Here is a 72,089-nt window from a genome sequence, read left to right as displayed (position 1 = left end):
ATTTAAGGGATGATCATCAAGTTTTGTCTCATTATTGGTAAGTTTCATCACCCTTCTTATGATTATTACACTTCATTTTACACAAATCATTGATTGCTTACACAAATTCCATCATTAATTGTGCTAGATCCTTGAATCTTCAAAGTAATCCTTCAAGTGTTCTTGAGTTGAACACTTCTCCCCTTCAACATCAATCCCCTGAAATCATTCAAGGTGAGTCCATACCCCCATCCATTCATGTTTTCTTAAGTTTTAGGGGGGAGAATACAAGTTAAAACACCAAGAACATAACTAAATTCTTCTAATAGCTTTCATCAGAAAAGTTTCACCCCATTCACGGACTGTTTTGGACAACTTAAACATTTTAGTTTTCAAAATTGTTTTAGGTGCATGTAGTTCAAGTTTTTAGATTTAAAATTAATACTTGCACATCTCCATAGGATTTTTCTACAATTTATGGTGATTTTTACAAAATTGCCTATCATTTTAAACATCAATCCGGACCAGTCTGTAATTATGGACTTGTTCACACAAGTTAGAGGTCGCTAAAAATCCTGAGAAAAATTATGGAGAAACTAGACTCATTTTCCAAACTCTCAGAATTTACAGATTCTGATTTGGACCTTGGATGATTTTTCTACAAATTTTCTAAGAACAGTGATAGAAAACGTTATCAACAGAAAAATGCTATCAATTTCATCTCACCTTGTAACATGTTGAGCAAGGTGTATATATTCATGTGATTATATGTTATTGCAATATATGACATTTTTGTCTTAGTATATAGACATACATCAGTTAAACAAATGGATTTTTGCTAGATAAAGTATAGAAATGACAATTTGTTATAATCAAAGTACATCAATTTCATACAAACATGTGATTAAACCATGTTAAGTATAGTTTATGTGCGTTACTACTACTACCCTTGTTTTGATAAACTATAATAGGTATAGTTCATGATACATTACATAATACATACATTTCAAAAGGGTACAATTATACAAAAGGGAATTATCATTACATTACACGTAAATTTGTTAATGACTTTGTGAGACATTCACTTCACATTACCAATAAGTCCTGTATTGTAACCAGAGTCTCCTGGAGGGAGAGCATGATAGTTGTATATAGATCTATATTGGGTTTGACAAACCCACACCTGATTTGCATGCAACAGCTAGACCGGCAGGTCTGAGGTGACAAATGTCATATCATTTCCGACGCCTGAAGAACATCGTTTCAGGCCAACTAGGTCATAGTATGGTTATAATAACTCACGTTAAGTATTAACAAACATAGAATTTATAAGTATTTTATTGAAATTAAACGAGTCTACGTCAAGTTGAACTTGCATTATTTTACTTTAAGTATGACAAATTACTTCTACGTTTCGGTCTTGGGATATAAGACTACATTACACTTTTTAGGAAAATATCGGATTTTTCTAGAACAAACATCACACTTACAAGACAAGGTTTTCATGATTGCATACAAAAGCTTATGAACTCACCAACCTTTGTGTTGACACTTTTTCAAAGAACTTGTATTCTCAGGAAATCGCTAAACAGGTAATCAAGTAAATTTTGAGGATGGGACGTTAAGGCGTCAAACATTTCATATTTTGTCAACATATTGTAATTGATTTGGAAACATGTAATTCACACAATGATGTAACTCTTTCAATTATATATGTCGGTTGTGTTTGCTTGAATTACTATTGCCATTGTGGTTATGATACTATACATGAAGTCCTCCACCCCCGGACGTTTCCGCCATCCTTGGTTTGGGGGTGTGACACTTGCGTTAGGCTTGTCATGAAGCTTGAGGTTTGGGACTTGGGGAAGCCCATTTATTATTGGGCCTTGGCGGGCCTAATGGGTTTAGGGCATTGATGGGCTGGTAGGTAGTCCATCTTAGACCTAATAAGTGTGAGGATGGACATAGTTCCTAATTGAGATAATTGTGGGTTTTGCACAAAGTAGCGGCAGTGTCTATAGGAGCTATTCATCATCCGAGGTGAGTCTTCTCACTATACTTTACCTTGAGTGGTATTTATGTGTGACCAGAGGGTCTTATGTGCTTACTTGAGTTATGCATTTTGTCTGTGTGATATATATGCTATGTTATGTGTTATTCATAGTTAAGAACGGAGGGTCCACAGAGTTAGGACCGGAGGGTCCATCAGAGTTGTGGGACTGGAGGGTCCCACTGAGACACATTGACCGGAGGGTCTTACAAAGTTATAGCCTCGAGTGGATAATTTGTTGTATGTGGTATTTTGGGGAACTCACTAAGCTTCGTGCTTACTGCGTTATGTGTTATGTTTTTCAGGTTTCTCAGGATCACGGGACGGCACCGGCTTGATTGCACACACTAGAGAAAGAGTTACGTTTTGAGGATCCTGGATTATTAATTAATCAAACATGGAGTTGTTTTTTCTAAATTGAACAAATGAGATTTTTATACAATATATTATGAAAAGTATGTGATTAAAAATGAAAAAAAAAAATTGAAAATTTTACGCCGTTACAAGTTATTATCAGAGCCTTGGTTTGAGGGATTCGGATGCACCTTCGGGTATATCTAGACTCAAACTGAGGAATTGAGGAAAACTTTCAAAATAAATGATTTTTCCAAAACAAGCAAGAGTTTCTAAGAGAAAACGAGAAAGAGCAGTGTGTACAATCAGCCAGAGCCCAAATGGTGATTTTCCAAAATACCCTTACTTTTGTATTATGAGATATTTTATGAGATATTATGCATGCTAGAGATAGGCTAGGTATTTCATATTTTAGGACTAGAGTGACCTGATTTGTGATGCCTAAGCCTAGGAGTTGTTGCTATCTATGATTTGCTTTTGAGTATGTGTGGAGTAAGAGTATCCAGCAGGAATCCTTTTCAGAGAGGGATTTGAGTAGAGGAGTAATCTAGGAGAGATACCTAGATGAGCCTTTAAGGAGTCTACTGAGAGAGTAGTTAGATACCCGCTTGGGGTAGGGTTGCTTGAGTTCGGTGACACCTTTGATTGTGTGTAGAGCAAGTGGAGTTGTAACCTAGAGTGGTTTTTACATGTTGGTGGAAGTTATTCGATGCCCGAATGCTTCTTGCTTCATGCTTTGTGGAACTCTTGATGATGAGAGTCAGCTACTAAGTGAATATGACGATATTCAGGAGGTAGATGGCTGGCATCATAAGGAGTTCTTCAGCAGCTGATGGCAGAGAAGTGTAAGAACCTAGGAAGAGCCTAGAGAGTAACCTTTGTCAGATGAGTACACTGATAGAGGAGAGTATTTGTAGGAGAGCAACCATGTATGACGTGATTGGTGACTGAGGAAGTTGAACAGCTACTTAGGAAATCTAGGATGATCCGTGTGGAAAGTATGGGTAGATGTGACAGGTAGTATGGGCCCGTACTACTGAAAGCAGAGGACCCATACTCGATACAGGGAAAATTCTAGAGGTTCTAAGTAGCAGAATGAGAGGTGATGTCATGGTTCGAGCACCATGATTAGTAGAAGACTGAGAGGTGATGTCATGGTTAGAGTACCATGATTGGTAGCAGACTGAGAGGTGATGTCATGGTTCGAGTACCATGATTGGTAGCGGATCGAGAGGTGATGTCATGGTTCGAGTACCATGATTGGTAGCAGATCGAGAGGTGATGTCATGGTTCGAGTACCATGATTGGTAGCAGATCTAAAGGTGATGTCATGGTTTGGGTACCATGGTTCATAGCAGATATTGCTTGCACCTTTTTCCAGTTATTCCATTGTGATTGATTAGGCTGAGATCGGATGCGATATGGTATGAGGACAGAGGGCATGTTGAACGAGTTTCAATTAAGCATCCCTTGAGAGGGAAGTCGAGATGAAACCCAATGGATTTTTGGTGAAATGACATATGGAGTCGCAAGACTCAAGGATGAGTGGAGATGGAGTTTTTGAGGATTGCACCCTGAGTTGAGCAATTAGCCGATAGTGGATATGTCACCTTCTGTGACCTGAGTGGTGCAATTTTCGTTTCCTGTGGGAGACGTAAAAGGTCTTGAAATTTTGGTTTCTGAGTTCGGGGGTGAACCCTGTGGGATTGCACTGATGGTGATCTTCAACCAGAGTATCTGGCAGTAGGTCTGTCGTGAGGTAATGATATAGCATGAGCATGTTGCCAGTGAGGACTCAGATGTTGAAGGACCCGGATACACCCTATTTGAGTATAGTAGGGCATGTGTATGCTGTAGCGATGGACGATCAAGAGGAGTATATTGGGGCGATGGCTCTTATTGTCGTTGATGGGTATCGAGAGTGGAAATGTGGTTTCTGCTCTTATGATAAGTGACGTGATGGAACGTTGGTTGAGGAGTCACGAATGAGGAGTATGATAGCTCATTATTCCAGACTAAGAGTCAGGGTTAATACTGGATAATCGGGAGGTCCAATGATGGAATGGCGTGAGATTCTGAACGACTAGAGGCAGTCATGATGGGAAGTTCTGTGGATTTCAGCTGAGATTCGGGGTATTTGGAGTTGTTTGATCTCTGTCGGGGAGATCATCGAGCGTTGCATAGCACCTTCCAAGAGTAGGTGCGATGTCGCTAGTGGAAACAGTCGGTGGGATAGATTGTTGGTGCGCCAATTGGTGATGGTTCGAACCCTAGTGGGGTAGAACTGGGTATTTGAGTGAAGGGATCAGAGATTTGTTCGAGAACGGTTAGAGATCTGGATATAGAGACCTGCGGTGTGGATTCATGTGATCAGGGTTATTGGTGATTGAAGCGAGGTACAGAGCGAGATAATGAATGTGGTATATGTTTGGTAAAGGATGAGTGTCTCCACGACAAGTGGCCATCGGTCGGAGACCTTGTGGTTCAATGTTTGGGCTGTTATGCAGTTGGGGAATTATGGTTCAATGTTTGGGCTGTTATGCAGTTGGGGAAGGGCAGAAGTTGTTTTGGCAACTAATTCCAGGGTCATTATGAGTATTCTGGCATGAGTTTGAGCAATATAGGAAGGAGTTTCGGATTGTCGTCAACATGTTCTGAGTCATTGACGATCCCTCCTTGTTGCAAGTGAGAATTGGAAATATTCTGAAATTCTGGGGTATGTAACAGGAAGATCAGTGGCTGAGGCAAGACATCGTGAGGTTTTATGGTGGTGTATCGAGGTATCCGAGTTTAATGCCTTGGATTTCGGATAATTTTGGGTCGTGAGTGGTGACGGAAAGTGGTGTGTCAAGCATCTATGATTCCAGTGGGAGCCCTTTCGGTTAATGACAACAAGTGGGATTATCTAAGGCAATGGATTATAGCAAGGAAAGGTGTTTTGTTATGACGGTGGTCGTCAGATATAATGATGCATAATTCGGGTAAGTGCATACACCTATCTATGGTTGGTCCACAGGGCATGATTTAATGACCATAGTGTGGCGTCGACCTGGGGATGAGATTGTGAAGTGGTAAGAGCAAGTGCGGTGAGACTGCGGGGAGCGGCAGTTTCAATGAGTTAGTTCAAAGGGATATGGTGATACTACGGGGAGCCGTAGTATCCACCAGATAGCGAGTTGATATGGCAATGCTGTGGGGAGCCATAGTATTCTCCAATCAGAAGGGGAATGTTGTGATGCTACGGGCAACCGTAGTACTCACTAGTTTTGTTGGATAAGGTGTCTAAGTCCATAACTATTTCTGGTATGTACTTGACCCGACCCGGCATGGTCCATTTGGGTTGCATGGCACCATGCAATTGGATAAACTGAATGAGAGAAATAACACATATGGCTTATTAATATATTATAAGTTCTAATATATTAATAATATTATTTAAATAGTTTTGATCAAGAATTAATTTGGAATTAATTAAGTGATAAAAAAGATAACTAATTAAATACATGGGTAGATTATGTAAATCTTCCATATCTTATATAGTGGGCTAAAAAAGCTCCATGGATTATCAAGTTGGGTTCCACCCATAGGATGCTCCATGGATGCTCCATGGAGTTAACCCATGGATTGAGAAATGAAGAGTCATGTTACATTAGGGTTTTACCTAATGCAACACACTATATAAAGACCATGTCTCTCCCCAAAATCGGCGACACTAAGAGAAACAAGAGGGCTTGGCTGATTTTGAGTGTGTTAGAGTATTCTCTCAAGTTTATACTTTGCATTTGGTGTTGTGTGAAGCATTTGAGGCATCACAATTGAGGTGCTAGGCTCACAAGGTTTCAAGGAACACTTTCATCAACAAGGTATGTAGTTCTATCTTTTATACAAAGAAAAATGTTCCCCATGTATGCTAGATAGGTTCATAACCTTGGAAAAACAACTTTGCATGATTATTAGACAAACATAGATCCAAGGTTATTAGGGTTGCATGTACACTTAAGAAGTGTTAGAATGCTCAAAACCCATCAGTGGTATCATATAATAGGCTTGCTTGTTTGATTTTTGTGCAAACTGCTTGAAAAATCGAGTTTTCTGCTTTCTGCCCATATGAACTCACCGAGTCCATGGGGGGACTCGACGAGTCCATGACCAAATGCAAGCTACTCGTCGAGTCAGTTCATGCACTCAGCGAGTAGAGGCTGCAGTTTTCAGAATTTCGATCTTTGTTGCTGGAAATGGACTAGGAACATTACCCTAAACTGTTTTGGTGTTTTAAAACTTGTTTTAGTTGGTGTAATGTTCATGTTAATCCATTTACAATGACAAATTATCAAAATTACAAGTTTTAAGTGTAATTTTTTGATTCATGAAAGTGTTCATATTCATGTTCTTGATCTTATGATGTTTAGATGATCATAGGAATTGTTTGTAACCTTCTTGGTAGTTTAATTCTTGATCATAATGTGTTTAATGGATTCCATAACTGGTCCTCAAGTTATGGAAAACCAAGAGTCACTCTTGAATTAAAACCATTAAAAGAACACAAGAGTTAGAAAAATGAAGAGTCTTCATTTTTATTACTCTATTTAACTCATAAGTTACAAGAAATGAAAAGTTTTGAAAGTTTACAAAACTTGCCCTCAAGTTTTGGAACAAGTAAAGTCATATTAAAAACTTTAGTTCCAACCCTTAGAATTTTAAAGTTAAAATTCAACCCTTATACTTATAATATTATAAGTTAATAATATATATATATATATATATATATATATATATATATATATATATATATATATATATATATATATATATATATATATATATATATAAGATCAAAGTCGTCTTACCGCTAGTACGCCTCATTTACGAAGCCGGTCTATAAGGTGGGTATAAGGTTGTTGCCTATAAAATGGCAACTTAATGGGTGTCCACTCTCACCCACCGCTTGCTTGACTGGTGGAAGGTCGTTAGCCGAACGGGTAGGACAAGGACATATAAATTCTCATTAAAAGTATGATGAATATTATAATATTAAATTCCCAATCTTAGTTACTTTAGGAAAAATGTGAATAAGTTGCTAATCCATGAAATTACACTTTACACTTTGTCTAAGTCGTTAGTGGAGCTTGTGTGGTTAACCAGCACACTAACTTGGATTTAACAAGGTAGGTAAAGGGTGACTTAATGTTTATCATAGTATCGATGGAGCGTGTGTGGTTAACCAACACATCGATTGAGGGGTAATACATTAAGGGTACCAAGTAATTTGCAAGGTTACTTCACACCTCGTTTTGTGATGCTCGGCATCCCAGTCACAAAACTTGGAGGGCACACTCGATATTGAAACATGACTTTGAAAAGTTCATTGAATCTCAAAAGAATCTAGGAATTTCTAAGTACCAAACTAAAACTTAATATTTAATATTTCGTTTTTTGGTGGAAATTGGTGAATCATCATTCACCTACCTTTCAAATATGTTATTACTTAGATTACGGCATACCTCTTCTAAGTATAATATATTGTGATTGGGTCCTAGACTTAATACTACATTTGGGTGTTTTATTAAGGACTATCTCTATATCTAAACTAAAACCTTCTTTGTTCTTTTTCAGATGTCTGCAAACACCGCTGCTTCTGGCTCTAATCCTAGTAGCTCCTTTACTCTTATGAACTTTTGTGGGAAAGTCACTTTTGATGGATCCAACTTTAATGAATGGATCAAAAACATCAGAATGATTACTCGCTGCGAGGACAAGGAATATGTCCTCGATAAGGAGCTTAAGGAGATTGATGAGACAGTTGCTACTCCTCAAGAGATCGCTGATTTTAGGGCACATGAAAGAGATGCCACCAAAGTGGCATGCATCATGATGGCCACCATGACCGCGGATCTCCAAAAATCCTATGAAGATTTCTACCCCTATGAGATGCACCAAGACTTGATGGAAAGATACCATCAAAGTGCTCGTCAAGAGAGGTATGAAATCATCTCCTCCATGATAACAACTCGCATGAAGGATGGTGAACCCATCACGGGCCACATGCAGAAAATGCAAAGATTTGTGGACCGTTTGCTGAAGCTTAATGTGAACTTCCCCGAGGAGTTTGCAATAGATATCATTTTGCACTCCTTACCTTCATGTTATGATCAATTCTGCATGACATACCACATGAATAAGGAAGAGGTTACTCTCAGCAAACTTCAAGGACTCTTAAATACCGCAGAAAGTGGTCTTAAGGGTAAGGCGGTTGTTACTACTCCTACTCCTACCAACTCCGCCCTTGTCTTGGCAATCGGGAAAGGACGATGGAAGAAGAGAAAGAGTTCTTCGAAGGGTACCAAGGCTAGGACCCTTGATGGCTCTTCTTCAAGTGGAACCAAGAAAGGTTTCATCACTCCTTCTTCTGACCCAAAAGAGGTTGAATGCTTCTATTGTCATGAAAAGGCACATTGGAAGCGGAACTGCCCAAAGTACCAGCAAGATGTGAAGGATGGGAAAGTTAAACCCAACCATGCAGGTATTTCCACTATCTTATCTAATAACTCACCCCATTCTAACTCATGGGTCCTTGATACCAGTTGTGGTATTCATATATGTTCTGATTTGCAGGGACTAAGAAGAAGTGAGAATGTGGAGCAAGGAAGAATAAACTTGATCATGGGAAACAGGAAAGATTCACCTGTCACCAAGATTGTAGTTTATACTTTATCGCTAAGTAGTGGGTTTAGTTTAGATTTGAATAAATGTTGTTATTCGCCAGAAATGGCAAGAAATATTATTTCCTTTCATTCATTGTATAAACAAGGTTTTACCTTTTCATTTAATAATGAAGTTGGTTCTATTAATGCTTTCTTTAATAATGTTCTTTATTTTAAAGCATTACCTTGTGATGGCGTGTATGAGACAGTATCTGTGATTGATAACTTAGGAAATAATGTGATGTGTATTGATTCTATTAATAATAATAACTTGGATAAAGCATCATTATGGCATTGTCGTCTTGGACATATAAGCAAGAAACGCATAGGCCAACTCCGAAAGGATGGAGTCTTGGAATCATTTGACCTAAAGTCAGATGATAGTTGCGAATCATGCTTACTTGGAAAAATGACAAAGTCACCCTTCACAGGCTCTTGTGAGAGGGGTGAAGGTTTGTTGGACCTTGTACACACGGGATCGAGTATCTTTGGAAGTGATTGTTGTATGGTTTGTGGACCTTCAGTGATGCATCTCGGTTTGTTGGGATCGGTCTATGTTTTGGTAAGGAGCGATTTCGAGGGCGAAATCTAATTCAAGTGGGGGAGAATTGTAACATCCTGTTTCGGATTGTCTGTGATAAGGGTTCGTGAGCCACGAACCGGACATGAGGAGATCTTGGGTTGCAGCGAGTTGCTAAAGCGTAGGGCATCTCATCACCTTTCTGTAGATATGAGGATCTTTGGAATCAGAGTTATATCAAAGAAGCTATGAGAGTTTGGAAGTTATGGCAAGTTTGGTCCTTATTGAGAAATGGGTGGCAATCGGGTATACTGGGCATAAGTTGGGGTATGCTTAGCATATCTATGAGCGTGGATTGGATGCGAGGACCACCTAGTACGCTGGGCGTACTAGGCACATAAATAAAACCCTAATTCGAGTAGTGTCCCTATTTAAAGAATGAGATGGTCTCATTTATGGCAACCTTCCTCATTTAATAAACCCTCTCAAACCCTAATATCCGTTCATGAGCTTGTGGGTGGCCATGTTGAGCTTATATGTGTTCTTGTGGGCTCTTTGGAGTTAAGGAGCGCACATAAGAGAAAGGAGTTGAAGTCCAGGCTTTGGATCTAAGCTTTCCTAGGGCTAGAGCATCATTTGAAGGTATAAAGCTCAAAGCTTTCCCATTCTTTTTGTTTTGTGCATGTTATGGTCCATTTTAGGGTTTTTGGTCCCAAAGCTTGAGACTTTATGAGTTGTTAAACTCCAAAGCCCATTGCATGTCCTTTTGAGTGTTTTTGATGGTATGGTTTTGTAAAAATGAGTTCGTGGATGTTACAGCCAAGTTATGAATGAGATAAGAGCTTAATGAGAAAAGAGAATGAGTGTTTTGTGTGTTTGAGACCATATCAGCCATGCAAAGGCTTAAAGTCCCTGACTTTAAGGAGTAAGAGCCCTTAGGAAGTCTACATCTGAGAGATGAGTTAAGGTCTTAACGGGTAAAGACCAGGAGAGTGGATTAAGTATTTCAGGGAGTAGGCGCCGCGTAATTCCAGTACGCCCCACGTACTGAGTGAAGGTCCCCGATCAATTTCATGAGCGCTTTGGTACGCTGAGCGTACCAAAGGGGTACGCCCCACGTAACCCCTCTGTGGACTTTTGGGCTAGACTATATTGTGGGCCTTAGAGGTTAGGCCTAGATCTTTGGGCTTTTGTAATTGAGACTATGAGTAGAGAATAGTATAGTTATGTCTTGGGCCCTTGCGTTGGGCTTGTCATGAAGATTGAGGTTTGGGCCTCGGGGAAGCCCATTTATTATTAGGCCTTGGCGGGCATAATGGGTTTAGGGCATTGATGGGCTGGTAGGTGGTCCATCTTAGACCTAATAAGTGTAAGGATGGACATAGTTCCTAATTGAGATAATTGTGGGTTTGGCATAGAGATAGAGGCCGGTGCGTAGCAGTAGTGTCTATAGGAGCTATTCATCATCCAAGGTGAGTCTTCTCACTATACTTTACCTTGAGTGGTATTGATGTGTGACCAGAGGGTCTTATGTTCTTACTTGAGTTATGCATTTTTCCTGTGTGATATATATGCTATGTAATGTGTTAATCAGATTTAGGACCGGAGGGTCCATCAGAGTTGTGGGACTGGAGGGTCCCACTGAGACACATTGACCGGAGGGTCTTAAAGAGTTATAGCCTCGAGTGGATAATTTGTTGTATGTGGTATTTTAGGGAACTCACTAAGCTTCATGTTTACCGTGTTATGTGTTATGTTTTTCAAGTTTCTCAGGATCGCGGGATGGCACCGGCTTGATTGTACATACCAGAGAAAGAGTTACGTTTTGAGGATCCTGGATTATTAATTAATTAAACATGGAGTTGTGTTTTGTAAATTGAACAAGTGATATTTTTGTACAATATATTATGAAAAGTATGTGATTAAAAATGAAAATTTTGTTTAAAAAGTTTACGTCGTTACAAAGAGTGAGTTCTAAGAAAGTGTTCTGAAAGCGTACCCGATAGCCTATACTTCAATACTATATGTAGTACCCTCAATAGACACAAAAAGTATCGAAAGACTTCGACATTCAAAGTATTACAAACAAACATGATCTCTAAAATACATAGATATATCAAAGGTGTGTAACCTTTGATATACGCTACAAGAGACTATTCAACATTATGTACAAAAGACTTGGATAGTGAATATCTTCACAACTTCTTATTCTCTACACCCCCCCCTCTTTGTGAAGAATATTCAAGTCTTCGAACAATTGGTAATGCCATCACTACATCCATCAGTGTCTTCCTGATTTCTAAATACCAGCAGACTACATTTCTTATTTCCTTCCTATCACCATCACTATTCTTCTTTCACTTTGCAATTCTAAGAAAACGATGCGTCAATTTTTTTTTGTAGAATACATGTCTTTCAAATTCATATAAAGGAAGTGCTTCTTTTGTTTTCCATTCACCTTCTTCCCTTGAAAGACAACACCCAAAGGATTCAAAATAATTTCACCATCATCATACTGCTCAAGATCCACAACGTCCAAAATAGCATTTGGATTCTTCCTAGGTTTTTTGTAGTCTTTAGCGATCTCGACGTCAATTAGCCCAAGGTGTGCAAGGTGAAAATCAATGAGGTTCTTGATATATGCATATCCCACAACATAAGATCTCTTATCGGCCACTTGCTTATCATCGAGAGATTTGATAAGATCATTCAAATATATCAAAGAGAAATCAAAGATGGTGAACACACATAGACTATTATATGCTCTAATCACTTTGTATCGGTAGTTTTGAAGGAGATTCTCAAACATATCATCCTTAGATATTGACACCAGCTTCACAATCTTTTTCAAGGATCAAATCTCCCCCCCCCCATTTTTCTTTCCAAGCACTACATGAAACCTTATCTTGAAGTATTTGAATGCTTCATATTCATGGAAATTATAAGAAAAATTGATTTGTACAATTATGAATATCATACGGTTGAAAGGAAAATCAAGTTGTTGCATTGGTCAATTTTCAATTGTGTACCTTTCCTTCTGCATTTTCTCGAATGCATCTGCTTCACCAAAAGACACAGTTTTAGTGGTTTCATAATTATGTGTATTATTTACTTCCCCTTGTTCATCCTAAGAGGATCATTTTCCCTTTTCCTCAAGAAGCTATTCAGTTATTTCAGCTTCTCTATCTCTAGTTCTTTCAACTTATTCTTTTCTTCATCAGACAACACAACCCGTTGCATTTGTCTTTCCTTGCTTCTGTTCTTGTTGTTCGCTTGACTATTGAAGACTCACCTTAATGAATTCTTAAGCTCTTCTTTGAATGAAGCTTAGACACATCTACTTCAACATTTGGAGTGACAACTGAACTTGAAGTTACAGCTGTTTCTATTGTTTAAACTTGTTTTCTTGGAATAGGAATAGGTATTTGATGAGAGAAGACCTTCCCAAAAAAATTTCCTTTATCTTCTCCTCCTAATTTTGATGAACCACCCTTATCTCCCTCTTGTGACACTTGTGAAGCACATGGAGCATTCGTTGGCAGTCACAACACCAGATCAAGAATAGGTGCAAGTTGGGATTCGGAAGAAGCTTTTATCGAAGACACGACCTTTGACATTTGCACCATCGAAGATGATGAATGGTTTGCATACTTTGAGATTTCTTCTTGAAAAGTATTAAGAGAAGTTTCAATACTTTTACACTTCTTCAACTTTTCCATTCTTCTCTTCTAGTTCAACTTTATAATCGACATTAAAATCTTGAATATCTTCGACTAACGTTCTGGTAGCTAAAAGCAGGAAATCGACATTCTTTTGTGCAACCATAAATAATCCATCAATATTTTTCACTTTTGACGTAATAAGATCATGAACTTGTTGAACTTTTAGTTCAATGGACTCCTTGAATGTCGATAATCTCTTCTTTATCAATTCATACCCCTCCCTTGCCATATTTTGGACCTTTGTAACATGGAACTTGAAAGACTTCAAGGTAGTATCAATCCTCTCCTAAGTATCAGTCACAACACCCTTGAACATTCCCTTGATCTTTGACTCTTGAGAACCTAATAGAAGCCATTTCTTCTTTGTTAACAGTGGAAGAAATATTGGCTAAAGAATCAATAAGAAACAACAAGATCATGTTCATATTGTAGTTCAAAATTTTATACTGCTTTCCGGACATGATAGCTTCATCTGCAAAATCAAACATTTCTTCATCATCATTCATGACATGGTCAATGAAAGGATCAATTGATTGGGAAGAAAACAAGGATGTAATTGGTTGATTGACAATTCTAACAAAAAGTTGGTGAATGTGTACGAATAGATGTGGATTGAACTAAGGATGTCTTAAGTGGTGAATTAGATGGTGGTAGGAGAAATGTTAAAGTTTTAGGAACAATAGTCACACCAATATTGACATTTGAGTCCACACTAGATGCTTTCTCAAGGATCTAGATTCCTAGTCTCCTCCTTAATGGAATCAACATTCGAAACCTCTAGTGGAATAACAATAGTCGACTCAGGAATGGATGTTGAAGGTTTTTCAATGTTCATTATCACATTAGATATGTTCATAGGGACATCCAAATTATGTGTCTCCTCTGCACGAGATTCGACATTGGGACACACTCGCCTCTATGTTCATGGCTGGTTGGTGGTACCAGCCCACGGCTGCCCATGATTGGTCCCATGTCTTTGCTTCTAGGAATAGGTTGGTCTTCTTAAGAATAGACATCACTCATGTACGACTTATACATCCCATTGTTGGACCCTGTCAATTCTTGCACTATTTTCTCCAAACGATTTATTGATTGTTTCTAAGCTACTCCAAATCTACTTTCAAATTGTTCATATTATTAAGTATGCTTGAATACACCTTGGGTTCCATGGACATGACAAAAAAATGAATAGTAGCACCTGAACGGTAATTTCGATGAATAACATTGTTGTCAGAATCATTATTCCGATGAATAGTGTTGCTGCCAGTACTGTTGCTCTGATACCAATTTGGTATAAAAAATGATAATCAAAATACACTTAGCTTAATGCTTGCTAATAAACAATATGGCTTGTAATTCGAGATACAAGAGATCTCTACAAGAACAAAACATCACAACTTGTCTACCTCCAAGGGCCGACTCCCACCCCTATTTACAATTAACCCTATATAATAAACTAGGAAACTACCAAACAAATACCGTAATCCATAAACACCAAATAACAACTATAAGTAAATAAGATAAATTAAATTATTGTGCGCCCCCTTGAGTTTTCTTCCCGCGCTGAAGTATACACTATCCTACCTTCCTATCTGGTTCATATCAAAGATATACAAATAAATGAAAATGTCTTTGCATTTCCCCCTTTTTGAAGATAGACCACTCTTCTGTCAAAGTATTATATACATATGGTTAAATATGTTCAATGTGTTTAATGACTTTTACATTGTTTTTGAATTAGTTGAGTGATTATAATTATAACAAGTGTGTGTATAATAGTATTGTTGTAGAAATTGTTGTCGTTTTAAGGGCTAAATGCAAGAAATATTAATCTACTTTGTATTTTTCTTTGTGATAGAAATGCACTTTGATTATATCCCTATTAAATCATAAATAATGGAACATGCAATCAACACAAAGTATTAGTCAACTTAATGATCAATACCACGTCTTGGAAAAAAGAGGAATTTTTTGTGTGTTTAGATCCTTACAGAAAGGGTACCATAGTAACAGAGGAGGAGGAAAACAATGTTGAGAGAGAGAGAGAGATAGAGAGAAGGGGGAGGGGAGAGGGAGAGTGAGAGGGGGAGGGAGGGAGAGAGAGACAGAAAGAGAGATGAGTTATTCATGATTTATAATAATACTAGGCGAATGTCCGCACGTTGCGCAGAAACACTTATATAGTTGAAATCTTTATATATATATATATATATATATATATATATATATATATATATATATATATATATATAACAATAACGTTGTTATTAAATTTAATATAATAATTCATATATTGAATTGATATAATATATTGATAATTTTTAATTATATGATAATATATACACCTATTATAACTATATAATATCAACCGTTTAAATGACTTCTACCTACGAGTAACTCATTAATAAAATTTAATATAATATATGAATTAATGTTATTTATAGTTGTTGTTATTCTTAATTAATTTTTTAAAATTTATTTGGTTAACGTTTTAATTTCTGTCATTATAATTATTTAAAACATCAAACATTGTTTTTTGATTTTAAAGGTAACGGTATAATCATTTATATAGAGTTATTTTTAACTATTGTTATTGTAAGTTATTTTAAGCTACTTAATTGAAAACTTTTAACGATTATAAAATTATCTTTAGGAAATATTTTAGTTAAATTGAGATTATAATTTAGTTTTTGCATTTTACACTACAATTTATCACTTTTAACTATTCATAAAATATTAATTGGGTTTTTTAAGTGGAACTGAAATTCATATTTAAGTTGATACTGTAATGTTATATTTAAATTAACAATTTAAGTATTTTGTCCAAACTGTTCAAAAGTTGTAGCTTTAAACTCATAATGGTTTACATAAAACAACATATTAAATCTAATAAATTAAGTATAATATGTTAAAAGTTAAAAACATAACTTTATAAGTAAAAGTAAAGATATTATTTTAATATTGAAATTTAGTTTATTTATGCTTACACTTTAGATTTGATATTTATTTAACCTTATTAACCAACTTATAATCATTATTAGCAAGAGACTACAATTCACCACTTTTAACTATTTACAAAATATTTTTTATTTGTTTAAATTAAACTAAAATTTATATTTAAGTTGATCCTGTAATGTTATATTTAAATTTATAATTTAAATATTTTATACAAATTGTTAAAAAATGTAGCTTTAAAATGATAATGGTTAAACCCAAGAATATATTAAAACTATAAAATTAAGTATAATATGTTAAAAGTTTAAAAAAATAACTTTATAAGTAGAAGTAAAGATATTCTTTTAATATTGAAATGTAGTTTAAATATAATGATACTTTAGGTTTGATATTTATTTAATCTTATTAACCAACTTATAATCATTATTAGAAAGAAATTGAAAAGTCTTGGGAGTTTCAAATGAATGTGGCGAAAGGAAAAATGCATGGCAGTTTCAAATGAATGTGGTTAAAGAAAAAATGTTTCCTTTATAAGCATACTAGTAACACCCATAAAATTCAAGCCAATTTAAAGCTTTTTAAAATATTTAAAACCGTTAAGTCATTATAATTTTTTTTTCAAAATAGTTTAAGCATCAGTGTATCCCCATAATCAAATCATGAAAATATGAGGAGGTGCACGATCACGCCTTCGCCTTCCCGCGATCATCAGAAGTACCTAAAACAAAATCAACAACTGTAAGCTCGAAGCTTAGTGAGTTTCCCCAAAATACCAACGCCATACATATATAACCACAACATATAAAAAATACAGAACAACATCATAATAAGCCTTTAGCCTGACTAGATCGCCTCGTAGGCCTTCAGCCTATCTGGACCGCTCTCCGAGCCTTCGGCATGTTTGGACCGCCTCGCAGGGCCTTCAGCCTATCCACATCGCTCGTCGAGCCATCGGTCTGACTAGCATCCCTCCTGGCCTGCAGTCTATCCAGACCGCATCGGGTATGTTGGCCTTCAGCACAAAGTAGGACCGCCTCAACCCGACCCAAAAAAGCAATCATGTGCACATAAATAACATACGCTAGCATATATAATAGTCAAACCGATCTAATAGATCACAAGAATAACATTAAATCCTAAAACCAGGATACCGACCTAACCAGATCACTAAGCATAGCATATCACCATCCTAACTAGCAGGATGTAAATCAATAAACATATCATGTAATAATTCGGATAAGATCCATAAAGGGTCGGCCTTGGTGCCTTAGACTATGTTGATATAGTGAGGATAACTCACCTGGCGCTGCTGATGTCCCGCGGATGAAACTCTAGCTGTTGGTTGAAAAATTCCCAAACTGCCAACATCAAAAAATATCCAATTAATAATTGGGTTCCAAACCCAAGGTCCAACTCACACTCCAAAGGCCAATAGTCAAGTAATGGGACAAAACCCAACATATGACCCAATTTTCCAAATTGGGCCCAACCCTTCACATGGGCCATACATTAAGGCCCAACCACCTATCCTGGTCCAAATACTTGGCATTCCAATGGTTCAATATCTCATAATCATAAAGGTCTAATTGTGGCCCATCTATGACCAAATTTTCCAAATTGGGCCCAAGACTCTCACATGGGCCTTATCCTAAAACCCATACAATTATTTAGTCCATTTACTTATTCTTGGAAAGCCCAATAATAGTAAAATCACCAAAGCCCAATAGAAAAGGCCTAACTCAAGGCCCAAGTGAAATTAGGGTTTTCACATGAAATGACGATTAGGGTTAAGTATTCCTACTTAATCCATTAAGTCCAATACTACATTAGGTTAATTTGCAAATGATTATTAATTTAATATTTTAAGTTTATTAATTAATTCCAATGCGGGTCCCGATCTATGCCCAAAATTAGGGTTTCAAGACATTAGGGTTTTCCAAACCCTAATTAGGGTTTCAAACCCAATACTAGCCCATTAGTCATATGGTTGAGCCTTTAGGTCAATTTAGGCTTCATTGGGCCCATTAGGGTTTCATTGGTTGGGCACCACCCACTACCACCTCAGGTAGTGGTGGTCAATGGCGGCTCGTGGCGGCGGCAACCACCTAACGGTGGTGGTGACAGATTTTTCTTACTATTTCGGTCGATTACAATGTTACAACACGATATCCAAATAAAATCAGACACACACAAGAACATATACACACACCACCCTTATGGCAGCAGACGGTAGTTGGAGGTGGCAGCCACCACCTCACGGTGGTGGCGATGGCCTTTCCGTGAATTCTGGTTACACAACATACACACACACACTTAACACAATAAAGCAACAATACACATACACACACCAAAATACATAGCAAAACTCTCACACAGCCACCTTCCACGGTGGCTGGTGGCGGCGAAAGGACCAACGAACAGCTACAGCGGTGAGGTGGAGAAGGAGGGTGGTGGCGGCTGAAGTTTGTGTCTAGGGTTAGGGTTAAACGAGGAAATGGAATAGTTTAATACCGCCTACTTCAAACTTTCCCCATAATGATACATTTAGTCCTTCCTTATCCTTCTTCTTTCAATTTTGATCCAGAAATTACCATTGCTACCCTGCCTTCTACAATCCTTACAAAATAAGCCCGATATTTACTATTTAACCCCTGCTTCCATAATTTCTTTTGTATTAAGCCCAAATGATACCAAATAGCCCCTCATCTACAAAACCTTTTCAAAATAAGTGCCGAAATTACGCTTTAACCCCCGAAACTAACATCCCGCTAATTATTATCTGAATTTGGGCTATAATAATATGAGATAATAATAAAAATTACTTCTCGGGGTTCCGGGTTTATTATTTAATTATTCTATTTTTAAACGGGATGTTACAAATCTCCCCCACTTAAATTTGATTTCGTCCTCGAAATTGTTTCTTATCATTCCCTACACACCAGACAACTTGAACTACATGGCCATAACTACAAGGATACTCTAGCCTTTCGAAGGAAACCATATCCAACCTTTGTAGGGTCCGGAAACCTGATGATAAATGAATTCCTTGAAATATGATCACTTTTTCTCCATCCGAAATCTGAAGTCTCGAGATGGTCTGACTCTCTGACAGACCGCCCACACTGAATCATTGCCGAATTTGTTGCACTTATCTCTCAACTGGCGACTCAACTTCTGATAATCTAAGGTTCCTACAAGAAGATAGAGTCACAGACTAAAATTCCCTATAGTACACTTATATTTGATAGGAAAACTCATCTGGAATACCGGATTCCTACCCGGTTGTTGAACCAACGAGCAATCTTACAGTCGCTCTGCGTGACCTTCGAAGGAAACCTCGACTTGTAATAACTGTCCTAGCTATATTGCCACTCAAGGCTCCATCAATCCTTCAAATCCGTCCGATCATAACAACCTGGAAATCTGTCACTATCAAATCAAACTCTAAAAGTGAACTCTACCAGAATAATTGTAGTCTTACATTATGCCTGGTCTCTAACGACCTATCGTTTCCTGATTCCAATCATGTTGTGGTCTACTCACAATCTTGAGAATTGACCCACCCTGGCCTAATCATCTGAAAGAATTTGTGAATGCTACAAATCATCAGGCAGTCTTACAACACTTTTGCTCTAAGACAACCACAACCCATTACCTTAACCTCAATCTATCAATTCAAAAACCCTCAGAGTCGAGAACACACTCAACCGAGTACCTGAACAGAGCTCAATTCATGACTAGAATCCCAACCCGGTTCCCTAAATTCTGCTAGCAAGCACTGAGAAGACACTATTCACATGTTGGGGAGTTTTACCGAACTCCCACTCACAAAACCGTCAAACCAAATAGCAACTTGGGTCTCTTTTCTCCCTGACGGAAATGCAAAACTTATACCATTTTCAATACCGATCCTGCTTCTGCATTCTGGGTCGATTCTCCCCCACTTAGATTCGCCTAAGTCTTTAGAATACATGGAAATTTGAGAATTCTCAATCCTTCTTACTTCCTAACGATCGATCTGGTGACAACCAGACCTTTCCAACTAGTACTCCTTTACTAGTCAACCCCAAATGATTACATTCTTCTAATAACTAGATGGACACTTCCTAAATCCCAGGGAAAGCAACTGTCACTAATGCTCAAATGATCCCACGTCCAACTTGAAGTCCAAAGATAGATGCTCCAACTAATGTCTTAACAACGAGCTACTTCCCTTGGCGCTTTCCTCCGCCAATCAATAACAGTTACTAAAACCAATGAATCCTGACAATGTTGAATAACCATCCTGTGGGAGCCTGTCCGCAGACCTCCCGTATAACACCCTTCATCCCAAAATGCTCCAGCAAATCTCCCGCTCTCAGCTCTAGAAATCATATCATTCAGGGTCTTGCACCCTGACTCACTCGCCAGCTTGATCATCCACAGTTGAACTGATGTACCTGAAACCACCTCCGCCCTAAACCAACCACAAACTACTCCTAAAACATAGTCTCCAATCCCCAGAAGTGCAATAGATCGTACAATGAATCCTTACCATCAGATGCAAGAGATCTAAGGTGAATCGGATCTTAGCTTTTATGGGTCAGAACGGTAATCGTGTACGCCTCACAAGATACTCATGCCACATCAACCCACTTGCGCTCACCAGCGCTGAAATACTGTCGCCAATCCCTGTGACTAACTGAACCGAGCTGGAACACAACTTGATCCTGGGGTCCCAAGTCTGATCACTCCTTCGAGCTCAAAAACTAAAAGGGCACAATCATTGCCCTATAAAACGACATTCCAATCCATCAATTAACCATTGTACTTCCATCTACAAAACTCCACCTGAACATAATCATCACTCCCATCCGGAGTCCCCACGACTCACATTTTGGCCTCAAGCAAAACCCCTGAAGCCTCAATTCCCAAAACTTCTGTGATAACCACTCCCGCTCAGCCCGTGGAACGTAACAAGTACATAATATATCCCTTGTCCCAAGTAACTGCAACCCTCTGCTCATCATTAGAATATGTTCCAGTAACAAGTCCCGGTACTGGAAAGCTCGACCAAATCCTCCCATTATCGTCAGTACAACTGATATAGCTGCTGCGACATCTGTCTTGGCAGTAGATGCATAGCGCTCGTCGAAATACTCAACCATGGCGGTCTTAATAGACCCAAACATCTCCGAAAACTATTCCCAGACAACCCCGATCACCTCCTCCCGGATGATCTCACTGGCACGATCCTCTGACAATGCGGGCCTATCCTGGCTGCCAGCTCCCGATCCTAACCCGGACCCTATCTCAAGACGTCTTGTAACCACCATTCTAGTAATACACCAGAAAGATCTCTGATAATCCATATAATGATAGGGGACCAACTCCCAACCCAACCCTAGGGGTTGTGACTTCCTTAGTACACGTATGGGTCATGTGCTTTTAATAGTACGACTCCATACTACCTTCCGCACCTACCGATATTTGTCTCAAGTATCATCACAACGCCTAACTGTATACATAACATGGCGAGCGCTTAATCCTCACTCCTAGAGGAATGCTAAATATCTCATACTGACCTCCCGGCCTCACACAACCCGCCTATCCATGAAACTTTCACCAACTCTGCAGCACTTGTGTATGCTAGCCATACACTACGCTGGAACCTATAGACTTTCGAATATCCGATCCTACCCTAAGCCCCCAATCAAACAAGAACAGAACATAAGGCCAAACCAAACATTCTCATGCTATAAGATCTTAATTATGTACAACTATAATGCATACACAAGTAACTACAGTAATGATGTCAATCTCATATAAGGAAAACCCTAGTCTAGCAGGCATCATGTAATCAGGCAATTCTATCATGCAATTCCTGAAGATCCCTAGCCTAGTACTAGCGTGTTGTTCTAACATATCACATAATCAAATAATTGTATGGTATTTTGGGGTCAACTTATTGGCTCCGACTGATCGTACACCCTGCATCCTCCTTTACTTATTTTGAAAACCATTTAGAACCCATTTTGAAAAGACTAAACTACAAATTTGGTCCTATTGGTTTATCAAAAAAATGTGGATAGAGTCCAAAATCTTTTCAACTCTCACCATCGGTCCAAAATCAGATCTTTTTTGTGGATATGGTCCCTGTCCAAAATCAGATCCATTTTGACGATTATACCATTTTAATTTATTTTTTTTACATTTTTTTTATGTTTCAGGCTTTATTTTAATATTTTGATAATTAAAAAAAAACAAGAAAAACCCACCTTACCCCCATTTTACAGAACCCCCTTCCCCCCTCTCTCTCTATCACTCTCTCATACATACACACAACTCCTATTCATCGTCTTCTCCAAACCCAAACCCCCTGTTTCCCTCCTGTTAGAAACATCCCCCATAATGCACACTAAACCTAGGTACATCTTTCCTTCCCTTAACTTTGAATCTCTCCAGCATCGTGACCCACCTCCAAGCCCCTTTTTTCTCCCCTCCTTTTTGTTGATGCATCAAAGATTGAAAGAAAAGAATGACAAGCGATTGAATGAGTCAAGAGATAAAGATCAAGTCAGGGAAAATGATGGAAGGCAGCAGCTATGTTGCTGCTGTCGAAGATATAGAGGAACGAAGGCAACGAGGATGCCATTGACGGAGGCAATGGTGGCCGGAGAAAAAGGTGATGATGGAGTTCAAGCCTGGACATAACACATGTCTCTCGTCCAGCAACATAAATCGACCTTCTTGCTCTTGTTCTTTTATTCTGAAAACTGGTTCACACTTAATTGGTATCCCTCCAAGAAACGCAACCCCCTTTTTCTTCCTTAAAATCAATCACTATTCTGCACTAGGTTTGTTCCTTCTTGTCTAAAAATCGATTACATAAAAAAATACAACCTCCCCTGACGTTCCTTTTCCCTACTCAAAAATTGATTAGTAGCTTTCCTTCTTCTCTAAATCGATTAATCATCAGATTTTTTCTTTTTCCCTCCTTGGTTCGATCAAACTGATTTATGGTGGTTAACAGAGGTATAAGGTGGATGATAGTGATGGTATTGGTTATGTTTTGGTGTGTTATAGTGGTGATAAAAATGAGGCATAAGGGTGGGTTGTTGTGGTTAAGGTTAGGTTGTAATGGTGGGATTACAGTTAAGGCTGAAGATAAGTCAAAGAGGCGAAGGTCAATGATCGTGTTCTTGGGTGTCTCCGGTGGTGACTGGTGGCTTATTTGGGATATGGTAGTGATGGGTGGTTTTTGACTTTGGATTTGGAGAAAGGGATGAGGCTGTGAAGGGAGTGATGGAAGCTTCATCCATGGATAGAGAGAGAGAGAGAGAGACGGTGGGGTGGGATGGCGTAGGTAGGTATTTTTTTTAATTATTCTAATATTAGGGAATAATAAAAATAATGTAAAAAACAAATTAAAAGGGTATAATCATCATTTTAAGTTTCATAGGGACCATATCCACAAAAAAGATCTGATTTTGGATCGATGGTGCAAGTTGAAAAGATTTTGGACTCTATCCACATTTTTTTGATAACCACAGGGACCAAATTTGCAGTTTAGTCTTTTGAAAATCTTTCCTTGATTTGAGACTGGATTCACACGAATGTTCCTCCAAATCACTCAAACCACTGCTTTGATACCGACTTGTAACACCCATAAAATGCAAGCCAATTTAAAACTTTTTAAAACATTTAAAACCATTAAGTCATTACAATTTGTTTTCAAAATAGTTTAAGCATCATAGTGTCCCCATAATCAAACCATGAAAATATGGGGAGGTACACGATCATGCCTTCGCCTTCCCCCGATCATCAGAAGTACCTGAAACAAAATCAACAACTGTAAGCCCGAAGCTTAGTGAGTTTCCCCAAAATACCAACACCATACATATATAACCACAACATATAACAAATATAGAACAACATGCATAATGAGCCTTCAGCCTGACTGGACCGCCTCGCAGGCCTTCAGCCTATCTGGACTGCCTCGCAGGGCCTTCAGCCTATCCGGACCGCTCGTCGGGTCTTCAGTCTGACTAGCATCCCTCCTGGGCCTACAGTCTATATGGACCGCCCCGGGTATGTTGGCCTTCAGCACAAAGCAGGACCGCCTCAACCCAACCCCAAACAAACAATCATGTGACATAAATAACATACACTAGCATATATAACAGTCAAAGCGATATAATAGATCACAAGCATAGCAACAATCCTAAAACCAGGATACCGACCTAACCAGGTCACTACGCATAACATATCACAATCCTAACTATAAGGATGTAAATCAATGAACATATCATGTAATAATCTGGATAGGATCCATAAAGGGCCGCCTTGGTGCCTTAGACCCTGTGATATAGTGAAGATAACTCACCTGGCACTGCTGAAATCCCGCGGATGAAACTGTAGTTGCTGGTTGACATATTCTAGAACTGCCAACATCAAATAATACCCAATTATAAATTGGGTTCCAAACCCAAGGTCCAACTCACACTCCAAAGGCCAATAGTTAAGTAATGGGCCAAAACCTAACATATGGCCCGATTTTCCAAATTGGCCCCAACCCTTCACATAGGCCTTACCTTAAGGCCTAACCACCTATCCATGTCCAAATACTTGGAATTCCAATGGTCCAATATCTCATAATCATAAAGGCCTAATTATGGCCCATCTATGGCCCAATTATCCAAATTGGGCCCAAGACTCTCACATGGGCCTTATCCTAAAACCCATACAATTATTTAGTCCATTTACTTATTCTTGGAAAGCCCATTAATAGTCCAATTGTAACGCCTTAATTCTCAGGTATTGATATTATGACTTTAAATTTCAAGTTTCAAGGTCTACTCGATGAGGGGATGTCCTGACTCGTCGAGTAGGAGCAGGATTGGGCCACGTATTTAAGTAACCGGCTCGCTGAGTCGGAAGAGTGACTCGACGAGTTGGAGCTAGACGGTGAAACCCTAATCCCCGGGGTTTTGCACCCTATTTTAAGGGCCCTTTTCCCCTTAGCCTCCCCTTACAGCCCCTGTGAGTCCAGAAACCCTAAATCTCCATTCTCTCTTCATACTTGTGTGTTTAAGTTTGAAAGGTGGATCTTGGTGAAGAAATGCTTGAAGATCAAGAAGCTTTGAGCAAGGAACAGTTGGGGATCTGAAGTCTACCTCGGTTTATCATCATTTGAAGGTATCAAGTCATCACCTTGAGCTTCTTCTAGCTAGATCCCTTTTATATTTGAGTTTTGGGACCATTTTAGGCATTTGGTGTTGCATTTCGAGAGAGGAACCAAGATCTAAAGTTGCAACTTCAGATCTAGGCTCATCTTGGCTCTCATCATCATAAAGTCTCAGTCTTTAGCATGTTGGTGAAGCTCTTTTGCATAGAACCTCTTCTTTAGCTTGATTTAAGTCATTAGCACCTTTCATGCACGTAAAGTTTTCAACTTTACGTGATAAACATGCCCTAGGAGCTTGGATCTGCAGTATGGAGCCTTAGCATGGCGTAAATGGCATATGTTTGGATGAAGGACTGAAGGGACTCGGCGAGTGGCATGGCCAACTCGGCGAGTCCGCTGAAGATTGTCATAGACTTGGCGAGTCGTATGAACATCTCAGCGAGTCCGATGAAGATTGCCTAGGGCTCCGCATGTCAAGCGAGTGACTCGACGAGTGGGCAAGTTATGCAAGGAACTCGACGAGTAGCTGAGGGTACTCGACGAGTTGAGGTCAACATGGACTGTTGACCTTGACAGTTGAGTTTGACTTTGACCCAAGGTTGACCAGTTGACTTCGGACGGTTTTTGGTAAATGGGATTTTGATAGCAAAGGACATTGGTGAATATAGGTATTGGAGTTGGAGCTACATTTGGAGGAGTTTGACACTACCTTTCGAGATACTTACTAGGCGAGTTATCCTCACTATACTAAGGGGTCTAAGGCACCAAGGCTGGCCCATTGAATATGTTATCCTAGTTGTATTAGATGTTGAGTATGAGTTAGTGTTGCATGCTAGTGGTTTTGTTAGTTAGGTAGATCTGTAGGACTACCTGTGTAGTTATATGATTATCTGCATGCTCCGTAGTTATGTTATATGTGATATGTTATGTGGATGGGTTGAGGTGATACTGCTCCGTGCGGTAACCAACAAACCCGGGAGCACTCCAGATACGAGCTGAGGGAGACTCGTACTGTGGGCTCGGTGGCAAGCCATATGTGAGCTGTGGACCCGGAAGGCAATCCAGACTCACATTGTGGGCCCAGGGGTAATCCAGTCGTTGGAGCATTCCAGATACGAGGTAAGGGAGTCTCATACTGTGGGCTCAGTGGCAAGCCATATGTGAGCTGTGGGCCTAGAAGGCAATACAGACTCACACTGTGGGCCCAGGGGTAATCTAGTCGGTGGAGCATTCTAGATACGAGCTGAGGGAGACTCATACTGTGGGCTCGGTGGCAAGCAGATGTGAGCTGTGGGCCCGGAATGCAATCCAGACTCACACTGTGGGCCCAGGGGTAATCCAGTCTATAAATTTGTAGGCCCAGTACATGTTGTTATTTATGTGTATGTGTTATGTGAAGTGTATCAGTATTTTGGGGGAACTCACTAAGCTTTCGGGCTTACAATTCCAATTTATTCTTTCAGGTACATCAGGGGATCGCGGCAAGGCGAAGGCATGATCGTACAACTCCTCCTGTTTGGCTATGGTTCTGGGAAAACTATGATATGATACATTTTGAAAACACGTTTATAATAATTTGATGATTTTGAAATGGCCTTTAAAAGTTTAAATTTGTCATGAATTTTATGGGTGTTACAAGTTGGTATCAGAACCTTGGTTTGAGTGAATTGGAGGAACACTCGTGTAAATCCAGTCTCAAATCAAGGAAAGATTTTCAAAATGATTTCTAAATGGTTTTCAAAATAAGTGAAGGAGGATGCAGGGTTTACGATCAGCTAGAGCCAGTAAGTAGACCCCGAAATACCATACAGTTATTTGATTACGTGATATGTTAGAACAACATGCTAGAGCTAGGCTAGGGGTCTTCAGGAATTGCATGATAGAATTGCATGATTAAATGATGTCTACTAGCTTAGGGTTCCTTTATGTGAAATTGGCATCATTATTGTAGTTGCTTAGAGTATGTGTCACGGTTATACATAATTAAGATCTTATAGCCTGAGAATGTTTCATTTGGCCTTATGTTATGTTCTTGTTTGATTGGGAGCTTAGGGTAGGATTGGGTATTCGAGAGTCTATAGGGTCCAACGTTATGTGTGGCTAGCATACACTAGTGTTTCAGGGTTGGTGGAAGTTTCATGGATGGGTGGGTCGTGAGAGGCCGTGAGGCCAGTTATGAGATTGTTTATCATTCCTCTAGGAGTGAAGATTGAGCACATGTCAGTTTATGTATATAGTTAGGGCGTTACAATGATACTTGAGAAAAATATGGGTAGGTGTGGAAGGTAGTATGGGCTCGTACTACTAAAAGCACAAGACCCATACGCGTAGAAAGGAAGTCACAACCCCTAGAGTTAGTTAGATGTTGGTCTCCTGTTGTTATGCAGATTATCTGACATCTTCGTGGTATGTTTTCAGAATGGTGGTTACTCGACGCTTTGTGAGTAGATCCGGGTCAGGATCAGGATCAAGAGACAGAGGCCAGTAGGGGCCAGCAGCACCCGAGATTGTGGTGCAGATGGGTACAGACGAGTTGGATGCCAGGATTCAAGAGATCCTACATGATCAGGTTGCTGCTATGTTCCATGCACAACTGCTGGAGATGTTTGGGTCGATTAAGACCGCCATGGTTGAGTACTTTGATGAGCGCTACGCAGCCCTTGCAAAGACGGCTACCGCAACAACTGCATCAGTTGTATTCGCGTCAGGGGGAGGAGCCAGTAGGGGCTTCCAGTATCGGGACTTCGATAACACGATGCCACTGACATTTGATGGTACCCAGGATCCTATTCGAGCCATGAGGTGGTTATCTGACGTGGAGGGCTGTTTCTTCACGTGTTCATGTCCTACCGACCAGAAGGTTAGATGCGCCCTGAACATCTTGAGGCTCGGGGCCAAGGACTGGTGGAGGCTGACGACAAAGTCATACACTGATGAGCAGAGAGCGGATGTTACTTGGGAGCAGTTCTGGGACTTGTTCCATGCCCGTTACATTCTGCGGGTCGAGTGGGAACATTTAGCACATGATTTTTTGAGTTTGAGACAGTATGGGGAGTCGGTGACGGAGATCACCTATATGTTCATCGAGAGGACGATGTTCTTCCCGGAGTTTGCTTCTGAGCAGGCCCAGATGCCACGTTATCTGAGCATGCTCAAGACTGACATTCGACAGTTTGTTGCCACACAACGATGTGATCCTCTATTAGAGTTATAGGAGGCCGCTAGGCGGCGTGATTTGGAGATTGAGCTGCAGTTGAGGGAGCAGCGGTCAGCCCCGACACAGTCGCAGCCGGCGCCGAAGCGGTCTAAGACCGTTGATTCTAGGACCGGGAGTCATGTCACACCCCCAAACCAAGGATGGCGGAAACGTCCGGGGGTGGAGGACTTCATGTAGGGTATCACAACAACGAGTATAATAGTGCTCAAAGTATATACAACCATCACAAATATAATTGAAAAAGTTACACCAAAGTATATGTTTACATGATTCGAATCAATTACATTATGAATCAAAATGAATTGTTTGACGATTTATCGTCCCATCCTCAAAACGTTGTTGATTTCCTGTTTTCACTGAATTCCTGAGAATACAAGTAGTTTTGAAAAGTGTAAACACAAAGGTTGGTGAGTTCATAAGTCTTTGTATATAATTATGAAAAAGCTCGTCATGTAATTGTATAGTTGTTCCAGAAAAATCCGATATTTTCCTTAAAATGAATAATGTAATCTTGTATCCAAAGACTGAAATGTATGAGTAATCTTCCTTATTTGCAGAAAATAATGTATGTTTATTTCAATACAAACGCGTACGATATTAGTGAAACTCTCGTAAATTCTGAAGTTTGTTAATACTTTGTGTGAGCTATTATAACCATACTATGACCTAGGTAGCCTGAATACGACGTTCTTCGGGCGTCGTAGAACTGAAATGACACTTGTCACCACAGACTTGCCGGTCTAGCTGTTGCGAGCAATTCTGGTGTGGGTTGTCAAGCCCAATATAGATCTACATACAACTATCACGCTCTCCTTCCAGGAGACTCTGGTTACAATACAGGACTTATGATTTATGTGAAGAGGATGTCTATTATAACTATACTATGACCTAGGTGGCCTGAATACGACGTTCTTCGGGCGTCGTAGAACTGAAATGACACTTGTCACCACAGACCTGCCGGTCTAGCTGTTGCGAGCAGCTCTGGTGTGGGTTGTCAAGCCCAATATAGATCTATATACAACTATCACGCTCTCCTTCCAGGAGACTCTGGTTACAATACAGGACTTATGATTTATGTGAAGAGGATGTCTATTATAACCATACTATGACCTAGGTGGCCTGAATACGACGTTCTTCGGGCGTCGTAGAACTGAAATGACACTTGTCACCACAGACCTGCCGGTCTAGCTGTTGCGAGCAGCTCTGGTGTGGGTTGTCAAGCCCAATATAGATCTATATACAACTATCACGCTCTCCTTCCAGGAGACTCTGGTTACAATACAGGACTTATGATTTATGTGAAGAGGATGTCTCACAAAGTTATTAACGAATTTACACTTAATCATAATGAAAGTTTCCTTTTTGTAATGTATGCATTTTGAAATCCATCGTAAACTATACCTATTATAGCTTATCAAAACGAAGGTAGTAACAGTAAAGTACGTAATTTTTACTTAACATAGTTTATTTAACATTTGTGTGTAATGGGTATACTTCAATAATAACGCTTTGTGTAATCTATGCTTTATCTAGTAAAAATCCATTTGTTAACAGGTTTATGTCTAGATACTAACACAAGAATGTCGTATATTGCAAATATACATGAACACGTAATAATATACACCTTGCTCAACATGTTACAAGGTGTTATGAAAATTATATGATGTTAACTAAATTAGACCTTCCTGCACTGTTTTAGAAAAGCCATAGAAAAATCATACGAAGTCGAAAACTAAATCCGTAAATTCTGAGAGTTCCCAAAATGTGTCTAGTTTACTCATAATTTTTATCATGATTTTTAATGACCTCCAACTTGGGTGAAAAAGTCCATAATCACAGACTGGTCCGGATTGGTGCTTGGAATGATAGGCAGTTTTGTAAAAATCACCATAAATTGTAGAAAAATCGTATGGAGATGTGCAAGTAGTCATTTTAAAGCTAAGAAGTGGAACTATATGCACCTAAAACAGTTTTGAAAACAAAAATGTTTAAGATGTCCAAAACAGTCCGTGAATGGAGTTGAACTTTTCTGATGAAAGCTGTTAGAAAAATGTAGTTATGTTCTTAATGTTTTAACTTGTATTCCCCCCCCATAAAAACTTGAGAAAACATGAAAATGTAGGGGTATGAACTCACCTTAAGTGATTTCAGTAGGTAAGTGTTGAAGAAGAGAAGTGTTCCACCCAAGAACACTTGAAGATTCGAAGCTCTAACACAAATATAATGGAGTTTGTGTAAGATATCCATGATTTGAGTGGAAATAATTGAGATAATCATAAAGGAAATGGATTATGCTTACCAAATGTGGAGGAAAAACTCAAGATTAGCCCTTGAATCTCGAATTTCTAGAGAGAGAAAGTGAGAGAGAAAAGAGTTTGATCTTGTTGTGAAATGAGAGCAAATGAGAGAAAATGAGGAGAGAGGATGAATATCCAACTCTCAAAAACGTGGGAAGGAGTGATGATTGAGTGGAAAGGACATTGATGTGACCTAGGTAAGGTGGGGAGGTATGGCTGCTCATAGAGTGGGTGTGGGAGTGGTTGCTTGTGTCATAAAGTAAAGCAAAGTCAACACTCCACCTCTTTGTACTTTACCCACTTGCTTTTATTATTTAAATAGAGATTTTTATGAAAATATGATTAAATTGTGAATATTTAGGGTTTATTATGTTAAAATATGATTTTGGGTGAAAACCTCGTGCTAAAATAATTAAAAACGGGCTTAAAACGCAAATTTGGTTGAAAACAGGGAGAAAAGTGCTTCCCAGCGAGGCCTCTCGGTCCTAGGCCGAGGTTCGGTCAGGAGAATGCTGATTCGGAGGCGAGAGGCGCGAGCCAGAGGCGAGGAGCGAAGGGACGAGGGTTCGGTCCGAAGGCTAGGTCCGAAGGCTCGGTCCGAAGGCAGAAGGGAAGCTTCGGTCCTCGGTCTGGAGATAAGAGGCTAGAATGTCAAAACCGAACGAACTGTAGTGAACAGTAATGAACAGTACCTTCGGTTCGGATCAACAGCCTTCTTCATCAGGAGGGTTCGGTTCCTAAGAGGGGTTTCGATTCCTAAGAGGAGTTTCGGTTCCTAAGAGGGGTTTCGGTTCATAAGGTCCGTTTTTCGCGTAGACTTCCGTTTTTGGGCTGATTTCGCCAAATTCGAGGGTCGGGATGCCCCGAGTGATTATAGAAAGTTGGGAGAGATTTCGAGAGAGATTTGAGAGAGATTCCACATACTCAGAGAGATTTGGGAGAGATTTGACATACTTGGGGAGATTTCACATACAAAGAGATATTTGGAAGAGATTTCACATTCTTAGAGAGATTTGGGAGAGATTTGACATTCTTGGAGAGATTTCACATACAGAGAGATATGTGGGAGAGATTTCTCATACTTAGAGAGATTTGGGAGAGATTTGACATTCTTGGAGAGATTTCTCATACAAAGAGATATGTGGGAGAGATTTCACATACTTAGAGAGATTTAGGAGAGATTTGACATTCTTGGAGAGATTTCACATACAGAGAGATATGTGGGAGAGATTTCTCATACTTAGAGAGATTTGGGAGAGATTTGACATTCTTGGAGAGATTTCACATACAGAGAGATATGTGGGAGAGATTTCTCATACTTAGAGAGATTTGGGAGAGATTTGACATTCTTGGAGAGATTTCACATACAGAGAGATATGTGGGAGAGATTTCTCATACTTAGAGATGGAGTGAAAACGTTTGAGAGAGGTTTCATTGGTGACCTTTTTGAGTGTCCGGCTACGCACTGCAAGGTCCGTAAACCCCGTTAAGCCTTGTTTAAGGATCTTGCATACTCCCGATGAGTATGTAACATTGTTTTATCGGTTTGGCTCTCCACGTACCACCGTTTTAGGTTAAGGAGATCTAGGTGAACGCACTTTTCGACTTATGATCTCTCATTAGAATAGAGAGTTGTTTAGAAAGTACATAACGTAAACTCTAGTACTCACGGCAAATTGAGTTGACCGGTTTGACTTGTTGACTTCGACTTGACCGAAAATTGACGGTTGTCACATCATCCCCCCGTTAGAGGGAATTTCGTCCCGAAATTTGAATTTAGGCAAGGAGTTTGTAAATGACTAGGGCCGGCTCTACATTATTTTGATTCTGACTAAGAGATGAGTTATTATACACGAAAACTTAGCTTATACACATTATGATATAACCAATACTGGGCGGATAGTGAAATGTGTGATTCTACTTCGGTTTCACATCCCAACGAGGAAAAGAAACTAAGTCAGAATTCTCACATTCTATTATGTACCAGGTATTCATTATATATAACTGGGGAATGTATAAGTGAGGAAATCATAACAAATAACTTAGTAATCCTTCTTACTACGAGGGTAGATAAGCAAGTCACTTACAACGACAACGATGAACTGATCCTAGTAAGAATGGCACATCCTATGAATACTGCGAACGGGTTAGTCCTATCCGAGGGGTATCACTACGGACTTGCAGCGTCCGCATCGAATTTGGAGGGTTGTCCTCGGACATCCTTTTTCCAATACTCGCGACTGGTGATATTCAGATCTCAGGTCCGATTCCTAAAGGGTACCTCGTTCCTTGTGGTTGGTCGGCCTATTCGTTTATGTGAGGCAGATAGTAAAGGTTTCTACTGGAGATATTGTCAGGGCCTCTGAAGTTAATGGAACTATGAGCAATTTGCCTTTCTATTTGAAGAATAACTACAGAGCTTTCCAGGGTGAAAAGCTTGGTTCTTCAATTTTATTGTTGAGTAGTTCGACAGGTTTGACCTAAGAGTTCTTGTAGCTCGGTAGAAAGCATGTGGGTTTGGTTTACACGATTAGGCCTTCTTAGATGGTAGGACATTTACTCGCCCTCCTGGGCAACCTTGGCCCGAAGTTCATGGCAAAACTTGTACCATATCTTTCCCAAGCTTCTGTGCTTGGACCTTGTCTGCTACATGCGTGACATTCCCAAGGGTCTCCTGTAAGCACTTGTGATAAGGTTTCAGAAGCATAACACTCCTCTGATGCGTGTTTTGGGGTTCCATAGTAAAAGATAATCCGTAGGTTCGAGCTGGGTGTTTATGAGAGACGAAGGTTTCGATGTTTGGAGGGGTTAGGTGAAAGGTCCTTGTGTAGATGTTAAATTGGGAAGATGAGGACTATATCAATGAAAATTGGATGACGACAGCAATATCTTTTTAGATAAAACTAGCTAAGCTGTATTCGCAAGAAGAGATCACTAGAGTGATAGAGTATCTTGTGTTTCTTTTCAGGGTGATTCATTTTGTTTGATGTTATCATTATTGTAGATGATTTATACCACAGTGTCTAGCACTGGCAGTGGATGTGTTTCGATAATCAGTAATGATACTTGACACCGTGATCCCTGACAGGTCTCCCTATGATCAAATGGTATATGGACGTCGTATGTAAGTTGACGTTGGGGAATCGTCGAGTGGGTGGCCCCACTCAATTCTTACTACTAGACACAGATTAGGAGTCGGGATGAAATTATTTGTTTCAAGACTTCAGTATTTTGATTATAATTAACCCCGATGTATGTACAAAGTCATCACATCTTACAGGTAATGATCCTAAGATCATATATGAATGTATTTGGTTCGATTTAAACGAGAGAGTATTTTAACTACTTTTAGAAAGTCATGGATTTTAGCAAGCATATAACAATTCATTACAAACATATGATACTTAAATGTTTTTGTCGTTGGAAACATTACAAAAGTCCTAATATGGTTCCCTATTACCCTTGCTGGTTCGTTTGCTATGCTCCTCCGCTTTCCCCGTCATTCCTCTCAGTTGGACAGTTTCTCTTGAAGTGTCCCGCTTCGCCACATAGGAAGCACACTGGAATTACCTTGGTACTGGGTGTTGAAGTGATGTACTGAGTCGGGGTCCTACAGAAACGGGCGGTGTGCCCTTTCCTGTTGCAGTTTTTACAGTGTATCTCTCGACAAGCTCCTGTGTGATGGAAGCCACATTGGTTACACTTTGGGAGTGAACCCTTATATGGTCTGGCCGGTGTCTGGGTGGTAGACCTCGCGGCTAGTGTCGCGGCGTTCATCATGACTGTTATTGTAGTAGCAGGTGCAGCTACGGATTGTTTTCTTCCAGCAAGTTTTTGAGTTAGATTACACTTCTTTTTGTCCCAGAACTTTCGCTTCTTGTTCGTAGGTTTGTGGCCTGAGGTATTTTTCGCTGGTGGACACCCGTTGGTGCTCCTGATTGTTACCACAATCTGTATTGTCAGTACCGCTTCCATTTCTGCTGGCGTTGTTAGCATTGAACTGTGCCATGACGGCTGCCACGGCTGCCGTGACTGCAACCTGAAAAGTAGCAGCGTCTATCTATAGAGTTGGCGCCTTGCTAGTTGGTTGGTTGCCTCTTGGTGAAGACATAGCTCTGTTTCACGATGAAAAGCATCTTTGTTGGTGGAAATGATTATCTTTAGTGCATCCTAACGATTTATATTTACGCATATAAATTTTTGCACATTACTGTACTATTCCTAGTGTTTTCGCTAACATTCTTGAAATGGAGTCACAGCAGTGGGTAGGGGTAGGTTTCATACGGGCATTAAGCTTTACTCTTCTTATAATCATGTGTGTCCAAACACGCTTGGCTGAGGAGTTTTGATGGGACCCAGTGCATTAGGATTGGTATGGTCGCACCCCTAAGTCTATGATGAAGGAACTTCTCAACAAAATGATTAAGGGTGAGGTGATAATAAGTTTTTAGAATGGCTATACATCGCGAGTTTCTAACTAAGTTTTATCTTATATCGATTTGTAACGTAATTTGGTCGTTAAGGGCGTTCTGAAAACAATTCATAACGGGAGTCTTTATATGGTAAACCCATGAATTTCTTTTGTAGTTCTGCATCCAAGTGGAGCCTTATAGTTGGCCCAGGCTAGGTCCTTATTACGACCAATTGGAGCATGTTCTCGAAGATTTGACCTACATCCCTATGATGCAGTCCTAATACAGAGTAGAAGTAAGTTCAGGTAGTGATCTTTTGATGTTGGTTGTTTGAAACCGGGTTCCATTGGTTGGTGAATAACATGATCCAACCTTGGAGAGAAGATCAGGGACGATTCCGGAGCTAGATTATTCTAGTCTTACAACTTGAATAGAGTGGGTTTTAGGCAGGCTCCTATGGCAGCATGATGGGAGTGTTTGAACAAAAGGTGACACAGAATTCGGCTGATTGATACGTCATTGATGTTTAAGATGTAACGAATTAGGGAAAATTGACCTTGTAGGGGGGTCTTACATCATATCGAAGCAGGAGTGTCTTGGCCGCCTAAAGGCCTCACTAAAGGTACCTAAAGTACAAGATAGTTTCATAGGGAATGCCACATAGGGCATAGATAGGAAAAACGATTCCTTTTTAACATGAATTGAAGTAAGGCATCTACTACTGGCGGCGGTCATTTTTCTTGTGATCTCTCAGTTCAGCTAGCTGCCACTCCATATCAAGCATGTGCCTTTCGTACACCTTCTGGCGTACTCGAAGTTTTATGACATCGGTTCGTGTTTCAGCCTGTGCTTGTAGCAAGGTTTCATAGTCTTCCTCAGACTTTTCACGAGTGTGCTCAAGGCGATTGATACGGATTGTATGTATTCTTGCATTTGCATCAACCTCTGCGATACTATGGAGAGTTGTTCTGCCCTGAATCTCGTCTCGGGCAACTCTACGGACCAGGATTGGAAAAATTCTATCTGCTGGGGTTCCTTCGTTTATGTTGTAGAAGCTTCGATCTCCATCGAACGACATAGGTTGATTTTGCTCTTCGCTCCAGATTTCCAAGCACTCTACCCAAGGAGGCATCGGGCCTTGAAAAGCCGGTCGAGGATTGGGATTGGGAACACGGGTCATCGAGGATAGGTTCACCATTTCAGGTTCGGAGTCGGAACCGTCAGCAAGGCCTTCAGCTTGGTGACCATCCACAGGGATTGGGTGATCATTCACTGGCTCCTCTCCGAGCCATTCAGTATTGTTGGGGTTAGGGTAGTACGGGTCGTCGTGGGGATGAAATCCAGCCATGATATCTTCGCGAGAAATGGGGATATAAGAAATAACTAAGTAGATGTACTAATTAGATAATTATAAGATGATCTTTATCAGGTACTTCAATACATTGTTTAGTGCATACTAGTCATATGTATTTGGGACAGGATAGACCTTCGAATAAGCGATCCTAACTCTAAATCCCCAATCCAACGAGAACAGGAAGTAAAGCAAAGATCCACAGATTCTAAGTCTATGACGTCCTGGATACATATAATTTTAATGAATCCACTAAGCAATTATTGACCTATTGATAAAAATCTATTTAGTTCTCAGATAAGTAATTATAATAACACCAAATACCCCTATGGTATTTCATTGTGGTAGTGTTGGTAAGTTTTTAGACTTGTTGCCATATCACAACCATTCTTGGGCATGTGCTAATCACTCCTCGGATGGGCATAGTTGATCAGGCTATGCCAATCCCAAGACTGACCATACATCCCCGAGCTTACCTGTGATATCCAACAATCATTACTTTTGTTTTGTTCTAGAACGACGTGACCCTAGTATGTATGCATGCGTGTATACTTTTAATAAGAAACTACTTATTTCTAAAAGTATAGTTGTTTTGAAAACATAAAATCAGAGACTCTAGTCCCAATGCATTTATAGTTTGTATATCTTATGTGGTTCGATATACTGAGTTCACTATAAACAATGCTCTGATACCAATCTGTCACACCCCCAAATCAAGGATGGCGGAAACGTCCGGGGGTGGAGGACTTCATGTAGGGTATCACAACAACGAGTATAATAGTGCTCAAAGTAAATACAACCATCATAAATATAATTGAAAAAGTTACACCAAAGTATATGTTTACATGATTCGAATCAATTACATTATGAATCAAAATGAACTGTTTGACGATTTATCGTCCCATCCTCAAAACGTTGTTGATTTCCTGTTTTCACTGAATTCCTGAGAATACAAGTAGTTTTGAAAAGTGTCAACACAAAGGTTGGTGAGTTCATAAGTCTTTGTATATAATTATGAAAAAGCTCGTCATGTAATTGTATAGTTGTTCCAGAAAAATCCGATATTTTCCTTAAAATGAATAATGTAATCTTGTATCCAAAGACTGAAATGTATGAGTAATCTTCCTTATTTGCAGAAAATAATGTGTGTTTATTTCAATACAAACGCGTACGATATTAGTGAAACTCTCGTAAATTCTTAAGTTTGTTAATACTTTCTGTGAGCTATTATAACCATACTATGACCTAGGTGGCCTGAATACGACGTTCTTCGGGCGTCGTAGAACTGAAATGACACTTGTCACCACAGACCTGCCGGTCTAGCTGTTGCGAGCAGCTCTGGTGTGGGTTGTCAAGCCCAATATAGATCTACATACAACTATCACGCTCTCCTCCAGGAGACTCTGGTTACAATACAGGACTTATGATTTATGTGAAGAGGATGTCTATTATAACCATACTATGACCTAGGTGGCCTAAATACGACGTTCTTCGGGCGTCGTAGAACTGAAATGGCACTTGTCACCACAGACCTGCCAGTCTAGCTGTTGCGAGCAGCTCTGGTGTGGGTTGTCAAGCCCAATATAGATCTATATACAACTATCACGCTCTCCTTCCAGGAGACTCTGGTTACAATACAGGACTTATGATTTATGTGAAGAGGATGTCTATTATAACCATACTATGACCTAGGTGGCCTGAATACGACGTTCTTCGGGCGTCGTAGAACTGAAATGACACTTGTCACCACAGACCTGCCGGTCTAGCTGTTGCGAGCAGCTCTGGTGTGGGTTGTCAAGCCCAATATAGATCTATATACAACTATCACGCTCTCCTTCCAGGAGACTCTGGTTACAATACAGGACTTATGATTTATGTGAAGAGGATGTCTCACAAAGTTATTAACGAATTTACACTTAATCATAATGAAAGTTTCCTTTTTGTAATGTATGCATTTTGAAATCCATCGTAAACTATACCTATTATAGCTTATCAAAACGAAGGTAGTAACAGTAAAGTACGTAATTTTTACTTAACATAGTTTATTTAACATTTGTGTGTAATGGGTATACTTCAATAATAACGCTTTGTGTAATCTATGCTTTATCTAGTAAAAATCCATTTGTTAACAGGTTTATGTCTAGATACTAACACAAGAATGTCGTATATTGCAAATATACATGAACACGTAATAATATACACCTTGCTCAACATGTTACAAGGTGTTATGAAAATTATATGATGTTAACTAAATTAGACCTTCCTGCACTGTTTTAGAAAAGCCATAGAAAAATCATACGAAGTCGAAAACTAAATCCGTAAATTCTGAGAGTTCCCAAAATGTGTCTAGTTTACTCATAATTTTTATCATGATTTTTAATGACCTCCAACTTGGGTGAAAAAGTCCATAATCACAGACTGGTCCGGATTGGTGCTTGGAATGATAGGCAGTTTTGTAAAAATCACCATAAATTGTAGAAAAATCGTATGGAGATGTGCAAGTAGTCATTTTAAAGCTAAGAAGTGGAACTATATGCACCTAAAACAGTTTTGAAAACAAAAATGTTTAAGATGTCCAAAACAGTCCGTGAATGGAGTTGAGTGGAAATAATTGAGATAATCATAAAGGAAATGGATTATGCTTACCAAATGTGGAGGAAAAACTCAAGATCAGCCCTTGAATCTCGAATTTCTAGAGAGAGAAAGTGAGAGAGAAAAGAGTTTGATCTTGTTGTGAAATGAGAGCAAATGAGAGAAAATGAGGAGAGAGGATGAATATCCAACTCTAAAAAACGTGGGAAGGAGTGATGATTGAGTGGAAAGGACATTGATGTGACCTAGGTAAGGTGGGGAGGTATGGCTGGTCATAGAGTGGGTGTGGGAGTGATTGCTTGTGTCATAAAGTAAAGCAAAGTTAACACTCCACCTCTTTGTACTTTACCCACTTGCTTTTATTATTTAAATAGAGATTTTTATGAAAATATGATTAAATTGTGAATATTTAGGGTTTATTATGTTAAAATATGATTTTGGGTGAAAATCCCGTGCTAAAATAATTAAAAACGGGCTTAAAACGCAAATTTGGTTGAAAACCGGGAGAAAAGTGTTTCCCAGCGAGGCCTCTCGGTCCTAGGCCGAGGTTCGGTCCCTAGGCCGAGGTTCGGTCAGGAGAATGTTGATTCGGAGGCGAGAGGCGCGAGCCAGAGGCGAGAAGCGAAGGGACGAGGGTTCGGTCCGAAGGCAGAAGGGAAGCTTCGGTCCTCGGTCTGGAGATAAGAGGCTAGAATGTCAAAACCGAACGAACTGTAGTGAACAGTAATGAACAGTACCTTCGGTTCGGTTAGTGAACAGTACCTTCGGTTCGGATCAGCAGCCTTCTTCATCAGGAGGGTTCGGTTCCTAAGAGGGGTTTCGGTTCCTAAGAGGAGTTTCGGTCCTCGGTCTGGAGATAAGGTCCGTTTTTCGCGTAGACTTCCGTTTTTGGGCTGATTTCGCCAAATTCGAGGGTCGGGATGCCCCGAGTGATTATAGAAAGTTGGGAGAGATTTCGAGAGAGATTTGAGAGAGATTCCGCATACTCAGAGAGATTTGGGAGAGATTTGACATACTTGGGAAGATTTCACATACAAAGAGATATTTGGAAGAGATTTCACATTCTTAGAGAGATTTGACATTCTTGGAGAGATTTCACATACAGAGAGATATGTGGGAGAGATTTCTCATACTTAGAGAGATTTGGGAGAGATTTGACATTCTTGGAGAGATTTCTCATACAAAGAGATATGTGGGAGAGATTTCACATACTTAGAGAGATTTGGGAGAGATTTGAAATTCTTGGAGAGATTTCACATACAGAGAGATATGTGGGAGAGATTTCTCAAACTTAGAGAGATTTGGGAGAGATTTGACATTCTTGGAGAGATTTCACATATAGAGAGATATGTGGGAGAGATTTCTCATACTTAGAGAGATTTGGGAGAGATTTGACATTCTTGGAGAGATTTCGCATACAGAGAGATATGTTGGAGAGATTTCTCATACTTAGAGATGGAGTGAAAACGTTTGAGAGAGGTTTCATTGGTGACCTTTTTGAGTGTCCGGCTACGCACTGCAAGGTCCGTAAACCCCGTTAAGCCTTGTTTAAGGATCTTGCATACTCCCGATGAGTATGTAACATTGTTTTATCGGTTTGGCTCTCCACGTACCACCGTTTTAGGTTAAGGAGATCTAGGTGAACGCACTTTTCGACTTATGATCTCTCATTAGAATAGAGAGTTGTTTAGAAAGTACATAACGTAAACTCTAGTACTCACGGCAAATTGAGTTGACCGGTTTGACTTGTTGACTTTAGTTGACTTCGACTTGACCGAAAATTGACGGTTGCCACAAGTCAGTAGAGTCGCACTTGTGGAAAGTGTGGAAAGGGTCATTCTGGGGTTTGTCAAGCTGATCGTGGGTGCCACGGGTGTGGCAAGGAGGGGCATTATGCGAAAGATTGTCGCCAATCCGCCCCGGTTCCGAGTATGAGGTTGTGTTATCACTGTGATCAGGTTGGCCACTTGAAGGCCAACTGTCTGTTACTGTTCGCTAAGCCGGCACAAGCTCACACGCCGGCTACACTGAGGATTACTGATGGGAGGCAGGGTAGAGCAGAGCCCCGAAGGCTCAGGGGCGTGCATTTCATCTTACGGCCGAAGAGTCCAAGGCAGCACCAGATGTGGTTGCTGGTATGTTTCTATTCTCTACCTCATTATTTATTTGTGTTATGCTTATCTGTTGTACCTGTGATTAGGTACGTTTTTAGTGAACTCCTTGCCTGCATTAGTTTTATTTGATGCAGGGGCGAGTCGGTCCTTCTTTTCTCAGACATTTAGTGGGGCGTTTAGTGTGCCAGCTGGCGAGCTAGAGTGTCCGTTGCGAGTCTCTATCGCCAACAAACACGGGGTTTCTGCTTCTTCGGTCTACCAAGGATGTGATTTGGAGATCTTTGGGGTGTCTTTCCTGATAGACTTGATTCCTATTCCCATGAGGGAGGTATGCGTGATCGTGGGAATGGATTGGCTTAGTCGATCTGGTGTATGATAGATTGCGAAGGCCAGCGAGTGGTAGTTCAAACCCCAAGTGGGGGAGAACTGGTTGTATATGGCTAGGGCACCAGAGTGGGATCAGGGTTTTGTTCGGCCGCCAGGGCTCGACAGTATCTTCAGCACGGGTGTGCAGGTTACCTAGCATACATGTTGGATACGCGGGTTAGGGATCGGATTTCAGTTGCAGAGGTTCCAGTTGTTAGAGATTTTTTTGATGTGTTCCCGGAGGAGTTGCCAGGGATACCTCCAGAGAGGCAAGTCGAGTTCCGGATCGACCTGATGTCAGGTGTGGCCCCTATCGCCAAGGCGTCGTATCGGTTGGCGCCACCTGAGATGCAGGAGTTGTCATCATAGCTGTAGGAACTACTGGGCAAGCAGTTTATCCGACCTAGCAGTTCCCCGTGGGGAGCACCGATCCTTTTCGTCAGGAAGAAGGACGGTTCACACCAGAAGTGCATTGATTATAGGGAGTTGAACAAGTCGACGGTGAAGAACCGTTATCCACTCCCAAGGATAGATGATCTTTTTGATCAGTTATAGGGTGCAACTTGGTTCTCCAAGATTGATTTGAGGTCGAGGTATCATCTGGTCCGAGTCAGAGAGGAGAACGTGGAGAAGACCGCGTTTCAGACTCGTTATAGTCATTACGAGTTCGTGGTGATGCCGTTCGGGCTCACCAACGCGCCAGTAGTATTCATGGACCTGATGAATCGGGTATACAGACCGATGCTTGATCGCTCGGTCATCATGTTCATAGATGATATATTCGTGTATTCCAAGACCCGTGATCAGCACGAGGAGCACCTCAGGGAGTTGTTGGGAGTTATGAGATGAGAACGGTTGTATGCCAAGTTCTCGAAGTGCGAGTTTTGGTTACGAGAGGTCCAGTTCCTCGGACATCTCGTTAACCAGGAAGGGATTTTGGTCAACCCGGCCAAAATTGAGGCAGTCATGCAGTGGGAGGTGTCGAGCTCTCCTTCGGATATCAAGAGTTTTCAGGGATTGGCAGCGTATTACTGGGGATTCATTCGAGATTTCTCCAAGATTGCAGTACCCCTCACTCGTCTGACGAGGAAGGGAGTGGATTTCCGGTGGGGCCCTAAGCAGTAGAGGGCGTTTAAGACCCTCCGTCAGCGGTTGTGTGAGGCCCCAGTCTTGACACTCCCGGAGGGAGTTGAGGATTTTTTGGTATTCTGTGATGCATCCATCACAGGATTGGGGGCGGTCCTCATGAAGAGAGGATGAGTGATAGCCTATGCATCGTGGCAGCTGAAGGCGCATGAGATGAGATATCCTACTCATGATTTAGAGCTGGGAGCGGTGGTGTTCGCTCTCAAGATATGGAGACATTACCTATATGGGGTCCGTTGTACCATATACACAGATCTCAAGAGCTTGAGACACATCATGGATCAGCCGAACCTGAACATGAGGCAGCGCAGGTGGCTAGATGTAGTCAAGGACTACAATTTTGAGATCCTTTACCACCTCGGTCAAGGGAATGTGGTTGCGGAAGCTTTGAGCCGCAAGTCAGGTGGGTCTTCCACCCCAGTGGTATGTATGAGGATAGTGGTTGATTCTCTACTTGTGAGCTTGATCAGAGATGCCCAAGTCGAGGGCATGTGGCCAGAGAACTGGAAGTTGGAAAGGATCAGGGGTGAGAGCACCTAGTTTGTGTAGGATAGATGGGGATTATTAACCCGATGCGGTCGGGTATGAGTTCCGATGTCTGGTGGGGTCAGACCGACAGTCATGGAGGAGGCTCATAAGTCTCACTTCTCTATTCACCCGGGGCCACCAAGATGTACAGGGATCTGAGTTTGAGTTACTGGTGGCCATGTATAAAGTGAGAAATCGCTTGGTACGTCGAGAGGTGCTTGACCTGTAGGATGGTCAAGGACGAGCATTAGAGGCCACATGGAAAGCTGTAACCCCTGGAGATTCCCATGTGGAAATAGGAATAGATCACGATGGATTTTATTACCAAGTTTCCGAGGAAGGCGAAGGGATGTGATGCTATATGGGTAATTATGGATCGATTGACCAAGAGTGCCCATTTCTTGGCAATAAGGGAGATTTCGTCGGACGAGAAGTTGGCCGACGTGTATGTCTGTGAGATCGTTGCTCGCCACGGGGTCTTAGTGTCCATTGTCTCCGATCGAGATGTTAGATTTCCCTCCCATTTCTGGCAGAAGTTCTATGAGGAACTAGGCACGCGCAGACCGACGGTCAGAGTGAACGGACCATCCAGAACCTTGAGGACATGTTGAGGGCGTGTGTTATTGACTTCGGTGGGAGTTGGGATTCCCACCTACCCCTTGCAGAGTTCGCCTACAACAACAACTATCGTTCCAGCATTGGCGCTCCGCCTTTCGAGTTGTTGTATGAGCGGAGATATCGCATCCCAGTTTGTTGGGGTGAGGTCGGACACAAGATGATGGGTCAGACGTAGGTAGTCTTGCAGACTACCGAGAAGATTCAGCAGATTAGGCAGTGGCTGCAGACCACTCAGAGTCGGCAGAAGAGTTACGCTGATCGGCGCCGATTCGAGTTAGAGTTTTAGGTAGGTGATATGGTACTTCTGAAGGTCTCGCCCTGGAAGGGTGTGATCCGCTTCAGGAAGAGGGGAAAATTGGGTCCCCGATATATTGGGCCATTCAGGATTGTTTCCAGAATTGGCAAGGTGGCATATAGGCTAGATCTACCGGAGAAGCTTAGTCGGATTCACAATACCTTCCACGTTTCGCAATTACGAAAGTGTGTTATGTACCAGGAGGCGGTGGTATCCTTGGATGACATTCAGGTCGATGAGCGCTTAAACTATGTTAAGAGGCCCATAGCCATACTAGAGAGGAAGGTGAAGATTTTACAAAACAAGGAGATACCTGTGGTGAAGGTACAGTGGGAGCATCGGAGGGGATCCGAATGGACATGAGAGCCGAAGGCTGAGATGCGGGAGAACTATCCGAAGTTGTTCACCACAGCGGACTTCGAGGACTAAGTCTAGTTCAAGTGGGGGAGAATTGTAACTCCCCGACTAAGTCTAGAAGCGGGATTAGGCCACGTATTTAAGTAACCGACTCAGAAGAGTGACTCGATGAGTTGGAGTTGGACGGTGAAACCCTAATCCCCGGGGTTTTGCACCCTATTTAAAGGGCCCTTTGCCCCTTAGCCTCCCCTCACAGCCCCTGTGAGTCCAAAAACCCTAAATCTCCATTCTCTCTTCATACTTGTGTGTTTAAGTTTGAAAGGTGGATCTTGGTGAAGAAATGCTTGAAGATCAAGAATCTTTGAGCAAGGAACAGTTGGGGATCTAAAGTCTACCTCGATTTACCATCATTTGAAGGTATCAAGTCATCACCTTGATCTTCTACTAGCTAGATCCCTTTTATATTTGAGTTTTGGGACCATTTTGGGCATTCGGTGTTGCATTTCGAGAGAGGAACCAAGATCTAAAGTTGCAACTTCAGATCTAGGCTCATCTTGGCTCTCATCATCATAAAGTCTCAGTCTTTAGCATGTTGGTGAAGCTCTTTTGCATAGAACCTCTTCTTTAGCTTGATTTAAGTCATTAGTACCTTTCATGCACGTAAAGTTTGCAACTTTACGTGATAAACATGCCCTACGAGCTTAGATCTGCAGTATGGAGCCTTAGCATGGCGTAAATGGCATCTGTTTGGATGAAGGACTGAAAGGACTCGGCGAGTGGCATGGCCAACTCAGCGAGTCCGATGAAGATTGTCATAGACTTGGAGAGTCGTATGAACGACTCGGCGAGTCCGGTGAAGATTGCCTTGGGCTCAGCGTGTCAAGCGAGTGACTCGGCGAATGGGCAAGTTATGCAAGGAACTCGGCGAGTAGCTGAGGGTACTCGACGAGTTGAGGTCAACATGGACTGTTGACCTTGACAGTTGACTTTGACTTTGACCCAGGGTTGACCAGTTGACTTCGGAGGGTTTTTGGTAAATGGGATTTTGATAGCAAAGGACATTGGTGAATATAGGTATTGGAGTTGGAGCTACATTTGGAGGAGTTTGACACTACCTTTCGAGCTACTTACTAGGTGAGTTATCCTCACTATACTAAGGGGTCTAAGGCACCAAGGCCGGCTTATTGGATATGTTATCCTAGTTGTATTAGATATTGAGTATGAGTTAGTGTTGCATGCTAGTGGTTTTGCCAGTTAGGTAGATCCGTAGGACTACCTATGTAGTTATATGATTATCTGCATGCTAGTGGTTTTTCCAGGCTCACATTGTGGGCCCAGGGGTAATCCAGTCGGTGGAGCATTCCAGATACGAGCTGAGGGAGACTCGTACTATGGGCTCGGTGGCAAGCCAGATGTGAGCTGTGGGCCCAAAAGGCAATCCAGACTTAGACTGTGGGCCCAACGGTAATCCATTCTATAAAGCTGTGGTCCAGTACATGCTGTTATTAATGTGTATGTGTTATGTGAAGTGTATTGGTATTTTGGGGGGACTCACTAAGCTTTCGGGCTTACAGTTTCAGTTTATTGTTTCAGGTACATCAGGGGATCGCGAAAAGGAGAAGGCATCATTGTATAGCTCCTCTTGTTTTGTCTATGGTTCTGGGAAAATTTTGATATGATACATTTTGAAAACACGTTTCTAATAATTTGATGATTTTGAAATGGATTTTAAAAGTTTACATTTGTCATGAATTTTATGGGTGTTACACCAATCACCAAAGCCCAATAGAAAGGCCCAACTCAAGGCCCAAGTGAAATTAGGGTTTTCACATGAAATGACGATTAGGGTTAAGTGTTCTTACTTAACCCATTAAGGACTTAATCCATTAATTCCAATATTACCTTAGGTTAATTTGCAAATGATTATTAATTTAATATTTGAAGTTTATTAATTAATTCCAATGCGGGTCCTAATCAATCCCCAAAAATAGGGATTCAAGACATTAGGGTTTTCAAAACCCTAATTAGGGTTTCCAACCCAATACTAGCCCATTAGTCATATGGTTAGGCTTTTAGGTCAATTTGGGCTTCATTGGGCCCATTAGGGTTTCATTGGTCGGGCAACACCCACTACCACCTCGGGTAGTGGTGGTCAACGGTGGTGGTGACAAATTTTTCTTACTATTCCGATCGATTACATTGTGACAACACGATATCCAAATAAAATCACACACACACACACACAAGAGCACATACACACGCCCAACCACCCTTGTGGTGGCAGGCGGTGGTTGGAGATGGCAGCCACCACCTCACGGTGGTGGCAGTGGCCTTTCCGGGAATTCCGGTTACACTACATACACACACACTTAACACAATAAAGCAACATTACACACACACACCTAAATACATAGCAAAACTCGCACACATCCACCTTTCACGATGGTTGGTGACGGCGAAAGGACCGATGAACAGCTACAACAGCGACGCGACGACGGTGGTTGGTGGTTTACAGCCCCAACAATAACATATATTCATTCACTACATAAGACCGCCGTTGCAAACCATCGACTAGGCTGCAGGCGGCGCGTTCACAGATGACGTTGGCGGAATGGTCGTGGCTGATGACGGGACAACAGAAGAAGCGAAAAGCAACACTAGGAGGCAACCACTGCAACGGTTCATAACTGCAACAACGGCCTAACGTTCGGCGATGACTGGGTCTTCAACGACAATGGCAGCGACGGTGGTATCAATGCAACAGTGGAGTGAGAACGACGGAGGGCAACCGTAGCTCAGGAAATAGTTGCTCGAACAGCAGCGGCTCCACTATAACGTCCGCTAGACAGATGGTGGCGATGGGCGACGATAGCTCCGACAGAAAGGAACGAAGACAAGGGCTCACGGTCTCTGGTGGATGTGATGTCGGCAACGGTTGACGATTACGTTGCAACTTCAGCATGGTGGCAATGCCGGTGGTTGGTGCTCGAACTCAACAAGGCGACATCGGCCGACGATGGGGATACAAGGTCGGCGACGGAGGTGGAGAAGAATGGTGGTGGCGGCTGAACTTTGTGTCTAGGGTTAGGGTTAAATGAGGCAATGCAATAGTTAAATGCCGCCTCCTTCAAACTTTCCCCATAATGACACCTTTAGTCCTTCCTTATCCTTCTTCTTTCAATTTTGATCCAGAAATTACCATTGCTACCCAGCCTTCTACAATCCTTACAAAATAAGCCTGATATTTACTCTTTAACCCCTGCTTCCATAATTTCTTTTGTATTAAGCCCAAATAATACCAAATAGCCCCTCTACAAAACATTTTCAAAATAAGTGCCAAAATTACACTTTAACCCCCGAAACGAACATCTCGCTAATTATTATTTGACTTTGGGCTATAATAATATGAAATGATAATAAAAATTAATTCTCGGGGTTCCGGGTTTATTATATAATTATTCTATTTTTAAACGGGATGTTACAATACTAGGCGAATGCCTACGCGTTGCGCAGAAAGATCTATATAGTTGAAATCTTTATAAATATATGTTTTTTTTAAATATAACAGTAACATTGTTGATAAATTTAGTATAATAATTTGTATACTAAAATGATATAATATATTGATTATTTTGAATTATATGATAATATATACATCTATTATAACTGTATAATCTCAATCGTTTGAATGACTTCTACCCGCGAGTTACTCATGAATAAAATTAAATATAACATATGGTTTAATGTTATTTAAAGTTGTTTTTATTGTTAATTAATTTTTTAAAATTTATTTGCTTAAAGTTTTAGTTTCTATCATTATAACTATTTAAACCATCATACATTATTTATTTATTTTTTTATTTTAAAGGTAACAATATAATCATTTATGAAGAGTTATTTTAAGCTACCTATGTTTAAATTTTTAGCGATTATAAAAATATCTTTATAAAATATTTTACTTAAACTGATATTACGGTTTAGTTTTTGCATTTAGCACTACAATTTATTATTTTTAAATATTCATAAAATATTCATTGGGTTATTCAAGTGAAATTGAAATTTATATTTAAGTTGACATTGTAATGTATTTAAATTAACAATTTAAGTAGTTTGTCCAAACTGCTCAAAAGTTGTAGCTTTAAACTCATAATGGTTTACATATAACAACATAATAAATCTAATAGATTAAGTATAATATGTTAAAAGTTAAAGAGAAAACTTTATAAGTTAAAGTAAATATATTATTTTAATATTGAAATTTAGTTTATTTATATTTACACTTTAGTTTTGATATTTATTTAACTTTATTAACCAACTTATAATCATTACTAGAAAGACACTACAATTTATCACTTGTAACAATTTACAAAATATTCTTTGGTTTAACTAAATTAAACTAAAATTTATATTTAAGTTGACCCTATAATGTTATATTTAAATTAATAATTGAAGTATTTTATACAAATTATTCAAAAGTTGTAGCTTTAAAATGATAATTGTTTACATCCAACAATATATTGAAACTGGTAAATTGAGTATAATATGTTAAAAGTTAAAAAACATAACTTCATAAGTAGAAGTAAATATATTTTTTTAATATTGAAATTTAGTTTATGTATGATTGCACTTTAAGTTTGATATTTATTTAACCTTATTAACCAACTTATAATATATATATATATATATATATATATATATATATATATATATATATATATATATATATATATATATATATATATATATATATATACACACTAAAAGAACCACAAAAAATTATAATTAATTGCTTTCCACAAATAACGACAACCACTACAACTCCTCATTTTTCTTCCGGAACAGTTTTATCGCCCACGTCTGCAACTCTTCTTCTTCTCCTTCATATTTCAAAACCTATCCCTCATAACTGTCTCTTTTACTAAACAAACATTAATTGCATTATTTACTTCAAATACATCAACAACTGTATCCGATTCTGGCAGTATATGTGAGGATTTTATGTGACCCGTGATGTATTTTGAAGAAAATCGGTAACTGTTGAACTAAGATCTATTTATTAACACAAAAGTATGACTTATATGATCAAAATTCTGTTGTACAAACATATGGTTTTTTGGTGAAGGAGATAAATATGTCTAAATAAAATAAGAAACATAAACAAGAACCAGAAAGAAGGCTACTTAAGCTCGCAAAGCTGCCGGGTGAGCCACAAGTGCAAATCTGTTGGGTGACAAAGTTTAGCCTTCACTTCCAGCTGGTTTGTGTGCATTTTTTATTTATGCGATAAGAAAAGAGTTTTAGGGATAAAAAGTACCTAAATTAGGGGCCATCCTCCTGTATGCAAGACTTACTATGAGACAAGAGCTTTGAAGTACAACTTATCTGATGAAAAGAAATTGATTAAAAATGATTGCATAAAATTAAAACATCAATCCTTTATAAGCAAAACACTACCATTTAGTTATTATCAGCTTTATATTAGAAGTAGTACATAAGAATGACATCTTACCTTTGAAATTGGCGCCTTCTTCACATAGATAACCGTAACTTAGTTGATCCATTTCAAGGTTAGGCAACAAAATTCGCCATTTGCTTAGGATGTATTCTCCGGTGGTTGATTGAAATCCAATGAGATCTCCACCAATAATATGATTCCATGACTTGTAATAACCCAACAAATCTTCTTCTTTTTCTTCTCCATCATCATACACAAAACTCACCCCACATTCCTTTGTATAAGCAAAATCATCTGGTCTCTCCCTCAGGATAGTAATATTAACATGGTCACCACATACCATCTCATTCATCCCAAACATCCAATGGCTTAATGTCAAAAACTTCCCGCCTATATTGACTTTTTCAATGTAATGGTCGTATATCCAGGTGAGGTTCTTTGTTATATTACTAATTTTGATCAGAGGCAAATAAAAGAACTTATAATAAGGAAATGGAGATGTCAGCAAACAACAAAAATTTAATCCTATGAGGTTGTTAGGAGATGATGGGACTGTAAATGATATTGATGGCTCCATGCTTTTATCCATAATCCAATCCGGCATCTCTTCGCCTTCATAAATTGTGCTGAATATTCCAAATTCATAATACATCTGCCAAAATACAACCACCTTCATTAATCACCACATTAATTATATATACATACATATCCACACAAAGAAAAATAGTTAACTAGACCAAACCTGGATTTCAGATTCCTTTAATGTTGCATTACCAGTAGAAGTAACGACGAGTCTTCTGTTAAGGAAATCTACTTTAGTCCAGCCTAGACAATGTAATAACTTTTCCTCAACACCTGACATTGGTTGGATTTTCAGCATACCTTCAAATTCAGACGATGAAGGCGCCATCATCCTCCATCCTACTGAGAGCTTGAGTGGGGACATTTGTGGATCAAATATAACTTTTCGTAGCAAATGCTTATTAGGTTTAGAATAGAGGTTCATAACTGTTAATGTATGTGGAGGATGCTCGACTGATGTCAGCATATTACAATCTCTCATACTAAGTGTCTCAAGTCTAGGAAGGGTTCTCACACAACTGGGCAGGGAAACAATAGGATTTTCATCTAGATATAATTCCTTTAACATGGTTAGGCAACTCATGTCCAAAGGAAAAGATTCAGTGGACAAATTATTATTCTTAAGTGACAAGCTTACTAAAAATCTCGGTAAAGAAATCACAGAGAACTTTGAATAACTTGGCATAGCATGGATAACAGTGGAGGAACAGGTTGTTGTGTTTATGTGAATATTGTTAGCCTTGACTATTTCTGATGATTTCTTATCCCTAACATTTATTCGAGATTCACTGAGATAACAACCATTTAGAAGTAGTGTTTTAACTTTCTTTAGTTTGCCTAAGCTTCTTGGAAGTTTTTCAAGCTTGTCGCAGTAGCTTAGATCGATGTGTACAAGTTCAAAACACTGCTCAATTGATTCACAAACCTCAAGCAAACCAATGCAACCTTTAAGTATCAACCTCTCGAGTTTAGGGAGGTGGTCAAAGCCACCAAGAATACTAAGTTGTTCACAGAAACTTAAATTAAGAATCTTCAACGATCCAAGCAACTTTTTAGCTTTTGAGCATGATCCAGTTAATTGCTGAAACTGAGATACGTTAGAAAAGTAGTGAACTTTATCAAATCGACCTAGAAGAGTAATAAATGGAGGTAAGTTACCTTTAGCCTCTTAAGAAGTCGTTGTGGATAGCTACAAGAAATCCCAAATGATTCAATCTTGCTATATGACAAGTCAAGAGCAACTACATTCTCCAAAGGTAAGTTTAAAGGTACATACTTCAAAGGGAACCCATGCATAGACAACCATATTAGTTTTTTTGGAAAATCCTTGCAAGAGCCGGTTATTTGCACATAATTAAGTTGAAGAAGCATCAACCTATCCATCTTACTCAATGCATCTATTTTCAACTCGATTGATCCATGTAATTGCTCTTTCTCAAGCATCCTCATGTCAAGAGTGAGGCCTAGAACATTTTCTGTACCCTACGAAGAAAGTGGATGCAAACATATTTTTAAAATGTTAGATATGTATACAGAAATATAAAATGCTTTAAAGAAGTATACATAGCATCTTACTTTTTCGTCTTTCAACACTTTGAATGACTCATGACCCCATATTCGACTTCGTTCCCATGGCTTGTAAAGTGATTCTTCACGTACCACAAATCTTCCCATCTCTTGAACCAATTGATGCATCGTTAATTCTTTATTCCATCTGTTACTAAGAAGACCTCTGTCAATAAGATTCGTGATCCCTGATCTTGTCTCTATATCACATGCCTCTAATATTGTTACACTAAAGTCTATATCCATTCCAACAAAAATACAGGCAATATGCTTAAATAACTCCTTGTCATTATCTGATGGCAAAGAGTCAAAACTCATTCTCAAGACCGTATTTATAGGGGAATCATTTTCTTTCTTTAGTCGGTCTATGTATCCCTCCCAATAAGTTATATCTCGATCATGTAAAGACCTTCCTAAAATTTTAAGCGCCATTGGATGTCCTTCACAATAATTCACTAGCTTTCTTGACACCTCTTCATAACCTGCCTTGGGATCGTTGCACATGAATGCATGAAAACACAAAAGCTTTTGTGATTCGGTCTTAAATAAGCCCTTAAGCGTGTACGTTGCATGCTTGGGTTTAACATTCTTTTTGAATAGTGCGCAACTCTTAGTCAACCATGCGTCCCTTGTTGTTATTATGATTTTGGATCCCGGATGAAGACCTTTACTTCCAAGTAACACATCTAACTGATCCACACTACCAATATCATCAAGAACTAGAAACACCTTTTTACGGGCTAATGCATTCTCTATCATTGAGGTGTATATAGAACCATCAAGAACTTGAACTGAACTTGGTTTTGAAATGTCATTATAGAGTTGTCCTTGTACACCAAGCATCCCATTTGATTTTTCATCAAATTTCCTACCGATATCTTCAATGAAGCTGCATGAGTCAAATTCATGAGAATGTAATGCATAGACATATTTGGTTAAAGATGTCTTTCCGATCCCACCCATACCCAAAATAGTGAGTATATTTGTTGTATGTGATGATGCATCTTTCAACCATGAATTGACGAATTTAATGGAATCTTCCATCCCAATAAGTTGTGGTAGTGGAAACCTTGAAGATATGTGTAATCTACGGAAGATGTCCTTGACAATTTCATCAATAAACTCCACCTCTAGCCTGGAATTTGATTTTAGTAAGAACAAGAAAACATAATCAAAACAACTAACATCTTATACCGGAGGTTTAATTTTTCCAATGATCCAAACAAAAATTATATCACATTAAGCTATTATATAATTAATTTTTTCGTATCATAACTATTATTGTATTTGCACTTCTAACCATGTCCGCATCTAATTAATGTGCAAGGTCAGAATTATCATCTATAATAGTTAAGTTAACCTTTAATAGTTACAACTAAAAGCATTGTAATATCACAATAAAAGATGATATAGTTTAATTGTTTGAAGGTAAAATGATATAAAAGATAGTACATGCATTACGACTGTTCAAATTTTGGTTTAGTAGTTAAAAGCATATAAAATCATTGAAATGATTTATCTACATGAACTAATCTATGATAAGATAAAAAAAATGCATAGAAAAAATGTTCAAGTTAGCATGATGGTTTAACTGGCCAATATGATTTAATTTTTGAGATCACATAATTGCAAAAGTTGGACTCAATTTCAAGCATATCTTTGTCCAAATCTAAATGCATAAAAAATATGCCTATTTGTTAAATATGAAGACACGTATTGAAATGCATGCATAAGGAGAAGATTATGCTGAATTTGAATGTGTTGATTAAACAATATTAAAGGAGAATGGAAATATGGGTAAGAAAGTGGCTACCTGTCCTTAACATCATTCCCTTTTAAATCAGCAACTTCTATAAGCGCTTTATTCCATTTTTCAATCTTTTGAGCCAATTTACTTCTATTATTTGCATCTGTCTCTGCCTCTATCATCTGTCTATGTTTAGCCATTGCATCTCCAAAGCTACTTTTTTCCTTCCTGACATGGGCGGGCTCAACATGATAAAAGATTGGTATAACAATATGGTTGCATGCCTTATGTTGCTCAAGGATCAACACCAGTTCATCAAGACACCATGTGGAAGTAGCATAATTTTTTGACAACACGATAATAGAAGCCCTAGATGCTTTAATGGCACTCTCCAATTCTGGTTTCAGATCTTCCCCGGTTTCAATCTCTTCATCATCCAAGAAAGTAGTGATATTGGAATGAATGAGGGCATTATAAAGGTGATTAGTGAAACCATGACGAGTGTCATCACCTCTGAAATTTAAAAATACGTCATATGTATGACATTTATGAGTTGATGAAGAAGATGAAGATCCTTCAGAAAGTTCAGATAGAACAACCATTATGAGGTATGGTTGAATCCCACGCTTTCCTTAATTGTGTCTGTAGAAAAAAAATCCAAATTTTTAATACCTTATGCAAACTTAAGTCTCATCAAAAAATATACCAACAATAATACATTATAATCTTCAAAATTAAAAATTTTAAATGACTAAAACATATACATATGCACCTCCAACTTTTCCATATAGATCAGTATGCTTCAGAAATAACCAATAATTTTGATTAACCTACAAAACCTTTACTTTAATCTGATTAACCCACTACAAATATCCCTAATTTTGCCTAAACAATTTCCTTATAGAGTTAAGTTAAACAATCCTCAAACAAATCAACACCAAATAAGCCATTCTACAAACAACATCAGGATCTAGTATTACATCTTAAGAAAGGAATTGCAGAAACGTATTGGCAATTCCCAAATTTCACTAGATATGAACAAACAATTAAAAGATCCAAACGCAAGAAAGAATTAGTTTCTTGACGTGGTTGTTTATAGATCCCTGATATTCGCAAGAACAATCTTTTCAAATTTGAATTTATCCATCCAAATTAATGATATGAATATTAAACTAGAGTCACACCTCTTCAAAGATTTTGGTTACAAAGTCTGATTCATAGAATATAACACTAAAAGTTCTTACAATCTGGGTTTAACAGCTCAGCAAGTTCACCACGCAATTTTGGATTATTAAAATCGCATATTAAAACATGTTCATTTATGGGAGTTTAGCTAACTGTTAAGATTCAAAAATACTCATATGTAAAAAATCGTGTTTGTGAATTGGAAAATAGAGAGGAGTTAAGGAAGTACATATTCGAGTCTGTGGAACCCTAACTGATATACAAAATTCAGCAAAAGTAATTGAAATCACAGTCACCTTTTATTAATGAACAACCAAATGATTATTATCTGATTTTATGATTGATAAGATAAATGGCGACGTACCGCGAAGGATGACAGGTGAAAAGTACAGCGCGAGCGGAGGTGAGCCGGCAGGTAAATGGCGAGTGTCAACGATGAAGGAAGGTAGACGGCGAGAGATGGGAGACGAAATCTGACTGAGTAAAACAGAATCAGAGAAGAAAGGAATAGCTATTGCACTGAATACTTCCTGCTTTATTAAAGGTCCAGAAATAAAAGTCAACGACCAATTTGCACATTGTTTATTAAAAATAAATAAATAAATAAGAACTTAAAGAAAAAGAAGAATTAGTCTTGCGGAAAAGTAAAACCCTAATTCCCTACTTTAAGCTAATTATAATAATAGTATGCTTTTGGATTGATGAATTGTTTTATGGGATTTTGTATATGTTTTGAATTTAGATGGATTAAAAATCCATTCTTTTATAATCTTTTGGAATGTATTTATCCTAAATAACATAAATGATTTTTTAGTTTTCTTATGTATTTGCTTATTTTATGAAGACAAAATTACACAAATGGCCCATGTGTTTTGTAAAAAGTCACTACTATTTAAGTTTTTAATCTTTTCTTCTTGAGGAGGATTATCTTTATGGTCTCAATTTATTGTATATTCTCTCCATAGTCCCAAACCCATGATTTGGTACCGGCTTTATTGCATGTTGCAGATTTTTGACCATGTACATATATGAAAAAAGCAATTCTTATAGAAACCAGAAGATGGAGAAGGGCAGCGGGAGAGAGAAATTAAAGGATGAGATATTAAATATCCTCCTATATTTTGTTCCTATTTGTCTTCTTATCCATTTAAGATGATGACAAGTGTATAAATTTATCATCTTAATCAAATTTAAGTTAAATTGAAAGGCACTTGTCACCATCTAAAATAGGTAGGAAGATAATAGAAACAAAAAGTAACAGAATATTTAATTTCTCTTGAAGGATAGAGAAATCAATGAATGAAGAAAGACAACTGACCTACTAAAGCTTCTTCCATTAATGTCAATGATGATACTTAGAGAGCCAATAGGGAAAGATGCTTAGAGAAATGGGTGGGGGTTATTTATCTATTTATTTGTTTTTAATTAAAGTTATTTTAATAAAAATATATAAAATACATTAAAAAGGGTTTAAAAGTTATTTTTATATTGGTTAGAGACCAACAACATATAAAATAGAAACAATAGAGACCATTCATGTACCAAAAACAAATGTTAGGAACGAAACATACAAATTTGAAAAACTATTTAATTATGTCTACAAATAATAATTGAGTAAAATACATTTTGGTCCCTATGTGTACCCGTCCTAATTTTTACTATTTTTTTTTTTTTTCCATTTTTAATATGATAGAATACCCCAATTTCATTCACCATAATATCCAAAAACCATTTGTTCAATAATTAAAATCTCAAAATTGGAGTGGAACATAATTAACGTGAAATCACAAAATATGAAAGTTGTCGAAGAGTGTGTATAGTCATGCATTTGCATTCTCACGATCAAACGAAGTGCCTAAAACATTTAATCCACAATTGTAAGCCAAAGTTTAGTGAGTTCCTAAAGTATCACATACATTACAAATTACTAATCATAGCATTAATGGCCTATGTCGGCCAACGACCAAGTTTAGCCTATGGCCTGTTTCAGCCCATAGCTTGTTTCAGACTACGACCTGTTTCAACTAATGGCGTGTTTCATCCCATGACATATTTCAGCCAACAAGCATGCAGTCATACAAACAACAAGCAAGACCCACCAATCTAACATACAATCGTGTCATAGTAACATTGGTAACACACTGAGAAACTCACCTGAATCGCTAAGTTGAAAGATCAACACTCTACGTCTCGTTGAGACAGCTACACGACCCTCCTAACCTGGCAGAGGTCAAACCTCAATCAACTATTCCAAATCATCAGCTTAACAAAAAGTCAAATTGTTCAAAATTTTAATATCCAATGATCAACCCTCACTGATCACCGCGCTGTGACCAACTCCTTGGTCGCGCCACATTCACTAATTGAAAAAACAGCCATGTTGGGAACTTGCGAACCACATCACGACCTACTTACTACCACGACGAGTTAACATGAAAAATAGCTTAATACATGAAACTCCTAACCTTAAAATCCATCTCTCATGCACCATTTCTCTAGATCTAAAATCCTAACTCCTCTAAGGGACCAAAGTGAAGCAAAACTAATGCATGAATGGGAAAATACATCAAGCTTCTAATTTTATGGGTACAAAAGGTCAACAAAACATCCAATCTCAAGTAAGAGTCCCGGAGTTACTTTCACTCCAATAATCTCTCCTCAAAAGACTAGCAGAAGGGATGAAAGCAATAATAAACCAACATTATGCCAAAAGATATACATTTGATACCTTCTAAGGATCTAGAAGTTTGAATGCAAAGACCTCACCTAGAACAACTCCAAAAGCTCCAAAAAAGCCTTCTTCTTCATCAAAGAATGCTTCAAGGCTAAGGATGTCTCATACACACTCATAAAATACACACACACACACACACACACACCAAATTAGCGTTTTCTTTCAGGAGATGGAGGCTACATTAAAGAGAAACCCTAAGGATTAGCACCTTATATAGGGCTCAACGCCTAAGATTTAGGGTTTTGAGCCCAGCCACCACCACACCACGGTCACGCTCATGACAACGTCACTATACAAATGACATGGTTATGTCGTAGTGGTTCCCATCACTGCATTGCGACCAGGAAAAACCCCAACATCAAAATAAATTAGAAATAATCTTAAATAAATACATAACAAGAAACTGATGAAATTTAGTGAAAGTTAACTTTTAGTCAAATATTGACCAAAAGGGTAAAATGGTCAATTATGAGAAAGAGATGAGCTTCTAAAGTTATGACTTCATGAAAATGTCTAATAAGAGTTTAAGTCACTTAGAAGAGGTTAGATGGGCAAGTTCAAGAGAAATAATGCATGATAAGATGTATTTTTCCCACAAGGGTAAAATGGGAAATTTTATGTTTTTGGGTCATCTTTATGACTTAACAAATTAAGACCCGTATTATGTCGTTGAGATACAACTTAATAGAGTTTTAGAGTATGTTCCCACCTTAATGTGGGTATAAATAACATCGAACACGGGTTAGTAACGAAGAAGTTATTGATGGGTTTTCTAGGTTATAAAATATTTACATGTGGCGGAAAAAACACTTAACCCTTAAGTTCACATGCAACCTAGATTGGATCTATGTTTTCTCTATTAATAGCAACTAACTATGAATATCAAGATACTCCAGGAGAGAGGCTATGAAATTGAAATTCATATAAAATTAGGGTTACATACCTTCTGATTATTATTGCAAATAATCAAAGCAGAATCCTTCTTCTAGATCTTGGAAAGCTAGCAATAAAGGAATGGGTGCCTTTAATGGCTTGTAACCAAAACCCTAGTAGCAAGAAGACTTGAAGAGAGACGATGCTAGAGAAAAATTTCGGCTCTTGTATGTGTGTATGTGGTGGATGAAAATATGATGGGGGAAGGAACATACTTATAGCTAATAGGAAAATTCTAGCAACCCTAATTTGAAATAAAATAATATTATTTTAAATCCGAAATTATCTAATTTCCTAATTATCCATAAGGAATACTCCAAACAGCTTAAAAACACTCCTTAATTTCGTTCAAGGGGTTGGAAGGTTCTGGAATACTTTCTTGTACAACTATTAAACAATTGCAGTTTCAACCCTTGCTCTTTTAATTAATCCAATTAAACCCAAAATTAATTGTAATTAATTTCTGATTAATTATTAATTAAATAATAATATTTCTAATTAATATATTAATCTCATAATATTTTAACAAATCATTAATTTTTATTTCTAATCAATTTATTAATCATATAATAAATTAACATATCAACCTCTACCTCCAAAAGTCATTTTATCCAAATACTAGTTTTGAGGGCAACCCAAAAATGATTTTGCTTCTAATTCAAGAATATACCAATTTATTTATTGGTTTAGACACCTTAATCCAACAGTCTTCCACTTGGGTAAGTCTGTAAATATAATTGCAAGTATAGACCTTGAAATAAACAACAAAGAGTGATATTCAAAGCCACTGCCAAACTCTTATTCAAATCCGTTATTGGCCCTAAAGTAAGTGATCACCTATTCCTTCCTTAATCAGTATATCGTATGGAAATGAGAAAGGGATCAAAATTAATCTCATTGTACAAGATTCTATTTCACGATTTCCCAATTTGTAAAGACTTTATTGGACTTCAAATTAAGCACATCAATTAGTCATGACTGGACCCATCACTATACATAGTCAACATCAAATCATTGAGGGGCCCAATGATATCACTTTTCATTTTAGGGCAAAAGGAACGAATTACATTGACTACACAGTCATACAATTCACACATCAAATCACATATGGAATTACCGTTTATATCATCCAGTTACGAGATGTGTTTAAGTAAACCAATGCATAACTGATAGTTTTATTTTATTTACTTATTTTTATAGTTTATTTTAGTATATTTCATTCATATTTTAGTTAATTTCCATGCACATTTTCCTTTTTGATATTTTATGACCACTTGCGGGTACTTTCGAATTTCGTGAACATAATTGCGGGTTTTTGGAGTTTAGCGGAGCGGGAATGTTTGGGACGTAGGGAAAGCGGTTGGACCTGGAGGACAACAAGGATCTTGGGATTAATATCTAATGGAGGTGATTCAGAAATGGGCTTTAGATGGATGGAGCATCGAAGAAGATGGTCACTTAATTAAATGAAGATGGAAGAATTTTTCAAGCATGCGAGAATTGATGATTTGGTGATTACGATAGCTATGGGTGATTTGGAGAAGACAAATTGGCCTCAAAATGAAGAAAATGACATAATAGCTGATCAGGCTCAAAATGGGCCGATGGACTAAGTTGTGGAGGCCTAACAAGTGAAGAAGATCCATACACCGTTAATTCATGTGGCTCGGGTGGAATCCTTACACGGCCCGCATGGATTTCTGTTGGGGCAATTTCGGAAATTCAATTGGAAGTCTATATGGGGAAGGTTGGTGTGCTACTTTTCTAAACACTCGCACATCCGATTTTGGAGCACTTTCTCTGGAGTTTTTGGAGTCTTTGAAGGCCAAGAACCTTGAAGAACATCATCTTTTCATCTCTAAATCTTAATTCATGCTTGGTACATTTTACTTTAGCTTTAGTTTCTTGATTTTAGCCATGCTAGGCTAAATAAAATTTGGTTGACTTTTGTGCAATCCTTTGAATTTTTTTTTGAATGTTGAAGACTCCATGAACTTGTTCTAGAATCCTTATGAGAATGTTTTTTGTTTCAACATCTTATTACTACTTGTATGTTTTTATTCATGAGTTTAAATGTGTCTTTGGTGATTAGTTGGCTAATTTCTTGATTAAGTAAAGGATCCTCAAATTAGCAAGCAACAAATGATTTTTGTGTTGTTTTTTCCTCACACAATGATAAAAACATTTTCTCCAACATAGTAGTGAAAGCATTTGACTCCTGTTGGATTTGGTAACTTTTTCGTTCTTAATGCTAGTTGACTTTCACTAAGTACATGCTTAATGGAAATTGTGACTTTGACTAAGGAAATTGTTATGAGATTCTCTAACCATTTTAACAACTAAGAAAAGTATAGGTAATCTCAAGCATCTTGGATTACTATAGCCAAATTACGGCTTTAAAACAAGTATTGCACAATTGGATTCTGATGATATGTTCATCAAAAGTCAAAGTGAGGAAACCTTAAGTCAACCATTTTTCCCTTATTGATTTTACATCAAACTCTTATTTTTGTTGAATTGTCCATTTAAATCTTAGTTTAGTTCTAATTTTATTTCAAGTATTTTAAATAAACCAAAATCCCCATTTTTACTTTTATTGTCATTTTACAAGTATTTTTACAAAGAGATTTTTCATCGAGTTATAAAATTCAATCAATCTCCGTGGATTCGACCCCTTTACCCCTATACAATATTTTAGTGTAAAACATTTAAGTTTATTAATTTTGTGGGCCTCGATGAAAACTGATGTCACACAAACTCCAACCGATATCAATTGCCCATTTTGGAAGGAGGTTCAGAATTGAAGTCAACTTTAGTTCATCACCTTCCAACTTTTCATGGATTAGAGAATGAAGACCCTCATAATAATTTGAAGATGTTCTACATTATTTGCACTAGTATGAAGCCGCAAGGGTCAACCGATGACCAAATCAAATTAAGGGAATTCCCCTTTTCATTGGCTGATAGAGCAAAGGATTGGTTATTTTATCTTCCACCGGGGTCGATCAACTCATGGACCGATATGAAAAGAGCTTTCTTGATAAGTTCTATCCCACTTCAAGAGTCTCAAGGCTTAGAAATGAGATTTGTGGAATCCGCCAAGGTCAAAATTGGACTTTTCATGATTATTGGGAGAGGTTCAACAACTTATGTTATAGTTGTTCATACCATCAAATTCTGGAACAACTCCCCATTCAACACTTCTATGAGGGATTGTTGCCAATCAAGAGAATACTAGTTGATGCCTCAAGTAGTGGAGATGTATTTAGCAAAACTCCACAATAAACAAGACAACTCTTCAACACCGTAGCTGTAAACTCGCAACACTTTGGCCCGCGCCAAGACAGGGAGAGAGACACACAACAAAAAGTCAACGAAGTGGGGACGTCAATCTTAGAGTCTCAAATCAAAGATTCAACATCCATTGCCCAAAAGCTAGCCATGAGACAAACTCCACAAGTTATTGTTTGTGGAATATGTGCAACAATGGGACATCCTATGGATACGTGTCTCATTCTTCAAGAAGATGTGGAACATGTAAATGCCAAGGGAGAGTTCCAACACTACCATAACAAGCCATCCGGTTACCAAAATACATATAATTCAAGTTGGAAGCTAAATCCCAATATGAGCTACAACCCAAGACTATTGCCTCAGAATGCATTGGTTAGACCAACCTACCCACCACAACAACCCCACTACCAACAGCCACAACCACGTTATCAACCCAAACCACACCCGTCACATCATCACTAACAACCTTCTCAATCCCAACCGAGTAGCTCCGAAATGTCTCCTAAAGACATTATCTAATCCCTAGCCACTAGCACTCAACAATTCCAAAAGGAGACAAGGACTAGTATCTCCAACCTTGAAGAACAAATGGGATATATAGTTACATCTATAAGTAAGTTGGATTCCCGTGGAAAACTACCTTCTCAAACTGAAAAGAACCCAAATGTCAATGTAGTGACTTTGAGAAGTGGTAAACAAACTGGAGAGAGTATTTCAAAGAAGAAATCAAGGGAAGATGAGGAAGAAATAGAGATCACTCCCATTGAGGATCCTATTGTCAAGAATGATGCACAAGTCGGAGTTCCAAAGAACAATATTCCTCTAGCGATGCCAATAGCCACTCAATCGCCATTCCTCTCCCGACATGCAACCTCAAAGAAGAATACGGAGGAGAAGGAGATCTTGGACACCTTCCGAAAGGTGGAAGTAAACATCCCATTTCTTGATGTCGTCAAACAAATCCCTAGATATGAAAAATTCTTGAAAGAACTTTGCACCGACAAGAGAAAATTAAAGGGAAATGAAAAGATCTCGATGAACGAGAATGCATCCTCGGTCTTACAACGAAAACTTCCACCTAAGTGCAAAGATCCGGGAATGTGTACGGTTCCTTGAAAGAAAGGGGATGTCACTTTTAGTAGCACTATGCTCGATCCTGGTGCTTCTATTAATGTCATGCCCTATTTGGTGTATGAATCATTGAATGTCAGGACTTTAAGTGAAACCGGTGTCATAATTTCACTTGTGGATAAATCAAATGTTTTTCCTAGAGGTATTTTAGAAGATGCTTTGGTGCAAGTGAACCAATTGGTATTCCCGACGGATTTCTATGTAATTGATTTTGAAGAACAAGTCTCCTCTAAATCGGCTATAATTTTACTTGTGAGACCGTTTTTGAAGACGGCTAGGACGAAAATAAACGTGTGTGCAAGAAGTTTAACAATGGAGTTTGATGGTGAAAAAATAAGTTTTTATATCTACGATGCTATGAGATATCCTAGTGATGTTTCATCCTTGTATTTTGTTGATGTTGTTTAACCACTAACCGAAGAATTATTCGAGTTTTCCAATGGTGATATGTTGGAGATAATTCTAAGCAAGGGGTTTGATTGTGGGATGCTAGCTAAATAATTAAAGCTTTATTCTTTTGATCCAAAGGTTGAGAAGTTGGTAAATAAATTGGAGGTGAAGAAATCCACAAGATTTGACATAAAGCAAATTGAGTTGCCCCCAACCCATACAAAGTTGTCACCATCCCTTGTACAACCACCGGAATCAGAATTGAAAGTCCTACATCAACACTTAAAGTATGCATATTTGGGAAAGAATGAAACTCTTCCGGTTATCATTTCAACTCACTTAACCGAAATTGAAGAAGAGCATCTCCTCAAGGTGTTGAAGGAAAACAAGGAAGCCATGTGTTAGACAATTATGGATACCAAGGGATTGAGCCCCTCCACTTGTATGCACAAGATTTTGATGGAGGATGAATGCAAGCCAAGCCGAGATGCGCAAAGAAGATTAAATCCGCCAGGATTGAGCATAGTGTTCAAGATTGAATCTGCCAGGACCAAGCCCCTCCACTTGGATAGATCATCCCTGCCAAGCCGAGATGCGCAAAGAAGATATTAAAGCTCCTTGATGCAGGGATGATCTATCCAATCTCGGATAACATATGGGTGAGCCCGGTGCAAGTAGTCCCGAAGAAGACTGGAATCACCGTGGTAAAGAACAACAAGGGTATGATGGTCCCCACCCGTGTGCAAAATGGGTGGAGAGTATGTATTGACTACCGCAAACTCAATACAAGCACTTTTGCAAAGAGAGTTTTCATTGAGTTATAAAATTAAACAATCTTCGCGGATTCGACCCTTTTACCACTATACACTATTTTAGTGTAGAAGATTTAGGGTTTTTAATTTTGTTGGCCTTGACAACCACCAAAATTTTTTCATTGATCAAATGTTAGAAAGGTTGTCCGAGAAATCTCATTATTGTTGTCTAGACGGGTATTCTAGTTTTCACCAAATCCCAGTGGCACCGGAAGACCAAGAAAAGACAACCTTTACATGTCCATTTGGCAATTTTCCACACCGCAGAATGTCATTTGGATTGTGTAATGCCCTAACCACTTTCCAACGTTGTATGGTTATTATTTTCTCGGAATATGTTGAGAACATAATTGAAGTTTTCAAGGATGATTTTATGGTATATGGCAACTCATTTCAGGAATGTTTTACCAATCTCACCAAAAATTTGAAAAGATGCATTGAAACAGATTTGGTTCTAAATTTTGAAAAATGTCATTTTATGGTGAGTCACGGTCTTATTTTCGGTCACATTGTGTCAAAAAAAGGAATCGAGGTAGATAAGGATAAAATTGATGTTATTTAAAGCTTACCTTACCCGACTTGTGTTCAGGAAGTTTGTTCTTTTTAGGTCATGCGGGTTTCTATTGAAGATTCTTCAAGGACTTTTCAAAGATAACAAGACTAATTAGTCAACTCTTGCAAAAAGGATATCGATTTTGAGTTCAAGGACGTGTGCAAAGAGGCTTTCCACAAGCTAAAGGAGTTGCTTACATCCGCCCCCATCATCCAAGCACCAAATTGGGATCTCCCATTTGAGATCATGTGTGATGCAAGCCACTACGCTATAGGCACCATTTTGGGTCAAAAGAATGGAAGAGCCTCCCATGTGATCTACTATGCATCAAGAACACTAGAAAATGCTCAGAGAATCTACTCTACCATGGAGAAGGAGTTGTTGGCGATAATGTTTGCTTTGGAGAAGTTTAGGCAATACCTACTAGGCACCAAAGTCATAGTGTATTCAGATCATGTGGCTCTCAAGTACTTGACGACAAAGAAATATGCAAAGCTAAGACTCATTCGGTGGATGTTATTATTGCAATAATTTGATTTGGAGATTCGGGACAAGAGTGGTTGCGAGAATCTTGTTGCCGACCACCTAAGAGGGATCACTTCAAATGAAACTCCTCTCTCGTTGCGGGATGAGTTTCCGGATGAGCATCACTTTTCCCTTTCTCAATATATTCCTTGTTATGCCGACATCATTAACTTTTTGGTCACGAAAAGGTATCCTGACACATTCACATGTGCTCAAAAAGACAAATTAAAAAGTGATGCAAAATACTATGTGTGGGATGAACCTTATTTGTGGAAACATTGTCCCGATACAATTATTAGGCGATGTGTTCCCCAACAAGAAAATCAATCCATTTTGCAATTTGTCATAAATTTGCTTGTGGGGGACACTTCGTACCTAACCGAGCTTTGAGAAAAGTTATTGAGTGTGGATTATTTTGGTCAACCATGTCACGCGATTGTTATTTGTTTTGTAAAAGTTGTGAACGGTTCCAAAGGACGGGGAACATTTCACAAAAGAACCAAATTTCACAAAATCCGATCCTTGTTTGTGAAGTTTTTGACGTATGGGGAATTGATTTTATGGGCCCAATTTTTCGTCTCATTTGGCAACATTTATATCTTGCTCGCGGTTGAGTATATCTCTAAGTGGGTTGAGGCCAAAGCCACAAGATCAGATGATGCTAAAACGGTTATTAAGTTTTTAAAATCCAATATTTTTGTGAGATTTGGTGTGCCTAGGGCTTTGATTAGTGATAGAGGGACGCATTTTAGAAACAAGGTGTTGGAGGCTTTATTAAGGAAGTACAACATGACCCACCGTGTCTCTACCGCTTAACACCCTCAAAAGAACGGTTAAGCGGAGGTTTCAAATCGTGAAGTGAAATCTACCCTTGAGAAAACGGTGAACCCAACAAGAAAAGATTGGAGTTTAAGGCTTGTCGATGCCTTATGGTCCTACTGGACCTCTTACAAAACCCTGATAAGCATGTCTCCATTTAGGTTGGTCTTTGGAAAGCCATGTCATCTTCCTGTGGAATTAGAGCACCGCGCATTTTGGGCGGTCAAGCAATGCAATTTCAATGTTGGTGAGGCGGGAAGACATAAGAAGCTTCAACTTCAAGAGTTAGAAGAATTGAGAAATGACTCTTATGAAAACTCGAGAATTTACAAGGAGAAAACAAAGCTTTTCCATGACAAGTCCATCACCCGGAAGCATTTTGAACAGGAACATAAGGTCTTACTTTACCACTCACGATTAGAGTTATTTTCGGGCAAGTTAAGATCAAGATTGGGCCTTTTGTTGTGATAAAAACTTTTGACCGTGGAGCGATAGAAATCCAAAGCGAAAAGACGGGATGAATTTTCAAAGTCAATGTTCATCATTTAAAGCCATTCTATGAAGGTTTCAATGCAAATTCTTTTGAAAGTATCCATTTGGATGTCCCGATGTGTTGAAGCAAGCTAGGAGGACGTCTCGCCAAAGACATTAAAGAAGGGCATTTTTGGAAAGCATTGTGCTTTAATCTTTACCAATTTCAATAAATTGCTTTAAAAGCGCTTTTGGGATTTTGAAATTGATATTTTTTGAAAGATTTCACCCTTCATTCCCGTTTTTGTTCCAAACATTTATTAAATTTTCGAAACCGTGTGTTATGGGAATTGATGAGATTAAAACGTTAATCTATGAAGATCGATTAGATCTTAAACAGGTAAATAATTATTAAAACTGTAAGAACACGAAAATAAGAACGAGACAAGAGTGAATCAAACGTGTCGAATGATTAAACAAAATCCTCAGAAGAGCTCGATTAAGAACATCAACTGTAGAGGATTGGTAGGTTACAAGAACGATTAAAGAAATCTGTAAATACTATCGTTATGCTCTAGATGAATCGCTAAAATCATTAACCTAATATGCATGCAAGCATATACTTATATAATAAACAAAATGGGCTCTCGGTTGGACAGGCCCAAACCGGAATATAAATAAAGTAAATAAATAACCGAGCCCAAATGACGCAATCTTCAAAATAATCTTCAGCCCAACAATCTCCCCCTTTGTGTCAATTGGAGCGAGATCTTCACTTGTTACTTGGGCCAGTAGCTGAAGCAGGTACCTTCTTCTTCACGGTGTTAAACAGACACTTGGTGAGAGCGAGAATTGTCTGTCTAAACCGGATGTACCATTGGATCATGTCGTTGAAGTACTTGATGTCATCAGCTGAATTCTCTTTACACCTTTTGATGATCGATAACACATGCTCCAAACAAGCAGTGGTGTAAAGGTGTTTGTCAGCTAAAGCAAAGAGACATTTCAGTCCTTTAGCTCTAGTGAACATAACCGAGTTGCGTATCGGGTCGATCCTGCCCATTTGCATTTGGTTGAGATCACTGGCCGATCCCACAGGAGCTATCTTCGGTTTCTTCTTGAAGACTGTGGCAACCTCCTGATCCATAAGGGCAACCTCCATGATGTAACAGACTAACATCCTTTTGATATGGTCTATAATGGAACCATATTCGGCTTCATTAGTCAAAAGGATATTATGCAAGACAATCCAATCATGAGGATTTAAGTTCGGTAGATCTGCCAGAGAGATATGATGAACAGTTTTTGCAGATCCTCGAATCACCTTGAACCGAACGTTTATGAACCTTCCTTCGGTGTAAGGCTTTAAGACCCGAATGTTTACTATCTTCTGGGCGCTCCAAGTTAGATACTGAGGACTAGCAGCCTTCAGATAGAAGTCGATGAGCTCCCTGTCAAGCTCAGCGTTCGGATGAAGGACTTCAAAGATATTTGAGAAGGCGTGGAAGATAAACGCCTTTCGAGTCAGCGGCATGTCGAACTGCGAGTCGACAGTGTTATTGCAGTCGAATGAGATCACCGGCTCGAGCCATAAGATGCTGGGAGTATCTATGGCCTCTTTAATCAAGCGCTCCCGAGTCCAGGTAGGGAAGAGAGTCTTCCTGCTCTTGAGGAGATCGTGGGCTTCCTTCTGCTTGCGTTCGGCTTCTTCAGCCTCTCGCGCCACACGATTTACATCTTCATCAACATTGCGACTGTTCTTTCGTTTCAACATGTCAGCAATGGTTTCATCATCTTCATCTTCATCTTCTTCCTCAGCTATATTTTTCCCTTTGTCCTTCACACCCGAACCCGAAGCTTGACCAGTTGGAGGTGGTTCGGTTGTGTGAGTAGCTTTGGAGGAAGGAGGTGGTTTCGATCCGGTCTTCTTCTCTTCTCCCCCTTGTTTCGGAATGGACACGAAACTCGGTAAGCCTTCTATTTTGCTGAGAAGGTCCATGGATGGAGAAAGCTTTTCAGCAAGGGTTCGCCTCACTGAATGGTTGAGAATGGGATCGTGTGCTTCAAGGATGTTTGATAAGGTAGCGTGTACATCCGAAACACAAGTCTTGATAACCTCCCTTTCGGATCGAAGAGCTTCAAGTTGTTGTTGTGAGTTTGAAAGCTGCATGCTCTTGATCTTGAGGGCGGTTGTTTTGCTCGCCAGAACGTCCATCAATGAATTTTCAGCTGCGAGATCCTCCTGAAGCTTAGCGAGGCGCTCGTCGATGGAGGCACGAAGGGCCGAGTTGTCGTCGCTTAGGGATTGGCGAAGTGTAGCGAACGAGGTCAACTCCGTAGAATCAAACTTTGCCAATTGCTGAACAATCGGTTCCAAAGTTGTCTTTGTGGCGTCGGCGCTTTCCTGTAAGGATTTCAACAGGATGGAAGTGTCGGAGAATAGTTTATCGACTTTTTCGGTCGCAGCCTCACAGGCTTTGGTTGAGGCGTTTATGGCAGCAGTGGCTGAGGCTACCGAATCATGTTGAGCCCTGGAGAAGGCATCAAGAATCTTCTGAAGTGCAGCTTCAGAGAGAGAGGACTGTTGGTTGGAAGATGAGGCGAGAAGTAGGTCAACCTTTTCGTTAAGCTCCTTAAGCTGCTTCTTTGTCACTGGAGCATCATCCTCTTCGTCACTCTGAACCTGAAACGGACTGTAATAGACCGAATCGAAGTTCATGTTATCACCGCCAGGAAACGGGTTATCTCCATCAGAGGCATCATCTGGAGATTGTGGAGGAGGTGAAGCTGGGGGTGTGGTGGTTTTGGTAGGTTCAGGTTGAGTGGGTGTGGGGTTAGTTTCGGGTGGTGGTTGATTGGAGGTAGGTTCGGTTGTATACTGGGTTTCGGTTTGAGGTGGTTCGGTTACGGGTGGGGTTTCGGTTACTGGTGGTGTTTCGGTTGCAGTTGTGAAAATGGGTGGTGGTATAGGGAAAGATGATGGTAGAATAGTGGTATTGGGGATTATGGTCGGAATGGAAGTAGGAATGGTTGGAGGAGGAGAAGGAACTGGTGAATTATGAAGTTCCATCTCTGGGGTAGGTGACTGAGGTGGTGTGTTGCCTCGTTGAAGGGTTTCGCCTCCTTGAGAGCCGTCCGAACCCGAACTCTCATTTTCTGAGTCACTCGAAGAAGAGGGAATAACAAGCTTTTGCTTCGGTTGAGTCTTCCTCCTCTTCGGTTGTGGTGACTGTGCAACTTTAGTCTGTTTCCTCTTCTTGGGAGAAGGACCCTTAGGAGCTTTGGTCGCTTGCTTCCCTTTGTCCGCCTTTTTGCCCCTGGGAACCGGTTTGTCAGCATCATGGATTGACTTTAGCATTTCTGGTGTAAGTTCCCTAGGACCAGTTGCCCTGAATTCCTTGATCGTCCGGATTAGTCTGCTGTCAGATGGAACTGCGCCATACATTGTCTCCGAAATAGAGCCAATAAAGGAGAATTTAGATGCATCCGATACGATGATTTTCTTGGTATGAAACATACCAATGGAAGACATCGATGCACCTGCAAGAGTGGGAATGTCGAACTTGTCCATCGCCCACTTAGTTTAGAATCCAGAACCGGGCCAATGACACCTCAGAGTGTCGTGATGATGAAGAAAGGCTCTGGATGAGCTGTTGCCAGAGGACTAACCGAAAATCCAAGTTGACCCCGTTGTAGACTGCATACATGATCGACAAGAAAAGTCGACTAGCACCGTCGGACCCTGAGCTCCGTTCCGACAAGCCCTTGAAGAGGATTGTGAACATGCCGTTCCGCTGTGGCGGCAAGCAGGACTTCTTGAATTTTGCGACGGAGGTGAGAACCTCCGTGTATCCCATATTGTAAAACATGTTATACAGATACCCAACCGGAATCGTCTCCGGATTTATTCTCGATGGGTCAACAGCCAACCCTAGCATTGTGCAGAAACGTTGTCGAGAAACAGAGGTCTTGTGTTCAGCAATCTCAAAGAACACCCGCTCGACTGCTTTGTCGTAATAGGCAGTCGCATAAACCTGCGAGAGAGACGCCATGGGCACGGACTCGATCCTGGAGAGAGCTGTAGCGATTTGGGAGTACTTCAGGCACCCGATGATCGGCGACATGTAGGAATCGTACGCCAAAGGATTGAGATCGATCACCAGGCATTGTTGCGGACGAATAGGAAGGATTTGTGATGTAGCATGGACTGAGGATGATTCCGCCATTGTTGAATGTAGTAGAAGAAGAAGATGAACAATGAAGCTTTTGGGAGTTTTTGCTCTCTAGAAAATCCGGAAGCAGTAAAAAGGTAAATGAGAGTTTAGACTGCCTTTTATAGTGAGGGATTGGAGAGAGAAAAATCGTTTCAAATCTTCTATGCGATGATCACGTAGGAGAGAGAGTGTCAGATTCCTAGGATCACGCCACCCAACAAGCGCCATTTCAGAAGAAAAACGGTTCAAATCTTCACGCGCCTTTAAATGCCAGAGGGATGTCGCTTGGATTTCGCACACGCGTCCCTGATGTCAGTAAAAGTATGGGCGTTTCAAATTCACACGCGCCCCATTTTTACCATCGTTTGAATTTCAATCCGTTTAACTCCCGCCAAGTCAGCAACATTTCGTCTTATCTTATTAAATGGTATCTTTTGAATTAAATACCCACGTGGATTGTTTTTGACCACAACTTCATAATTAACCACCAAAGTAATAATACAGCCTGTAATAATTAGTAACGGAGTTTTGGAAAATCAAAGATTTTCGTGCAAAGAGTGTAAAAGGAAAAGAAATAAAGCAACTCTTTTAAGGATTTTCTGTGATGTCAATAATGACACGAAACTGATGATCCCGGGCACGAATCTCTTCCTTTAAGGTCAAGAGAGACCTTAAAGTGTTAGTGTGGATTCCCGTTGAATTATGATCAAACACTTATTAATAAATGTTGAAAGGCTTCTTTTAATTAGACTAAATAAGGGTGGCTTTCGCTTTGATTCAGCAATTCTAATCTTGAAATAAGAAAGAAAGTGAACAAAGTACTTATGAGACCGGTGTAGCCTGTTGAACAAGTAGGTAGGTATTAATTTTAAATTGGCTTGGAAAAATATAAAATCTCAGAAAAAAAATTAAAAACTGGATCCCAAGGGAAGAAATGT

The 72,089-nt window shown here is 39.3% G+C and overlaps 1 protein-coding gene across 4 annotated transcripts; it reads right to left on the bottom strand.

The window, feature by feature from the left end:
* Positions 1 to 23,944: 23,944 nt before the first annotated feature.
* On the bottom strand, positions 23,945 to 55,767 carry LOC145043414 (disease resistance protein RUN1-like). 4 transcript variants are annotated; one of them, XM_078992070.1, is made up of 8 exons: positions 55,640 to 55,767; positions 54,157 to 54,732; positions 52,353 to 53,478; positions 51,936 to 52,259; positions 50,938 to 51,864; positions 50,250 to 50,847; positions 50,055 to 50,122; positions 23,945 to 24,094 (listed from the first exon to the last, which is right to left on the bottom strand). In XM_078992070.1, exons 2-7 carry the CDS (start codon positions 54,690 to 54,692, stop codon positions 50,091 to 50,093), a joined length of 3,543 nt encoding a protein of 1,180 aa, XP_078848196.1. In that variant the 5' UTR covers positions 54,693 to 54,732; positions 55,640 to 55,767; the 3' UTR covers positions 23,945 to 24,094; positions 50,055 to 50,090. The 4 variants fall into 4 exon arrangements, with proteins under 4 accessions (XP_078848196.1, XP_078848189.1, XP_078848179.1 ...); XM_078992063.1 differs by lacking the exon at positions 23,945 to 24,094 and adding an exon at positions 46,933 to 48,051; XM_078992053.1 differs by lacking the exon at positions 23,945 to 24,094 and adding an exon at positions 49,517 to 49,960.
* Between the last annotated feature and the right edge of the window lie 16,322 nt (positions 55,768 to 72,089).

This window comes from Lactuca saligna, chromosome 1 (assembly GCF_052625555.1).
Source record: "Lactuca saligna cultivar CGN05327 chromosome 1, ASM5262555v1, whole genome shotgun sequence".
In the NCBI taxonomy this organism is placed as follows: domain Eukaryota; kingdom Viridiplantae; phylum Streptophyta; class Magnoliopsida; order Asterales; family Asteraceae; genus Lactuca; species Lactuca saligna.
Note: the sequence above shows the minus strand (reverse complement) of the source record. Positions and strands in the feature narration are given on the sequence as shown.

Bases quoted from the DNA above. Each gene is read 5' to 3' on its own strand.
- LOC145043414 (XM_078992070.1), bottom strand. From the start codon at position 54,692: ATGGTTGTTCTATCTGAACTTTCTGAAGGATCTTCATCTTCTTCATCA. The intron at 52,260-52,352 runs GTAAGATGCTAT...CTTTCTTCGTAG, and splicing joins AAGTGTTGAAAGACGAAAAA to GGTACAGAAAATGTTCTAGG. The intron at 51,865-51,935 runs GTAACTTACCTC...AACGTATCTCAG, and splicing joins GACTTCTTAAGAGGCTAAAG to TTTCAGCAATTAACTGGATC.